The 72,089-nt window shown below is 33.5% G+C and overlaps 2 protein-coding genes and 1 long non-coding RNA gene across 3 annotated transcripts; 1 reads left to right on the forward strand and 2 right to left on the reverse strand.

The window, feature by feature from the left end:
- The first annotated feature begins 22,201 nt into the window (after positions 1–22,201).
- LOC6644454 lies at positions 22,202–22,831 on the forward strand. The gene is made up of 3 exons (XM_002067173.4): positions 22,202–22,316; positions 22,377–22,603; positions 22,661–22,831. The coding sequence occupies exon 2, from the start codon at positions 22,378–22,380 to the stop codon at positions 22,534–22,536; it is 159 nt and encodes a 52-aa protein (XP_002067209.1). The 5' UTR covers positions 22,202–22,316; position 22,377; the 3' UTR covers positions 22,537–22,603; positions 22,661–22,831.
- Positions 22,832–26,752: 3,921 nt separating this feature from the next.
- LOC111518843 (antigen 5 like allergen Cul n 1) lies at positions 26,753–27,884 on the reverse strand. Its single transcript, XM_023176778.2, has 3 exons — positions 27,750–27,884; positions 27,301–27,692; positions 26,753–27,244 (listed from the first exon to the last, which is right to left on the reverse strand). Exons 1-3 carry the CDS (start codon positions 27,864–27,866, stop codon positions 26,791–26,793), a joined length of 963 nt encoding a protein of 320 aa, XP_023032546.2. The 5' UTR covers positions 27,867–27,884; the 3' UTR covers positions 26,753–26,790.
- Positions 27,885–66,166: 38,282 nt separating this feature from the next.
- Positions 66,167–66,789, reverse strand: LOC124460273. The gene is made up of 2 exons (XR_006954196.1): positions 66,310–66,789; positions 66,167–66,253 (listed from the first exon to the last, which is right to left on the reverse strand). It is a non-coding gene; the product is annotated as an uncharacterized LOC124460273 (long non-coding RNA).
- Positions 66,790–72,089: the final 5,300 nt, after the last annotated feature.

Here is a 72,089-nt window from a genome sequence, read left to right on the forward strand (position 1 = left end):
TCGATCTAACAAATTCAAATTTTTGAGATCCTTAAAACTTTTTCCTTTTCACTAATATACCCATTCTTTCAATGTCATGTAGGGTATGTAGAGAGAAAAAAAAAACGAAATGCAAAAACTTACATAGTCGTCATAGTGGGCGTGGCTAGTTGGGCTTCAATGTTTATGTCGATGTGCCGGGCATATTGATGCCAATTTAGTCAGTGAAATAAATAATATGGGACCATAAATGGAAATGGAAATGCACAATGAAGGAGGCTCTACCTACTTTCTTTCCCCCCAAAATAATTGAGTGATCATAAATATGTGAACAATACACGAGAGCAGTAAAGCCAAAGACAAAGACATAGAGGGGGAGGAAACCTTTCTGGTCATACAAAAAGATTAGCTCTTGTCTAATGGTCTCTATGTGTTGGTGGTGGTTGTGGAAGGGGAATGGAGGTAAGTATATACATAGTTTTTCGACTTTTTTCCCATAAAAATTTGTGCTGGCCTAATGCAAGATATTAATGCTTGTTATTGTTGTTGCTGTTCATGGTGTTTTTGGGCTGTTGATTTTTATGTGGGTGGTGATTTTGATTGCCTTAGCCAAAAAAGACAATGTCAACACTTGAGCTTATGAATATTTAATACACCAATACAAGACAGACAAGAAAATTTTGTTGTCGATTTTATGCCATTGCGAATTGGGGGCAAGCAATAGAGATTTAATGAAATTCAAAGTGGAAAGGGTTTAACATTTGGGTATCAATTGTGTTTACAATTTGTGTGGATTTCGGATTTCTTTTTATCCATGGTTTCAACACTTTTTTTAACAAATGTTTCGTAACTTTCAATAATTTCTATTTCAGATGTAATAGACTATAGGGTTTCAATAATAATCTAACTATATCTAAATTAACAACTTAATGTTTGAAATGTTCGTTATGAGTTCCTATACATCCTAGTCACCTTTGTACCTTTGAATACAATTTCTTTAAATTATAAACTAAAACAAATTCACATTTTAATTCAGTAGCTCAATAAAGAATAAAACATTACAATTTTTGGGATTAAAAATAATTATGCAAAAATTCTAAATTAAATTAAAAAATGAGTCATTGTCGATGTTTATTTTCCCAGGCTCAAATCAAAACACATCTAGTTAATCACTTGCAACACATTCATCGAAAGGCTTCACAACTAATTTTAAAATAAATCAATAAATTTTGTTTTTCTTTTATTCACCATTTCGTTTCTCTGGGCGGTACATTAGAAAATTGTTGTATCTGCTTAATTACCTCACACGAATAAGAATAATAAAAAAAATTCAAAGAGCCGTCTGTCAAATACCCTATATGACATTTCGCCTCTTATTTCAGTTAAAGTCAATTTTAAAACTGTTCTGTCCTCTTTTTTCAATATGTGTACCTTAAGTGCAGGGTATTGAAAATTCTTGTGGTCAAAACTGAAAACAACAACAAAACCACCAACAAAAATTACCATTTTACATTGATTTTTGCCGTCCATTTAATGCAGTTTTCTTGTTGGCCGCCTGCATTTGAATCTTGTTGTCTATGGGAGTGAGAATTCTCCGAGACTGACCAAAATAAAAAGGTAGAAAACCCAAACGAAAAGTGACATGCAAATTCAGCAGACAGTCAAAGATCTCAAGGCAATTAGTCAAATTTGTATATGGGCAAATGACCTTTTTGCTTTTTCTTCTTCTTCATTATTAAATATGCACGAGTTTATATATTTTAATTTTATTTATTTGCCTTAACCGGTTTCGGTCGACCAACACAGAAGAAGAAAGCAAAAGAACCCGAAAACCCCAAAAACTCTGAAAATAAAAAGGAATGCGACCTTTCAACAACAACTCGTGCGTGTGTATCTAAATCTTAATTGTTTGAATTGTTGCTCTTTAGCTCATTCTCTCGTCATTCCCTGCTACCCCTTCTCCCTACATTATTAGATAGAGAGTGAAGGATAACTGCTTACAAATTGTTGAACATTTTCATTCCTCAGGTGATAAAAGGCAATATGTTGCCCATCTATCAAGGGGCTAGCAGTTGTTGGTTTTTTTTTGTTTCTTCTTTTTTTTTTGTTGTGTTTGTGTGCGGTCCCAAAAAGGAAAAAACACAAAAAGAAAAACTCCTTTTTGAAGTGTTTTGTGTGGCATGAACCTGCCATAATCATATCATGCTCAGGTAGACAAAAGAATAAAACACACACATACAGAAAGACAGAGATACATTTTCAATTGGTCATGGTTAAACATTTTTATAATTTCTGTCCCAATACTCGCGTGTGGTTTTATGCATATTAAGTGAAAGAATAAAAAAAAAATAATAACCCTATAATGAAAAGTTATGTGATAATTTCTGGCTACTCATCATCAGCGGCGTCATCCCATCTTATACCCTTCGAGAGAGTATTAAAAAGTTTATCAGCTAAACAGCTGTACAGTTCTAGTGCATATTATAAAGATATTAATAATTTATAGGGTTGATTCTGTGACAATATGTGATCACAAAAAGAACTTCTAGAGAGCATCAGTCAAACTATTACTAAACTTATATTCAACGGCCATAATAGGTGAAAAATATGCAATTTTCGACTATATCTTGGCTATTCTTCGACAAGGTTTTTCAATTATTTGTATACTTTTGAAAACCCAGAGTATACAACTATCGGCTTAATGGTAATTTGTTGAAGGTGTAAGCACACCTTTCTTTTTCTTCTCAAATATTTACCTTATACGGATAATTATTACAATGAGTTTGTGGGAATTTATGGAAATTTTTATTGCTTTTTTATTTTATTACTTTATTTAAAAGGAAAACCCCTATTTTGTTGCGGCTTAAAAATAAAAAATGATTTTTTATTATACTAATTCAATCAAGACATTGACGAAGGGACAACAGTTTTGTTAACAAAGTTGGAAGAGTTTTTAAAATATCAGAGCTTGAGATGCTGAAATTTTAAATTAAATTAAAAGGAAACCAAATTTTATATGCCAAAAGATTATAAAATTGGTGTTTCTAGATCTGATATGTACATTTACCATTACTTAGTAAGGATTTTTAGCTAAAAGTAGTTTTGAGTACCAAGTCAGATACTGAGTTTATGAGTTTTCTTATTTCATCAATACAATTTGTGAGCCAAAAAAAACAAACTAAAATGAAATCTACAAATTTACCGCACAATTAAATAAATAAATTAAAGTCAACTTAAAGTTTGCAATTTTCAAATAAAAAGAAGCTTATACACTTTTATAAATATTTTTGTAACGAAAGGATTAATCATTTATGAATAAAGACAAGTTAGTTTTGAGAATTGAATTGAGGTTGTACTTTGAGAGGGCTTTGTATGGGAACACTAGAAAGTTAGATGAATGTATTTAAATCAATATTTGAAAAATTTAGTGTTATAATAAATCCAATCAAAGAGTCTGAAAACTGAAATGAATTCAAGTGCGTTTAAGTCGAACTTACTAACTGACTCTTGGTCAATGTTTGCCTAATTCGAATACATAGTAAACAAAATAAAGTGAATAAAAGATATCTACTTATAAATAAGTATAAAACAATATACATTGAATGAACCTTTTGAAACCTTAAATCTTTTGTGAAAATCATAATATTTATTTGTAGTTGGATATACATATAATTGGCATTGCATAGTTAAGCAATAATCTATGGTATATTTAAAATAATCTTGGTAATGTCTTTAATTGTAAGTTAAATCTATTAAAATATTTTCTTCGCAATTGTTATGCTTCTTCTCCTCCTACGACTAAAATTATATAATCAAGTTGGTCAGCCAACCGAACTGTTTCAACTGATATGTACTGAATGTATAAAAAGCACAAATTGCCCACATATGACCCCATTCATAACAATTTTTATCCCGGCCATATACAACATGCATGTACATATATACAAATGTATATATTCAGCATATATGCCAAATGTTAATGGCAAAAACATCCCCCTGTCGATGTATTGACTAGGGGGCATCAACTTTTAAATGCAATTGCCACACATTTGTAAACTGACTGGTCTGTTTGAAATTGCAGCACTTGCTCTCTCGCTGTTCTTGATGATTGTTCTTGTTGCATTTGTAGCTCTATATCCTGACCATATGAACAATTATGTGTTTGCATTGCCGAGCCGAGCAGAGCATCAGGACCAAGACCGTATCATCAGCATCAACAGCCGTCGCTCGTTTCGTTCATTCGTTCATTTGGGCAAAAGTGCATTCGATCGAAAACTTTTCATTATGTTTTCGGTGTGGCGGGAGTGTGTCGGGTATAGGAATCCAACACAGGGGAGGCTATCTACGCTTCAGTTCATTTATTTGCAAAATGTGCCGTTGCATATGTATATGTACATGTGTGTATGTGTGTGTACTCTTTTTGTGTATGTGTAATTCAGTCAACTATTTAGCACTTGTACAGTGAGCGAAATGGCCTACGCACAGAGCCATGAAATTGAAATGCAATAGCCGAAGAGAGAACATGCTAAAAACAAAAAAGGAAAAAGAAACTGAAATAAAATCCCAAAAGAAAATATATCTATAGCGTTAACGAAGAGTCGATACTCTGCAAATGATTATGTCGATCAGTTAATATTTAACTTTAGTTTAAAGTTTAAGGCAGTAATGGATCTAGCTTGGTTTTTTTTAAAGGTAAAGTGGATACTTGGATATCGAAATTGGATCAGTTTCAGATCACAGAAACAATTACGAAAACCCCTGAATAAAATGTATTTGACATCCATTGAAATAGGTAAAGATTCTGATCGATCTAAAAGGATACATCAAGTCAGGATAGAGTATTCCCCATGCAAAAGCAACTTTACACCATTTATTGTAGTCTGCTATTAGGCGCGTCAATTGTAAGCCGCTTAAAAAACGATTTTTTCACCATTCAGCTTCGGTGTCTGTCAGAACGTTTTTTTTTTGGACAAAAAAGCAGACAACCAAATTTAAATGATAAGTATTATAATTATTTAAGCGTGTCGAGCCTCCATTATTGAAGGCATATGCAACGTTTTTAGTTTAAAATCAACTCGTAGTCAATTTTCATTACGATTAAGTTATTCGTGTGTATGCGTGTGTGTGGGTGTTTGAACATATATGAGTGGTAACAATGACGGTTTAATTATGACCAGAAATTCGCAGGTTTTAATTGCCCCATAAAGTGGGCTGACAATATGCTTTCTACTTTTTCCTTTTAAACTACTTTATATGTATAATTTGCATTATTATTATTTTTTTTTATTGCTCCAATTGAATTTTGGTAAGCGTTTTTGGCCTTCACAATTATTGCCGTACTTGGGCCCGAGGCAACATCGATGTGATTTGAATGTGTGCGTGATTTTGATTGTGAAATATCGTGGGAATTATAAATATTGGTTCCAGCATAACGTTAACGAATGGGTTGTTTTGCAGATAACTGCATTGAAGTGATGAGCAATTTATGTAGTATTAAATAATGAAAATCAAAAATATTATAATTAAATTGTTTTAATGTTTTGTTGTTAGTGCATATTTGACAAATAAAAACCTAATATCGTAAATGGAAATCACAAAGAAAAGAGAAGCTTCTCTTCTCAAGACTGGTATCATATTATTTATTTAAAGTAATGGCTGAAAAAGTAAGCCGGAAAAGAAGACATTAAAATATTAAACGCAATTGAGAAATGCAAAACGAATGATTTAAATAAAAGAGTAATTGGAATAGGAATTGAGCCACTTAAATAAATTTAGAGAAATAAAAAGATTTAATCACTTAACTTTAACATAAAAATTTGTTTCTGTGAAAATTAAAAATGTTAAAGGTAAGAAATTTATACTAACTTTATTTTACTTAGAAGATATTAGATCTTAGATATTTTATACCTTTGCAGTCAAGGCATAAAATAATTTTAGCTCAGAAAGAAAAGTTTAGCAACAGTATTACGAATCAATATAATACATTTTCTTTAAAACTTTGTTTCCTATGATTAGAAAACTGTATCATCTCTTGAAGCGCATTTTTACCCAGCATAATTATGCTGAGGTAAATAATTATTTACCATACATATTTATGCGCAGATAAAGAACACTTCACTTCGGAATGCTCTACTAAACTAATGACATGTGGAGGTTTGGCAAAATGTCTTGTTTCAGTAGTTTATTTTTTTATCATATTTACCTGAATTTTTAAAAGAAAGTTAATTTCAACTACCTTATAAATATTATACAACAATATGTTCAATCTTGAAATCAGGAGTAATGATTCTACACACTTTTTCATACAATTATAAAGGGTACTTCTGCATAAAAAAGAAGACCCCAAAACATTCAAGCTCAATTTGAAAGAAAATACTCAGCAAGAAATAAAAAGATGCTAAATACAAGTAAAGATGAATAAATTAATTAAGACTGAGTTAAAAAATTTGATGGAAAAAACCGAAGTTTATGTAATAATACTACTTTAATTTAATTACTGCTACTTTAAAATCAAGTTTTGTCTTTTTTTTATTCCCAACTAAATGGTGACCTGTTCTGTTCTCATTCTTCTTAACAGTATTTCCTAAAGTACCATAAATATTTTCCCAGCTGCAACTGTGAAATTGAAAGTGGTATTGTGGTATTAAGAATTTCCAAAACCAAAACATTCATAATACATTAAAATATTCACAAATCGCTCACAATCTTCAAAAAAATTGTTCAATCTTATGTATATTTGGGGCGAGTTGGTGTTAATAGGCTTAAACCTGAGCCGAATGAATGCCAAAAATCTGTAAAGATATTGATTTTAATATGATCAGAAAAGAAAGCGCGTTGACAAAATGTATTTCCTCCGATAAAGAAAAAAAAAAGCTGGACCCCCAACAAAGATAAAATCATAAGCGCATTAAAAGCGACTCAAAAAAATTTATTAGTCAAACACTTTTCGTTGTTAGCAACAAAGAAACGGGGAAATCTGTGTTGAGATTTTCCGATGTAAACGCTCAAATCAAAATGTTGCTGGCAACATTAAGGGGAAAACCCTTGGCTGGTTTCCATTTGTCTGCAACATTTAGGGGAACATTTTCCACCACACAATGCAAACATGTTTGAGTGGGAATTCAATCAAACTTGTTATTAATATCCCCAGGTTGCAGCCACATTCTAAACAGAATCGTGTGGCAAGTTGGCTTTCGTAGTGGGTTCCAATTGGACCGAACCAGAAACATCGTTTCCAATTGGATAGAATAGTCGTCTTATTCATGGCCTGGCGCTCACTTCAAACGTCAGAGTCTATTTCAAAAATTGTTCTCTATTTTCTTTGAATTTTTGGTTTTTTAGGAAAATTGAATCATTCGAATGGAAAGACAGATAGACAGGTTAAGAGGGGGAGGAGGAGTAGATGAAGATGACTTTCGACCTGACTTTTCTGACTGACTGATGACGCGTCAAAAAAGGCGCAAAAATAAAAAAGAATTTTGATGTTAATTAGCCGCATTTGTTTGTTCTTCTCCCGCTTTCTTTAATTAGTTATTCATATTGTATTTTTACTCAGGCAAAGCAACAAATTTTTTGTTGTTTTATTCCTTATTTTTTTGTTGTTGTATTCTATCTCGAATTCCCAACTAAATGCTGACCTGTTCTGTTCCTTCTTAGCAGTATTTCTTATGCCACGTTTGGGTTTGGTCTTCGCCATGGTTTTGGCCTTCATTGTTCAGAATTATCATTTTGCGACCCACGTTCTTCTTTTGGCTCCTCCTTACCCACTCTCAGTCTGCATTCCCATCTTGTCGTGGCGCCATTTATTTGGCGGCGCTGCTCAAGTCAAGTCAAGAGAAGCAGAAATAAAAAATAAAAAAAAAATTGGGTTATGCTTCGTTCGGGAAAAGTGAAATTAGCATAAAGTTTTTTCTTACTTTTTGTTTTTGCTCAGTATTTTTCCTTTTTTTCTTTTCTCTGCTTTTGGGTTAACTTCTTGCAACATCGTTTGCTGTCTTTTTGCATTTTGTTTGTAATTTTTTGTTTTTTCTTGTTTTGGGGGTATCTTATTGTTTTTGTTATTGCTGCTCATACTTTGTGCCCAGGACTTGAGCCTGGGCAATCAACTTTATGGTACAAAACTGTTTAAGACATTAGTCTTTTTTAATTTTTTGATGCCACATTGTCTAATTTCGTATTTCACTTGTGTAGAAGATGATGATGAAAATTGGGGAGCAAATTTATGCATGTTGCTGATGGATGAAAGGACCGAGTTGAGGAAGGTCAGGGTGAAAGTGTGAAAATTCTAGTGAAATGGGTTGCTAATTATTCTTGTTGTTCGTTTTTTTTTTTTTTTGCAAAGTTAATCATATTACTGTTGCATGTAATTGAAACAAGTGTTATGTGTTTAAGTTGTAACTTACCTACGATAAAACATAAATAAAGGCTTTGCATCGTTTAGGAGTTAAAGGAAAATTTTAAAGAAAATGAAAAAGGTTATAAATATTTTCTTCAGTTGTCTTCAATTTTAAATCAAAAATAGCAGCTTTTTAAAGAGGAGTAATAAGATAAAGAAAAACGGTTTCTCAGACTTAGACTTATGGATTGGCCTATATTTACCCAAATCGGCTTTAGCGAAGTTCGTATAGCCTATTTTTCAAGAGATCGAAGATTTTTGGCCAATTGTGTTGGACATTTAATCAATTCCGACTTTTAGTTAAACCAAAGTTGAAATATATTTCAGACGCTATAAATACATTTTAGCATTTACATTTTATTTATGATAGTTATTTACAGCTTTGAAATGGAAAGATGGGACTATTCCTTTAGAAATGAAAAAAATGTATAAACAAATTTGAACAAAATTAATTATATAAATAATTAAAGATTATACATAAATGATTCTGTGGCATACAAAATGCTTTAAAAATGTTTTTCAGATTTTTTGATCTTCTGAACAATGATGTAGAAAATGTTAGAAGGTTCGATGGAGTAGATTTAAGTCGAAATGGGATCTATTTTAAATATTTTTAAGCTAAAATATGAAGCTTGATGACAAGTTACGGGACTATTCTTGATTGCCATGTTAGAGAGGAACCTAACATAAGAAGGAAGATTTTTTTCATGCATTTACTTACTCATTCCCTTCTTAAGTATGCCTTTTAAACATCTTTACTTTCCTAGAATACCTTCATTATGATGCAAAATAAGACCTTTCTTAATTTTTCCATTGACATTCTTAAAAATTTGATCAAATAAATATTAAAGTGTTGCTGATGGTTGATTAAAAAAAAAATTACTCAATAAAAATGCTTAAAATTGACGTAAAGCAAATAAAAAACTAGCTACCTAAAAAAAATAATTAATCAATAAAAAATCGTGATTTCGAGATGATTGTAAATAAAACTGTCTTCTAAAATGATATCAGAAATATAAAAACCAATTTATATTAATTGTTGAAAAAACATGTTGATCACATTAATAAAAAATGAGACTGAGAGATATTAAAATAATTATGATCATGAAAATATTGATATTGATTTATAAAGGTAAATATGCTTATTTATAACCTGAGCCACTTAATTAGTTCAATTTGAATACAGAACGTGTTTGCACGATAGATATTAATATTATTAATGCTAATTAACTTTAATTTATTTAGTAATTATAATTCAATTTTTGTCTTAATGCAATGCAAAAAAGCGTTGTGCACTATCAGGGCAGACAAAAGAGTCAACAACGAGTAACATATTTTATAGAGTTTGGCATGTAAAATGAAAATTCAATGGGAATTGTTAATGGCACACACACACACACACGGATGAACAGACACGGATACACACACAAGATGAAAATTATTGCATGTAATTTATTAAAATCATGTATGGTACAATTTGTTTCATGAAGCATGTAAAATGGATTTAACGCTCAATCCCAATGATAAGGCCTGACCAGAGACTGAAAGATACAGATACAGGCACACACACTCACTGGATTGAGTGAATATGGACAAGGATCGACTTTAACATTGACTACAGCAAGTGAGGCAGACAGATAGATTGAAAGAGAGAGAGAGAGAGAGAGAGAGAGAGAGAGAAAGAGAAAGGACACATATGTACAACTATGTGGCAGCATATTGAGAGACTAATTAAATGTGCCAACTGTAGCAAGGAGCAAGAATAAAGGAAGGACTTGTAGCAACAAACAAGATACAAACACGCAAACAACTGTGGCAACAAGCTGAAAGTTGAAAAGGAAATTGAAATAAACATGACTGGCATTATTTTCAATACTTATATATGCGTCGCAATACTCTCAAATATCAATAGGGTATATAATTATGTATGTATATGGCTAATTGATCTTATTTGCAACAGTTTTGTGCATTTCACTCACGTTGCATTTCAATTAATGTCATCAGGAATCTATCAATTTTTAATTGAACATAAACACACACACAACAACAAAACAACAAACAAAACCAACACAATTTCAATGTAATGTCCAAATGGTTAAATTATTAATTTATAGAATATCTTCACTTTACTTTTTTTTTGTTGGCCCTATTCTTCCCACAATTTCATTCCCTCAAGTGGTAAGTTTTGAACTCTTGGTCAACTTTTTTGACTTCCACTTGAAGTTGTCGTCGTCGTCGTCGTCGTCGCTGTTGTTGGCTGTCCAGAGCCAATTGCCAAGTTAAATTCTAAACAAATTTAATTGAAAAACTTTTTTGTCGCTCTACTAGTGTATTCCACAGATGCCAATGGTCAGATTTCAGCCATCCTCTTTGAAGGGAGAGAATAGGGAGAGGGAGTTGGCCCACTAAGGGATACAAGTGCATATGCAATTGTTGCCAAGTTCCACTTGCAGTTGCAGTTGCAGTTAAAGTTAAAGTTGAAGTTTCCCCCTCATTTTTAATTTTCCCTTCTTTTCTTTGGTTTGGTTTTTTTTTTTTTGCATCTTCTTTTTGGGATTGTTTGTGCGCGATTCACTTGAGGCCCCGTTTAGCATTTAGTTTTGGTTTCCTCTGTTGGGTTTGCAAGGCAAAAATTTGTATTATATATTTGTTGTTGCATTTTCTTATTTAATTATTTGCTCGAGTCGGCAAAAAGTTTTTCTGTTGTTAGAGTCTGAAATTGAAATTATAACTTTTAGCTACTTTTCATTTTGGGTCCTTAGATGGGTCTGTTTGGTTTAGAGGGGAAAAGTGAGGTAGAGAATGTTTGATATTAATTGATCTTGAAATTACATATACCAAATGAAATGTTTTAATATGTTTTTTAATTTAACTTCTTTTAAATAACTTTACATATACAATTATTTTTTCTCTAATCTTTATGAATTGAATGTAAATCTTAATAATCTTCCTAAACTTAGAATTATAGGAATAACGAAATAGGCTGAGTTGTTCGAACTGATATTTTGCATGATTTATAAAAATTATTATAAATTTTGAATGCCCCAATTCTAAAATATTTTGATGTTTAATATATGTATTCCAACATCTATAATTATTGAAAGTTACAGCTTTTCGAAGAAGATTTTTCCAAATGAAACAGGTTCTTAAGAGCCATCAAAATGCCACCAGAGTGCTTTTTCAATAACCCTTCTCCTTCCATACTGATAAAGCGGCGCCTGATTCAACTTCGATGATCGCTCAACTCACTCATTATAAGGCACTAAATAAGAATGCTTAATTACATAACAAGTTCGGGGCAAGTTGTCGTCGACACCAAAATGCATATAAAATTTGTCTTGCCGCCACCTTTTCCGTAGTTTTCTTCTCTTTTTATTGAGCACTTAAAATCTAGGAAGTGTGAGAGTCTGGTGGCGGACTAAAGTGTTTTGTCGGTCACTCATCGCATGCTGAGGTTGTTGTTGTTGTTGTTGTGGTTACTGTTGTTGTTGTTGTTGTTGGCCATCCGTCTGGGTCATTTGGCTTGTACTACTCAAAGAGCCATAAAAAACGCAAAGCGGCTGCTGTCATTTTTTTCTTTCTTTCCTTTTTTTCACTCTTCTTCTACTTTGTTTTTCCACACGCGTCACGCGATTTTCATTCGCGTGTCTTTTGCACATTTCAGACACGTCATGGAATGCTTCCCGTTTTTTCTGAATTCCCGCTTACTGCCTGTTTGTTCTGGCATCCAATTACCAAGAAGAAGTTTCACTTTCACTTCTTTTTGTCGCCCAGTTTCGCGGTTGTGTCTGTGTATTTGTAAGAGTGTGTGTGTGCCGGGTGAGTGGGGCAATTAGGCAACAAATCCGATTGAGGTTTAACAATAGACCGTAAGCTAACATACCAAAGTTTTATGCACTCATGACATTATGTACATACTTACTTGGACAATCAAAATTACAAACAGAAGAATAGAACTCTTATTTAACGCTTGGCCAGGTAATAAAAATTTAACAATGAAATGGATGTTTTTTTTTTATATATGTATATGAAAGTATATATTTTGTTGCGAACATCAAATTATAAGGACTATTTTAATGTTTAGATGACATTTTCTGCATTTGTTTATATTTGAAAAGAGAAAAAATGTTAGTATTTATTCAGGATAAAGCTTTTTCGTATTTATCTTCAACCTGACATTCCCCAAAGTCTTTAACGAAATAGAGAAATAACTTATAAGGTGAAAGTCTCAACAATGCTAGTATAATTTGGACTAAGGAGCACAGATTTTATTTACCAAGTTGTTTATTATAATGCAAATTATGCTATTAACTTTTAATCGATTGTTTAAATAAATTGGATTGCGGGATTGGTTAAATGCGGTAATGTGTTATAAAATTTTATTTTTGATATTTTTATGTATATGTAACAACAGATTTTAAATAAAGAATTTAAACTAATCATTGCTATTATTGTTTTTTAATTATACCCTTGCAGAGGGTAAATTGGTCAGATGTTTGCAACGCACAGAAGGAGACGTTTCCGACCCCATAAAATATATATATTCTTGATCAGAACGAGAAGCTGAGTTGATATAGCCATGTCCGTCTGTCCGTCTGTCCGTCCGTCTGTGCGAATGCGTTTTACTCAGCCGTCTTAAGAGCTATCGGGTTGAAAATTTTTTTTTCGGGGTTTTTTATTACCCGGGAAAAATAAAGTATGAAAACCATCAGGATCGGACCACTATATCATATAGATCACGAAGAACTAGAAGAAACATTTTCATAAAAATCGGAGTATGCTATGAAATTTACATATGTGATTGTAAAATAATTGTAAAATAGAGAGTAAAATTGTTTTGTTTGTATATTGATGAATTGAGTTGCAGAAAACAAATTTTGAACATGTAAAATTATTATTACCAAGGACTGCAAGGGTATATAAACTTCGGCATAGCCGATGTTAGCTTCTTTGATATTAGTATTTATTTTTTTTGTTTGAAAAGATCGCAAAATACACATTGAACTCTAAGTTCTTTTGTTTACTCTCACATTGCTGCACACAGTCACACATTAAATTCTGCTTTGAACATAAATATACATATATATTTATGCAAAATGATTTTAATCAAAGTATTATGGTATTAAAAAATCAGAACAGCAAAGTTATTTTAATTTGAATTTTTATGTTTTGTGAGGCGACATATTAATCTATGGAGAAAATCATCAAAGTTTACCTTTTTTTTTTATCTATCGAATTATTAATGGAGCTGAACTGATTTTATGAACTTTTAAATATTAACACATATAATCTGAGTATAAAAAAGTTCGCCCACTAAAAGCTAAAATCCCGGCTTTAAAACAATTTTCATAAACAAAAAGCTGCAACATAAAGAGAACGAAAAACGAAAACACGAAACCATAAAACAAAATGTTCATACAAACACAGAAAACAGAAAAAAGCAAAACAAAATATTCACGCCACTTTGATAAACATTTTCGGGCAATAAATAGTTGCCTTTTACAACTTTATTATGGACCACACAAAACAGAAAGTCAAAGCACTGGCTTCATTCTCTCTCTCTCTCTCTTCACCCGTTGCCCACCAAAAAATAAAAATCAGGCACCGCGGCGTATGCGCAATATTCAACTTTTATTACTTTACTTTGGTTATTTGTATACCCTGTAAAAAAAGAAGTGGATCCAAAAGGGTTAATTGAACATGTCAATCTTAAAATTCAAATTAAGATTACAAAAAGTTAAAGGTTTTCAATCAGAAGCATCAAATTTGAATCAAACTGTTTGTATTGACGTAGCCCTCTATAACATCTAAAAGAACTTCGATGTATTCAGTAAACTCAAAATGAAAACATCTGCCCCTAATATATTACAAGGTATCTTTGAGTCGGCTTAAGAACCGACTCGTAATATTTATGTGGAATTCTCTTCTGGTACTTTCACTGGAATTATTTTCTACCTTTAGAAATGATTTGTATATATAAATATATACATACATATATACATTAATATCTGTCGCAACAAACTTTATTGTTATAGCGTTCGCTTTCGCCCTCTATTTTGTTTCCTTCGTTTCTCTATTACCTGTATTATCATTCGTAATTCGTATTATGGTAACGGTTTGCCCCAATTAAAATGGGGCAATTAAAAATTTTGCAGTCACGTGTTCATAATGTCGCGACTGGGACACACCTGACCTGACAATTTAGAGCCAACTTTGTCGTTCTTTTTGACTGTTCAAGTCTAATTGCTTTAGTCTCCATTGGTCTAGGCAAAACGAAATGTCTTTTATTTAATGTTTCGTTTGGTCTGTCTCTTATTTGCCTTGTTATTCTTGTTCGATAGTTCTTAGCATTTATTTTGCTGACCTGCATTCACAATTGAAATTGTTGTCTCTATTCAGTTATTAAATTGGTTCTGACTTAAATGTTGTCATGGCTAGTCATTAAATAGTCAATTGTGGGAGTGTTCGTGCTTGTAAAGAATGTAGTCGGAAACTATGAGAAGCAATAAAAGAAAATATTTAGAGTTGTACTGAGATACTTTAAATTTATTATGTTCGCTTCATAATTTTAAGTGGTGCCTAGCAAAACCAACAAAGCGAATTAATTTGAAACTATATTCAAGTTGCATTATTTTGTCTTTTTGTCATTAGAAGTTCAAGACCACTGAAAATGAATTGAATTCGCAAAGCGAAACCGATGACAAAGATAACTATTCTATAACAATGCTTTTACATCTTAAAAAGCTAATAAAACTTGTTAAATTATGATTGAGTGGGCTTAGATGCTCAAGCTAGACAGTTGTAAATTATTTAAGAAATTAATTGAACTCCCAATTTTAAGGCTCAGAGGGTGACACAATTTTAAATGATTTATTCAAGTCTAATTAGCTATCTCAAGATGACATTTTGTTGGATTTGTGGTTATAACGCGATACCTTGGCAAAAATACACTTCGCACTTACTATGTGAAAAAAAATTCGACTCATGTTGAGATCGATGTTTTCATATTATATCACCAAAAACTGCTTTCGTTTCTTTGGTGCCATCGTTAACACATTTAAGCTGACCAATATCAAGATGAAAAGGTTGTAATTTTCATTTGCGAAATCAATTATAATTGATGGTTACCACCATTGACCTGAAGCTTGCGTCCAAAAGATTTAAGCCAGCTTTTTACATATATATGTATACGTATCAGTCGATTATAATCGATAATTTCCTATATTCCCTTTAAGAAAATTTCACTTATTTGAGATTGAGGGCCCTGTGACATTACTGTAATCAATATATTATATATTTCCATCTAAAAACTACTGGAAAGTCCTATTCACTATTGTTCTAAGAATCCACTATTATTTGTATGTCGGGACGGCAAGATTTTCGCTTGTTTCACTCATGTTTTTTTAATTTATAATATTCACTTTAGACTTTTTAGTTTCACTTGTACTATTTGCTGTGTGGCTAGTTCCCGGGGAGCTTGTTGACTAAGCTCTCTAGCCCGAAGCCCCCCTTTATATAGGACCTGACCTGAAGACAGCTCTCAACATTAGTTGCTAAGGTTGCTTAGATGCTCAACCAGGGCTACAACTGACACACCTGTGAATTTATTGGAACTAACTAGTAGGCTTTGACTTATTAGTCACTTCGACATGTATATTTTTTTATTGGACATCGGCTTTTTCTCCTAAATTTCCTTCAAAGAGCCATATCACTTGAGAAACTAAATTCGAATAATGTGGTTAAAATTTAATATCCTCTACCATGAAATTCTTAAACAAAGTGGCTTTTAGCTAGTTTTTTTCAATTTATTCTCTTTAATGCAATGTAAACAGTTTTCGCAAATCCTTTTTTTTGTTTTTGTTCCATTTTCTGCTTGTGCTAGTTTGACTTTGTCTCATCTGCCCTTTTGCTGTTTGCTTCACACCTACTTCAGGCATTAATTGCACCACATACACACAAATGTGCTCAATGCATGAGTCAGGCACAAGGACATCCAACAAAATGAAGTGCTTGAAACGACGATGGGAATGGAGACTCTAAGAGACGATGCCTGGGCATGGATGACAAACAGAACTTGTCTTAGAGGTGCTTGAAAAGAATTCCGATACATGAGAAGACGAAAGTCAAAATTGCAAAAACAACACAAAAAAAAAAAAAAATGAACAAAAACTGCAAGAAAAAAGAAAAAACAAGTATATACGTACAAGAAAACTTGTTGTAAATAGCAAACGAATGGTAGTGAAATGCGGCAAAGGAGGTAAAGAGACGTTGGAGGCGTGCCGGAGCACAGCTGCAGTTTACAGTGTTGCGTATACACAAAAGTAAAAGTAGTTTTCAAGTGTTGCACACTTCCTTACAATGCGACAAAGTGTAAAAAGGACAGCAACAACAACAACAACAACAACAACAACATCAGCAGCAGCAACAGCAAAAATTCTGCTGCCAGAAAACAAAAAGTTGCAAGTCGGAGACAAAGTGGGGCACAGACTCAATAAAAAAAACGAAATGGCGCCACCAACGAGAGGCAGGCATATATAGATAAATTGTCAGACAGTGGGGAGACGCAAAGGGGAGACCAATGTATATTTCTCTTTCTATCTTTTCGGAAACTGATGCCTCTCATATATAGGTAGAGTAGGTATAGGATATGCATTTATACCTACTTATATATTTATGTGTGTGTTTGCATGCACATTCTACTTTTATACGACAATGTCTGTGTGAGTATGTGTGCGTGTGTATATATGTATACACATCAGAGCATATATATTCACATACAGTCGGAAGAAATTCAAGTCACAAGTGGAAATTAAAATAAAGCAATGAAAAAATGCCAAGTTTTTGCAACATAACTACAAATCTTTTCACAAAATTACAGTGTACATCAAATGCAAAGAATTTTGTCCAATATATGGGAACAAAGAAAGCTCTGTTTATTGATTTAATTTAAATCAAAATTCATTGTAAATGTTAATATTTATAACATAGTATAAAATCGAATTGACAAAGATGTTGGCCATCAAGAAAATCTGTTACTTATATAAATTATTGCTTGAAGAAATTTGTATAATCCTAAATGTCTTTCCATTTTTAAATAAATAAATAATTACACTATTTACTGCATACTTTAGGGGTCATGGTCTCAATACCCGCAATCTGTTTAAGGATATATGCATATTTTTGAGGTATATTAATAAAACAATTTTAATAAATTCTAGAAATGGTTTCAAATTCCTTTAAAGCCGAAGGATTTTGGGTTTAATTTTTGTTTGCTTTGTTAAAGCGTTTACTCATCGGGAGTTCTCACTGTAATATCATATATGTATGGATTTTAGTTAAGGACATAACTTGGTCGTCAACATCTTGCATTGCAATGCTGTGTTCCATGCAAGGTTGCTTCGTTGGCAGCCGCAGCAGCAACAACAGCATCAGCCACTTGCAGCCGACAAATGTCATGCTTACACACATACCAGAACACACTCACACATACGCATACCAAAACACACACACACTCTCATACGAATACGCATACACACACATATGTAGTCAGAACTAGCAGCTCTTGCAACTTGATCCCTGAATTTTTATATAAATCTTTCAATGGTTTGCTGCATAGTGCAAGCTTGAAATCGTAAATATATATCTACTATATGTATATAGTATATCTATGACACACACTCACACAATGAAAGCAGCTTTTGTCTCTTTCCATAAAAGGCAGCTGGGACAACTTAAGGGCATTTTATAGTTGAATAGCTGTCGATTCATCTCCATTTCCATATCGCAGAGATCTCAACTTTCTTCTTCTCTGATTCTCTTATATAAAATGAGTGTATGTGTATATTTTGTCTGTTGATTGAAAAAAAGAAATATTAAGAAGTTGAAGCTCAGTGCTAAGCTCTAGCAATTGAAGGAGACAACAGCAAAAAATTTAAACTTTCTTTTCTTTGCATTCATATTAACCTTTAAGTTGCTTACCAATTTCAAGCAACTGCAATCCTTTGACTTTTATGGTACACATAGATTGTCATCTAATTAAAGGACCACGACCATATGGAGTACAACACCAAAGAAAAAAAAAATAACGCAAAAAGAACTTAACAAAAATTGGCACCGCAACGATGTCTGCATTGCAACGGCTTCGTTTTGGTCCTGTTCCCTTTTTGGACTGGGCCCTGCTTCCTGCTCTGCTCTGGTCTGGTTTTACTCTGTTATGCTTACCAATTTTTAATTAAATTGCTTTCACCAGGACTTGCAAAATTTTTGTGCACACCGTGGACTTTGTGGTAAATTTACTATGTAATTTCCGTACAGCAGAGGCGTTCATTCTGCCCCGTGTCCCATAGCACAAACAGACTTGAATTTTAATGGAAGATGCAGCCAAATAGTGTGCGAGTTTGTATATATGTGTGTGTGTGTTACCATTAAGTCATAACTCAAGAAGCAAAGAGAGAGAGAGAGAGAGAGAAGCGCCTGCAGGTATGCAATGTTACTTTTTGACCGTCTTAAAAAATAATAAACCAACGACAAAAAATATATATATTAAATCGAAGGAAAATGCTTTCAACAAGTTACAAATTTTATGGTTACGTGCTGGGTTTTCTATTCTGTTTTTCATTTTTTTTTTGGTCCTCCTCGAGCAAAAGTCCAGCCCACATTGTTATGTTTGTCGCGTAGATCTGATCAATGACCTACGTGCTTTTGCTTCAACTTTTCCCCACCTCATCCTCTTCCGTCCCATATGATGTGGGTTTTTTTTTTGCTTTCTGTTTGGTTGGTAGTTATTGAGTTCTTCTTTTTCAATGCACCCAGCGGAAATTGTGGCAAATTGATTGAACTAAATGGCAAATATCAGGCACCAAATTGCCTGTGACAATGGAGAATGTGAAAATGGAAACTGAGCTAGAGTATTGGGAAGGAGGAAATGAAGTAGGGGGGGCTTGTTATGGCTTGTTGTACTGTCTGTCTGGTCGACTCTCTCACGGTGTCTTACCATATGTTTGTATGTATGTATGTCTGTTATGCTAACAAGTGTAACTCATACACTTGGAGCTAGACATGTTTTATATGTCAGTCTCAAGTGCCGCAGCCCAGACGAGGACAACGATGACGAAAAACTCAAGAGTTGCCACCTTTTGTCAGCTAAAACCCAACTAAATCTAACTATATATACAAATATATATACGTATAATTCCCTCAAGTTCAAAAGGCTTAAAATTTAAACCATATTTAAACGCCTTTTTGCCATCTGCCTTTGACATTTATTGCTCTTGCCATTTCCATTTGAAAGAGTTCAAGTGAAAAAAATAAAAAAGAAGGCGTAAATATTGTGAAAAAAATAAAGAGAAAGCTAGTCAAAAGGGAAAAAGTGCAAGAACGAAGATTGATTTGACTTGTGTTTGGGACTTTTGTCCACTTTGAATATGCAGTTTTTTTTTCTCCAAGCTTATTCCAAACAATTTCTTGTCCTCTTTCCTTCAGTTTTGCTGAAGCAATTAATCAATGTACTTACTTTTCGTTTTCTGAGAGGTAGATTGATTAATCATTGATTTTAGTGCCAAATGCAATTAGTGGTTAATAAATTAGTTGAGCAAAAAGCGTTTTTATTTCCACTTGCTAAGTAGTATGGTAATTGAAAATGGAATTCATGGAATTTTTTAATAGACGAAGATGGAATGCCCTTAAGGGTAATGGGCTTAGGAAATTCCTATGACTTGCAAAAAAAATGTATAGAAAAGAAAATAATTGCAGGGCAGAAAAGGTAATTAAATTCACAGTCAAGTTTTTTTTTATTGTTAAATGGCTTAAGTTCGCTTTAGTTATTAATCTGATTACTAAATATTATAATGTTTAAGTTAGTTAAGGCGGTAGTATTGGATTTGTGGCGACGTTAGTGTGATTTAGTATTAATTATCTTTTCACCTTTTTAATAATATATGTTTATTCATCATAAATTAAGTCTATGCAGAAATTAAGATTTAATTTATGAAATAAAAAATCTGTTTGAAGATAAACAGTTTCGCTGGACCATCCTCATTCTAAGCATTAAATTAAATAAGTTAATAACTTTGTATTTAACTTATTGAGATATCATTAAAGACTATGAATCTAATGGAATAATTAATTTTGAAAAAGTAAGTATATAACTCTTTCAAAAATTTCCACTGCACATCTCAATCAATTAGCCAAATTGTTGACCCAAATCAACTTCATCAATTTAACATCTCATTCAATAATAATTTCAAATACCATCTTGAGGGTCAGAGTGTAAGACCCAGCAAGAGTTTGACTTGAAGTTAAGCAATAATTCAGTTGATTTGCTTTTCCTGGTCAGTTGATTGTGACTTTCTCTTGTATTCACCTCTTTGTCACTTCTTCCTCACCCTCAGCCCACTTCACATCCTTCTTTCTCTCTCTCTCTCTCTATTTCAGTCTCTCTTTCTTTCGTTTTCTCTTTGGTTGTCAAGTGTTGGCTTTCTGTTTCTTGTACAATTTTCGGCTTTCCTTTTGCGCCTGCTGCCTTTCAAGTGGATTTATTGTTTCGAGTGGCAAATACAAATATCCCCTCTATAGGTGGCACCCCCTACCCGACCGAATCCAAATCCAAACCAATACGACCCAACCCAACCCCCACCCGCATACCCCACATCAATTTTACCCTGACTGACTGTCAGGCACAATATTCTTCTTGTTAACAATAGTCGTCAATGTTGGCCAGGCCCAGGACCCGGCACACACTTCATCACTTCAATATTTGTTATTGTTGTTTGGTGGCCTGTTAATGTTGTGCTGACATGGCCATATGCCAAGTATGCATCGGCCAACAAAAAACAAAAAACAACAACAAAAAAACAAAAAGCACGAAACGATGAAGAAAACTCGAATTTTGCCCTATATCAAGAGCGAACAGTTTGTGGCACACCAGGAGACACAATATGTGGCAAATGCTTTTGTCTTTAAGTTGATCGGCTGCTGTTTGGTTTTTTTTTCTTCCCCTCCCTTATTCTGTTGTTTCCTCGATTTGTCTCAAGCCTTAGACCATACAATAAACTCGCATGTGACAATGTAAGAGTTCTGTTTGCGGTTTACTAAGAGATGATTGTATTGGCCTTAAAGCTTGCTCTAGATTTTTATTCATTGATGTGTTGATATAGCAGTTATCCCAAGACAAAATATGTTTGCTGTTATTCTACATTTCTGTATTAAATTTTAATCTATAATATTATTTATAATATCTTTTATACATACATTCTAAAACAATATCAATAAAATTAAATTTGTAGTTCTTTGGCCTAGTTAGTAAGAAGCCATGGATTAGCTTTAGATCGCTTATGAGTGAGTGAGAAAAAAATAAACACCTCAATATTATGTTCTGACTTATTTACTTGTTAAGTTGTTCACTAAGTGTAGTTTAGTTTTTCACTGACTTACCTCCTTTACTTTCAAAAAGTATGTATCTGCTACTTGGGGTTTTTTAATGCATGTCTTGCATAATTTAAATTTTTAAATTTCAATCATCATCCAGGTAAAGAAGCTGAGTAACAAATCGTTCTGTCTATTTCAAAATATTTTTTGAAAATTCGTTATATCTCTTTAGCCCATTTTCGTTTCCATAAGCCAAAAACAATGTCCTGTTATAATCGTATTCTTCACAAATTCAAAATGATCTAGTTTGCGTCTAATCGATTTTAGATTATTTCTTATCGATTGTCTGTAGTGTTTTTGTCATCGCTAGCACAAAAAGCACATCACTAAGCAAAAAAATAAATCTAGAAGGCCTTGACTCTAATTTCACTCCCCATTTTGTTGATGTACCTGCTCTCTCACTAGATCCAAATCAGTTTCTTCCTCAACCCCATACCTTTCGGACTGTTACGAGTAAAAAAAGTACATTTTTCGGCTAAACACTTTTACACTCCTTTTTCTTTTAAACACAAGCAAAGTAAGTGGTGATAACAAAATTCAAACAAAAAAAGTTTTATACAGTTGGTGTTATACTTAGCATGTGCAATTATCCTTGTTATCCTTCGGCTGCTCTCTATTCCTGTGGTGGCTGTGGTCCCAGCGGCTTTTATGATCCTTGCTTTGGCTCTTACAATGGACCATTCAACTCCTGGTGTGGACCAAGCGGGCCAGGATTTTGGGGCGGAAGGTATTGCTAAGAACGTTTGAATCCAGGAGAAGTGAGCGGAAACACACATTACAGACCTGTTTTACACTATCCCAACGGTAAGACTAATCCATTTGGAAAGTGTCCTTTGTGAAGTGTAACCAGTAATATTTCAGATTCCCCCAACAAGAAACCCCGAATACCTACACTAACTTACACTATATGGTTGATTATCTCGAATAGTTTTAGGAAATTCACATTGCATCTGCCCTCGTAACAGTCGAAGAAAGGTTGGGCAACAATACATAAATCGGCTAATGAATAAATAATTTTTTTGGTGTTCCTAATTGGTGTAACTGTTTTTCAATTGCTTGTGGGCTGAAGCTAAATGAGCGATGGGAAATGTCATATTTTTTCCTACAGAACTTGTGACACTCAACGTCAATTTGACATGTGATGGAAAATTAAGTAATTTTCAATGAAATTAGAAGATGACTTTAATTCGAAAGCATTGCAAGTTTCTTTTAACTTCATTTGAAGTTAAATTTGATCCGGACGACTGGTTAAAACTAAGCTACTTTCTTATGCAATGACCTCCAACATTTTTGTGCAATGGCACAAAAAAGTCAACCAAATAGCCGCAGAATATAAATATTTAAGCTAAGAGAAGCAAACAAGAAAAAATGGGAGGGAATAATCCATTTCTTTCCCCTTTGAAAATCCAATTCATAGTTGAATGCTTGCCAACTGAAATTAAGCATCTTAAAAATTTCATAATTTGTCTTGTCATTAAGTTTGGGTTGAAGGAAAAACTCGCATTACAGTCTCTCTTGCCTGTTCTCTCTTTCAGTATCATTTGCTTTTTCTGAGGTTTTTTTCTTTGGTAGTTGTTGTAGGTCTGCAGCCTAAACTGCAATGCAGCTGAAGAAAACCATTTGTGTCACTCGTAAATTTTCATGGCGGCAACGAGCCGCCATCGTATCTTTAGTATATTTTTTCTTTTTCGCTTCTCTTCTACATTTTGATATGTTGCCAAGTGGCAGTCATTGGCTTTTCAGTTTGGTTTTCGAATTTTCGAATGTGGCTCAACAATTTTGTGCAATTTACTACCATGAAGGAGGATGGAGGAGAGAATTTGAAAACAGAAATGCAGCAGAATTTATGCATGTCTCCGATTTGGGATTTCTCTGGCGCCACCGCTAACGCAATTTTATTGTGACAATTCATAATAAAGAAAATATTTATTCTTTTCCTTTAAACCAATTAACTGTTGAGTTGACTGAAGACGAGAAACATTCTCTATTGATTGACCTCATAAAACAAAAGGGAATGAAAACTAAAAAGAAGCTACTAAAATTATGGTAAGAAATTCCGAGAGCCAACCAAGCATTGTGTTGATTTATGCGGCTCCCTACACTCATAATTTAGTAGCCAAGGCCACGAGCACTTTTCATCATGATTTTAAATGCGCTGATGAACTGAGAGGCAAAATGTTCGGACTGCCTTTTAAATTATGCAAGTTAATTTGCAGCTGCCTGAAAATGATGACAAGAAATTCCGTACACACACACACACACACTGTGAACTATAAAGACTGTGATAGAAGCGAAGCAGTAGGAGGTTGGGGGTCAGGACTTACGACTAGGACTTAGGTCCTGCCAGAGCCAGCAAGAGTTATTTCCCACAGACCGGAAGTGAAGTCGACATAAATTGCGGTTAGAACTAGCTGCCTGTATCCTATGGTCCTCCACCCACTTTGCCATCATCGGATCAGCTTATGTAGCTTCCATATAGCCTTACGATAGCTCAACATTGCGTTTTATTTAACATAGTTAGACTTTTTGGCGGATTGGGAGCGTCAACAGAGATGTTGAGGGTGTGGCATAGTTTTTGAAATTTTGTAGACAACTTGAAAGGTTTTTGCGATTGCAATTTAACTGCATTAATAAATAAATATATTTAATTTTTGCTCTAGTGGATACTCAATGTTGATTTAGTTAGCTATTTATTTATTTATAAGACACACTGGGGGAAAGTTGCGATAATTGAGTTATGCCATTAGTCCATTTTTGGAATGCAATTGGAATTTAATGCGAATTGATTTTCACAAAAAAACATTGTTTTATTTATATATTTTCATTTCTATATATAAATATTTTGTTTTGTATTTTGCGATTTGTGTAATTTGACAACAAAAACAAATACATTTTTCTAACCCTCATCCTTTAATTAAAAGTATTTTTCAATTAAGGTGTTAATAACTTCTCAAAAATTTAAGTGATTTTTTAAAATTTACTGCAATTTGTTGGAAAACATAACTGAAAAATAAGAAGAAATTTTCTTAACTATTCCAAAGCACCTTTTATATAACACTTAAAATTAAACTCACAACATCTCACAGATTTGAAAATCTTTTAAAATATACAAATAGAAAATATGGCAAAAAATTGTCAGAAAATTGACAGACATATCGATTCGAAAAGTTAAGAATATTTGAGAATGAATAATCTTTAAAAATTATTCCTATTTCGTTTCGATAATCCTTCACTCTCTTTCCCTTTTACTATGCCTTTGTAAACTCTGAACAAAGGAGTATGAAGTACAGTACAAAAAATGCTATGAAACACTTTAATGTTTCCTAATTCATTTCCTCTCGTTCCATTTCGTTTTTTTTGTTACATCAATTTCCGAATCATAGCGTTCTCAAAAAAGTTTTCACTTCTTTGGTTTTTTTTTTTGAAACATTGGATGTTCTCTCAGTTTACATAGTCGGATAAGATGATACATCGTATTGTCTACCCAACCAAATAACAATGATTGTTCCTTAGAAAAGAGCTAAGCACTTAAAAAAACATTTTATAACATGATTACCTTTTAAAAGAATGTAGAAATTTTCTAAACATTTCTTAGGTAAAATGTTACATACTTCTATCGTAACCTTATTTAATTTGAAAAATTATTTTGAGTAAATGTAGAATTGTATATAACTGATCTATAAACTTTTATGTATAAGTGTCTTTTAGACTAAAGCATAAACTTTTTCTTCTCACTGTTGTGGCAGCTGCTTCAACGGATGTATTAGCATTTCCCATTAGCAATAAAATATGTTTAGTAAGCCTTGTGGGTAAAACAAGGGCTAGTAAAAATAAACTAATGCTCAAGGCGATCAAAAAGGACCAAGGAGGACAAGTCGAAATTTCAATTTATGGTTAAACTAGAAGATGTTGATGCATAAGACTTTTAGCTTTTTGTTCACCTGATGTTAAATAGATTTTCTATTATATTTGCTATATGATCGAAAGAGTTGAAAACAAAAAACTAACAAGGTCTTTTATTCTTCTCTCATCTATTGCACCATACATATGTACGTACATATGTGTTTGTAGATATTCTTAGATACAACAAGAGGCAAACTTGTTATTATGTTTCTTTTGTTATTTGTTGTCTGTGGTCGTTTTCATTTCATTTACAGTAACAATTCAGAGATAAAGATATGGAGAGAAGCTTGTCGAGGAGATGGCAGGTTGAGGTATAAAGAAAGGTGGCCTGCATGTGAGCGTTTTACTGCTTGATTTCCCCAGATGCCAGGTGGCGGTTGAGAGGAAAAATAGAAATAACCCACATGTGCCCGTATATTTTCATATTTTTGTGCCTGGCAAAATTTCTCTGCTCTTCTCTACCAGAATGAACACCAAAGCAGCCTCCCATTTCACCTCCGTGACAAGTGTGACTGTGTGGAGCTAGAGTTTTAGTCGGTTTCGGTTCTGTTCATAAAATGTGCCTACCTGTGCATCCTGTTTTGGATGGTTCTTGGGCTTATTTGTGGTTAACCAGATAAAAGTAGGCACCACTTGATTCTGTTCTTGATGCACATTTTTCTTTCATTTGTTTGATGTTAACTTTTCTTTTTCCCTTTTAGTTGCCTTGGTTTCATAAAATTACTTAAATTTTGTGTCAAATATTGTTTGTATGGAAAAGTCAAATATGTTTTGTGTTATGCTTTGTTATTGGTTTTTAATTATTTTTTAGTTACTTTTGTATTTCCTTTTGGATTACTTTGTGTATTTGCAGAATTACTGAAATATTCAATAGTTTTACGTTTCTTTTCAAGATTATTCTAGCTAAATTTTTTCAACTTTTCATGTGAAATCGTAACATAATATCAGCAAACTACACTCGAAAAATTGTCTAAGAGATTCATCTCAAAGTAAGAGCAATTTTAGTTTGTCCAGTTTGTTTTAGTTTTATCTTAAAAACTAAAACCAAAATTAAAGCAAGACTTTTCTTTAATAACTATGTTCTTAGATCATTTGTATAATGTAAGGTTTTTGAAATTTTTTCCTAGTTCTGTTACATTTTCGCTGAAAGGAGGTTCGGTTTGTTCTTCAGATGAAAAATGTGGCGCCCATATGGGCTTTTCAGTATCATCGGGATCCTCATCATTGTGTGCAGCATGTTCTTGTGAACTTGGTGGCTCAATTGGTTTTTGAATTGGATCCCTATCACTGCATTTTTTCATAATCTCCCTATTTGAACATAAATATGGATATTCCGGACTCATGCCTGTGCGACAATTTTGCCCGGAAGTCTTTTGAGCAATTTCATAAACAGGATTATGCATTGAGCACATTGAAATTCCACAACTATAGACACATCTAAATAATAAATAAACTAAATTTGGTATTATATAACGTATTGCGGCACATCCAATGCGATCAGCACGATCCCTTACTGCTTGCAGGAAATATGAAGTATTTTTACTAGATGAAAATTATGCATAGTATTATTTGTTTTTATTGTAAGTTATTTTACTCACTCGGAAAAATTTGGTTCAATTAGGTCTTCAGCCGATGTTAAATCTGAATGAGCTAACCAAAAAGTAATATGATCCTCTATTATATCAAAAGTAGGTGTCACACAGAAATACATTTTGATTGCTTCATTTTGTCCTGTTGATGGATAATTAATTGTTGAGGCACATTTCAGAGATTCAAATTGACACTGACGCACAGCCACTTCGGCCACATTGGCCAAATCTGTATCCCATTGTAGCAAGGACATGCGTGCAGCCTTGGGCATTTTACCTACTTTGCCCAATGCAACCAAATTGCGAAAAAAATTATGAAGATGAAGGATCTTATTAATATATTCCTTTGACATGGTCACTAGTCGAGTAGCTTTCGGTGGGCACGTGTCATAGTTGTATTTCTATAAAGAATAATATTGAATTTATTAAAATTATATTTTTAATAAGGTTTTACTTACCCCATTATCCTTACAAAGCAAATGTTCTTCACCGTCTTCACATAGATCTGGATGACAAAATTTAGAACTCTTAGAACAGTCAGCAAGTAGCAAAAAAATCAATAATATTGGAATCATCGTTAACTAATAAATGACCCGTACTTAAACTAACTGAACCATTTATATTAAAAGCTTTCTTTTGAATAGAAGAATAGAATTGCAATTTCATGCTAATAATTTAAAATTATTTACCAATAACGTAAGATTCACACTATAGAACACAACAATCATTTTTTTATGGGTTGAAAATGACCTTTTTTCAGCATTGAATAAATAAGTCGACAAAATTATAGGTTCATCTTTCTTAGTCTTAATAAATTAATGATAAATTTATGTTTTTAACAACTTAAGCATTTAAATACAAGCTTATGAGTCTTTCGGGTAAAACTAAACTATAGTTTAAAACGATTAGTAAATATCGAACTTAAGTAAAGAAAATGTTCAATCATTGGATACAAACAGAGTATGTACCTATAAATTTGTATTTTTTATTTTTTTTTGTTAAGCTCTAAATGATTTTTAAAGAAAAATATAGTATAAATTTAAAGCAAACTAAATATGCTGTATACAAAGCTATAGAAAAGTTTGCTTCAAATTTATACGTTACTTTTATACCCTTGCAGAGGGTATTATAAAATTGCTCAGATGTTTGTAACGCACAGAAGGAGACGTTTCCGACCCCATAAAGTATATATATATATATATTCTTGATCAGCATGAGAAGCTGAGTCGATATAGCCATGTCCGTCTGTCCGTCTGTCCGTCAGCCGTCTTAAGAGCTATCGGGCTGAAATTTTTTTTCGGGGTTTTTTATTACCCGGGAATAAAAAAAAAAGTATGAAATTCATAAGGATCGGACCACTATATCATATAGCTCTAGAAGAACTAGAAGAAACATTTTCATAAAAATCGGAGTATGCTATGAAATTTACACATGTATGTGATAATATTGGATATAAAACCCCAGATCCCAAAATTTGAATGTGATCGGATAAATATAACACACACAGACGCAACGCTACATGAACTGTATGTGTATGCGTGCGTTGCTTTGCTTTGGGAATAAGGGAAGAAGAAGAACAAATTGTAAAATAGAGAGTAAAATTGTTTTGTTTGTATATTGATGAATTGAGTTGCAGAAAACAAATTTTGAACATGAAAAATTATTATTACCAAGGACTGCAAGGGTATATAAACTTCGGCATTGCTTCGGTTAGCTTCTTTGATATTTTCTATACAAATTATTTATGTTTATAGTTATAGTAAGTAATTTTAGTATGAAATTAAAAGAAATTTTTTAAGTGTAATACACAATTTACTTTGGTAGGTTTCCAAATAAACCAAAATTTAAATATTTCTATACCATTTCCAAACACTATTCAATGCTCAAAACTTTCAAACTAAATATCTGCTAAAAATCAGAATTTCTCACATTTTTTGCATCGTTCAATTCTTTTCTATATTTTTTTTTTTTTTGTTTTTAGCGCGTTTTCGGTTTGTTAGCTTTCAAAGTCAATTAGTGTAATTAATTTGACTTCTCACTACCATCACATATGCATACATACTCGCACACACACATGTATGTATATGTAGCTATGTAGAGTTTCTTTTTTGCCCTTATTCTCTTTCTCATTCCCACACTGGCCATTTATCAACAAATGAAAAATGAAAAAAATGAATGCCACGTGTGTGCACACCAGGCCAAAAGGCAATCCTTTATATTCTCTTCGTTTTTTTTTTCTTTCCTACCTTTTTTTCGCATGTGTGACAAACTTGAAAATTTCACAAAAATGCTCTGTGATTGCAGTCTGTGATTTTAATCAACGAATTTCGTTTTTATACCCTCTACGCATAGAGTCAAAGGATATATCAAAGACATGAAAAGAAGAATGCATTTATGGTCACAGGACAGTGGGACATAATCGCATGCTCTTTAATAGTCGACAATGTGGCCAAATAAAGCGCTGACGTGAAGCTAACTTAACTTTATTAAGAAATAAAAGGAAGAAGGCGTTTGTTCTTTTTATTGCAAGTCTTATTCCTTAATTATGCAACCACAATTATGCACATGCCTCTTAATTACATCTATATTATTAGTAAAAGGAGTCTATTTCAATGCTAATGCGGCTTGATCTTGCTGGATCAAAAAGAAATTTTCTCTATTTAAATAAAGAAAAATCATCTGGAAAAAATCTCCAACGTAAAACTTTCAAAAGGATATATGGGAAGTTTAGTACACTTCGAAGGCTTCATACCTGTCCACGTAGAACTTTTCAGAATGAATAGATTGATTCGGGAAAAAATTTAGAGTTTTGATATGTATTTCATGCAGGGTATTCCCAAGTCATCATGCTCAATGGCAATTTGATAAATTTAAAGTTACTTACTTAAAGTCTCGATAGCACTCAACTACTCAATAACTAAGTGGATTAGCCTTTTAGTTGAGTGAATGTGGAGGAAACGAAAGAACAACACACCGCAGGCGGTAAATAAGCCAAAAAATATATATACGAGTGAGAGAAAGTGGATGGAAAAGACTTTTTCTCTGTGTTTCTCTGTCTGCCTCTCGCTTCTCTGGTTAATGGTAGTCAAAGTGAAATCTCGCTGCGGGGAGGAGATCCACAGTGGGTGTAAGCCACGTTAAGCGGCAAATGTGTCGCGGCTAATGTGTGTTTTATTGGATTTATTGTTTCACGCCAACTTAGCCAAAGAATTTAACAGAGAGGCAGGCAAAGTTAAAAAGCCTGACACTCTACACTCTCGACAATTGAGTTTCATTGCGAAGCAGAAAAACTTCTAGACAAGAGTTTTTAATTTCCTCATTAAGAGATGTACAGACAAAATGACACAGACGACAAGGCGACACATCGACAGACAAACAGTCGGCAAAGATAGACAGACAATCATCAAGTGCCTCAGTCTGTGGTTAAATTGCTTCCTCTGTGGCATTTGCTTTTTGTATTGTTTGCCCAACGATTTGCTTTATAAATTATGCAAATTTTATCAACTCAATGTGAATTGGCGTAAAGATTTAAAAGGTGGCTTCAAATCCAACGAGGATGAGGGAGTACGCTGGATGGTGCTTTAATTGCAAGTTGAACAACTTCAAGAGGAAAGTTGAAAATGTTTTATATATTGACAATTGATTTTCTTTCTCTCTCTTAGTTTCCGATGAGTAAGTCTTGTTTAGAGTAATTAAGGAACTTGCAAATGTAAACTAAAGTGAATGAAATGAGGAAAAGCTTTGTTGACGTTCTAAAATTTAGAATTTAGTTGACTTAATCTGCAATGAATTGGGACTGGTGATTTAATAATTTCTTAATTTTAATCATGTCTTTAAGCAATAAGTTAGTTAACAACTACCGATGCTATTAAGATAGCATATTTTGAGAATTTCGATAATATATTGAGACTTCTTTTGTATTAAGCCCTTGCCCAAATAATATAAATAAAATTGGTTAATTAAGTGCAGTTTAATATTAATTTTTATAGTTTTTTATATTTGTTTCGAAATGGTTTTGTAATTTTTGTAGTTATTTCTAAAAGTATAATATACTTCAATTTAAGTACAGATTTGTAATTTAAACTCTTTAATTTCTTAGTTTGAAAATATTTATAATAAATTGACATTGATTATTTAAATATTGATATTAATTTTAAATAAAGTCGTTTTTACAATATGCTTTTTGACTATTTGCTAAACCCAAATTCGCTTTCACGAAATAAAACAAAATATTTACTTTCAACTATCAGTTATAATGCAAACAGATGCATAGAAATTCAGAGGGGTGTGTGAGTGAGAGAGAGAGAGAGAGAGCGAGAGGAAAATGCCAAGAGAAGGAAAAAGCAACAGAGTTTTCGCTACCAATTAGTGGCCGAAAAATTCATGGCTGATGTGTCGGAATATATATTCCCATATTAATTACAAACAGCAAACGCCAATTTACAAAAAAAAGAGAAAAAAAACTTCATGGGCTATGGGGAAATCAGAAAGGAAAATTGTCACTGAAAATAAGAGTATGCAATTTCAAGATATTACTTATAAATGTATGTGTGTCTGTATAAAAGTAGAGGGAAAGGAAATGAAGTAAGTTTTCATGTATCATAATTAATGTTAATTCCATGATTGAATCGGCAGTGGGCAGTTGCTTTCAATGGACTTTTGGGGCTCACTTCCTTTTACTCCGTTTTACTGAAGATAATTTACCTGTCTGACATGCACACGGCAGAAGTTATATTCACTTGACTGACCAATAAATATAATGACTTCCATATTGATGAAAATCGATTTAAGACCACATTTGGCTTTAATTTTTGTCATATAATTTTTGACTTTGACTATAGTTTTCACTATTTATGCCATTAAAATAAACGAAAACTTAAATTTAATTTTGTGGTCTTGTCGGGGTCAATTATAATTATCAATAAAATGTTTAATTTGTAATTAATTGGCCAACAGCCAAACATGTACAATTTTATATGTGCTAATTTAGACTTTATGTGGAAGTTTGAACATAGCTGCAAAACTTGATATTGCTTTTAGTTGGACATGTATTATTTATTTGAAAATTTTGCTTTTGTCACATCACCCTTGGTTAATTTGTTAAGTCCCCCAAATTGACCAAGTCTTCCATCATTGTGTCAGGGCGTATAAAATTAATCTCAATGCAGGGAGGCGGAAATAAATGAATTCCAGAGACGTGGGTTCAACTAACCAAGCAAACGGAAACCAAAAAAGAAAAAGTCAAGACTGAAGCTGTCAGGTAATTGATAATTTTTTTCTCTCATTAACATATCCATCCTGGCTATGTATATCTAGCTTAAAATAAACATGCCGGAAGTTAAATTTGGCACCCCATAAGATACTCTGACAACGAAGATTGTTTGACTTTGCAAAGTCTTGTTTAAGATTTTTTTAAATAAATTTTGAGCCTATCCTTAAACGATTTATTTTAAGTTACATTTTAGCTATGGGATATAAAAGTTAATTAACTATACGTAAGTAAAAAACCTATTATCAATGTTAACTTTTAGGTAAAAATCTAGTTTACTGCTCTTTTTTAAACATAGTTCCTAATCATCGAAATGTGCAGCTCATATGTTTCTTACTTTTTGTAAGAGTATAAAATATTCTTTTTGAAGTAAATTGCTTATTTCACGCCTAAAAGCAGGCAAAGCATATTAATTTCACAGTCAAAACACGTACAAAGCTATACAAAAGAGTGGGTGTAAGTCAAACGAACAGCATAATCGACTGTTTCCTTAAGGTTACTGCTCCTTCCCCAACATCTCTATGACTAAGATAAACAATCCAAATATAGTCTAGTATAAAAAGATATGTCTACATAGGCAAGTAAACAAAAAGAGAGAAGAGAGAGAGAGAGAGAGATAGGGAAAAAAAACGGAGAAGTAAACTCATGTACATCATTATGCAAGAACAAAGAACTTGAAACTAAATTGCACTTTAAGGAGGCCATTAAACGTGTGGCATATTGGGCAGAGGTAGACTCTCTCGTTCTGCACTATGTGCTAATTACTTATTTATATCGCTCAAAATCCACATACAGAGAACTCTGGCAACATAGCATACTTTGCGGCACGCCAGCGGCCAAATGTTGAAGAGAGGAAGGTTCAAGCCTGCAACTTGCCGGTCGTTGGCTGCTCTTTCATCCATACATACATACTTACTTTCTTACATATATGCTCATATGCACATACATACATATATATTAAAGAAACGAAATATATATATCCATGTAGTTGTTGCTGCTGCTGCTGCATCTTTACCTGACAGCCATCAATCTGAGTGAAATACTTCCTACAGCAAATATCTACCTCAATGGCCAAACTCAATCAGTTCCCAATTGACCATGTAATGCGACTCTTTATATTATTTTTCCGTATATCTTTTTTCTCACCCATTTCTCTTTTCTCCTTTTCATTTCTTGTGTTTTTGTTAGTTCTCTTGGTTTACTTCAAGGTTGAAGTTTTGCGGTAGTTACGTGAGCGTTTTACCTGAACGAAAATTGGAGAGAAAAAAAAACACAAGAAGAGTTGTAGAAATCTAAGAAGTTTGAAAAAAAGATATGCTTAAACGTTCGAGATAAGTGCAGAGAATATTCCTCTTACGGCATTACGCGAGTAACTTGATTTAAATTCAGGGTTTGAAGTTTATTTTTAAACCTTTATTAAGGTGCAAGTTCAACTTAAAATTTTACTTTCGTGTATACCCAAAATGGAAAAATCATGATTTTCTTAACTAAATTGAATGAACAAATTATTAGAATAGGTTTAATTGTGAGTTAGAAATATTATACATACATTACTATATTATTCAGTTATAAATAATATTTTCCAGTTGCTATTGATCCATAAAAATTATAAATAACTAAACGTACGACTTAGGTTCATACATTTCTTGTCAGTGAAATTAAAGCTTTTCCGAATTAATTCTCGACAATTCAGTTTATACCACTAAGAGCATACTAAAAAGTTGGTTAGCCACAAAAGGCATTACAGAACAAACTTAACTATATAAGCCAAGATTTTGTTTTGGCTTTCCCCCCCAAACTTACTCAAATTGTGTATACCCCCCGTCCTACTCCTTAACTTTCGCCACTCAACGAAAATTTCCCACTAAAGGTGTGAAAATTCGTGTCAGATATATTCATGTGAATAATATACATACATACAGAATTTTATATATATATATATATATATATATATATATTTGCTTATATGCATACAATTTGTACAATTGTGCTTGTATTTTTATATGTATGTATGTATATGTATGAGTGAGCATTGTGTATTTCTGGCTGGCATATGAGCCGCCGCAGGCAAGTTTTATTATTATTTGAATACCCTTACCTAAGGTCTTGTTTAATTTCACAGGTATCTTGGTATCAAAATAGACAATGATCTTAATCGTAGGAGACTTATAAATGTGTTTTGCTATACTTAATTATTTTCTTAGCATTAGACATTTTAATTTAATGAGCATTAGGTTTTAAATTTCGTTGTCAATTTCTTAAAATGTTTCACATTTCACAAAATTCATGGAATGTTACATGAATAACGTTATATTTTTGTTTTTCGCTAAACTGAAATTGAACAAATATATCTAATAACATAAAAAAACTTAGAACATTGCAGAGATGACATTTGAACTTAAACTTGGAGGTAAAGGTCACTTTGAAGGGTATACAAATTAAGGTGTGACTAAAGTGAACTACCGGAATCGGTTTATTTTTTGTATTTATTTTGGTTTTTCAGTAAAAGGGTCAACGTCGGTTGAACAGGAAATTTTCATAATTTTCCCAAATGCAACTGACAGGCGGCAGTGAAGATGGTGTATTTACTTCACCACTAGCTTTCTCACTCTTTCACTCTCTATCTCTCTGTCTCTCTCTTTGTTTTTCTTTCTTATTTTCAATCTGTCTGTGTATTTCTTCTAGCACTCCCTTACCACAGAAAATGTTTAAATTTAATCTGCACCTGAAGTAAGTTAATCTACTTTAAGGATTGTCAATCTCAATGTTCCGGCCTACGCCATGTGCCATCGTACAATCAAGTTTAATGAGTCGCCAATTTAAAATTCTTGATGGTTTGTCATAAATCTCATAAATCAAAGGATCTTATAAGCTCATTCCATTTCACAGCACAAAGCATCTCGGTACCACCCATGGATATATTGATTGCTTTCCTGAGAAGGAAGTCGATTCGTTTGAAGATTTACAAATAATTTTTTGAATACAAGTCAAAGTCAATTTTATTGATTTTTAGAAATTTAATGCAAAAATCTATTTTTGGGGAATATTTCAGAAACTGATATCTCAAAAGGGAAGCACACATAATTGACAACTTATAAATGTTCTGTTGCATAAATGACTCTATCGCGTCGGTATTGTTGCGGTTTTTGTGCCGAATTGTATGGAAATGTTATGGCCACTGTCATTAACTGCAGCACCAGGATTCACACATATCCCAAACCGGCCTGCAATTCGCTCCGCACCCGCATGAATACCTTTCATGGGACGAACACAGGCCAAACGGTCTGTGAAAACTGTCACAAAATCATGTTACTGATTTTTGTCCGATTGGAGGACATTCATTCATTATTTCCGCAACGATACGCGCCATGTGGCCCCTCTGTGGTGGTGTTTTATGGTGCCGTGAGCCCGTATCGTATTCGTGGTGGTGGATAGCCTACGGAGAGTGAGGCGGCAAAATAACATGAAACAAACAATTTTTGGTTTTTAAATTTTGCAAAGTGTAAAACTTTACCCAATGGAACTGCACTCGACATTTGACTTTCCAAATGGCAGCGGTGACGCGCGCAGCAACAACAGAACGGCAGCAGCAGCAGCCTGAAAACTTGGTAGGTACATACCTAGACCCACCATTTCCGCCCACTTTTCCTCCGAGTTTCCCTCGGTTTCAGTTTGAAATTTGCCACATTGACACAATGAGGCCAACAGGAGTAGATGAAAAAGAAAGAAAGAGCCTAGCCGATACAAAGAGTGAAGAGAGAAAGAGACTAAGCAGAAAAATGCATTGAAGTTGGCAGCACTTTTTTAACAATTGAATTTTTAATAGTAGTAAAAAGAGCAATGTACCTCTAAACCCAATTCCCCCATCATTCATTTCATAAAACCCTCCCCCAAACCCCTTTGGACATATATTGATTGCATTTTTACCTCTCTTAGCTCTCAGATTTTCCTGTTGTGATTTTTGATACTCTGAACTTTGGCAAGGACGAAGCGTTGTCTTTCTATATAATATGCAAATAATTTTGGTATGCAAACAATTTTGCATTTTTTTCGTTTGTTGTTTTGTTTTTATTTTCTTTCAAATAACAAATAAATTCTATTTTGATATATGTATCAACTATGATATATAAATGTGTGTGTATCGTGCATTAGGATTCAATATACATATACGAATGTATGCATGTGGAGATGTAATCCATTGTTTGCTTCTGGTCAACATTTTTTGGCATGTGTCAGAATTTACGTTACGTATGTATTATATTTTCATATAAACAAATAAAAGAGAATTCGTTTATTAAGTTCTTAGTGTCGAAGATAAAGTTCAAAATCTGGGAATTTGTGTTAAGTAATAGATTTAAATGCAGTTATAAAGGCATTAAAAATTACAACAATTATATTGGCATGAGCTTATATTAAAATCTAAAATTATTAGACCTTTATGTTTAAAATAAATTAGAATTTCACTTTGTTTTGTAATGCGTTTTAATCTCAAGTAGGGATATTTTAACAATGTCACTGTGAAGTTTGCTTATCTTAGTTAATTGAACTTAAATGAAATTTTGCGATAAAACATAGTTTTTTATTCATGTTTATATTAAAGCAATTGATAAAAACAGTAAACAAATACGTTAAATGGAATTAGGAAGACTTATTAAAAACATTTTGAAGGCCAAGACTTTTATATTAGTTAATGACATTTTTTTACAAATTGCGTTAAAGAAAAAAATATATTTGGCGAGTTTTTTGATTTTTATTGAATCTTTGATATTGCTAGTTCAAAAAAAAAAAATCTCTGCCAATATCTTTCGGACTCTTGAGTTTGTTATTTTAAAAATAAAAAAAAAACATGAAAAAAATTAGAGAATGCATTTTAAAATCTTTGAAGTTTTATATTGTTTTTTTTTTTGCATTTACTTTAAGCAAACAAAAAATTCGTAATTTATCAAGTAACATTTTGTTTAAAGCACATTTATTCAAGTATTTAAAAATTTTTCAGTATTGATCTCTCCCATTTTTTAGGCATTTACTCTCAACTCAATAGTTATTTAACTAGTTACTGATTTAAAGTTTGTAAATTTTCAAATTTCTTTAAATTATTTGGAATTTAAATTTGTAAATTTTAAGTATCCTTTAAATTATTTCGACTTTGCATACATACATGTATGTACATATGTATATATGCTTTCATGTTGTTTGTAAACATAAATCAATTCACAATGCAAATTTACAAGTAAGCGCCTTTTTTGTGTTGTTTTTTGTTGTTCAGTATCGAATCATCAAATCTGCTCTGCACTTTGTTAAATTCCCCTTGATACCGGGAACAACAACAACAGCAAGTGAACATAACAGGGACACCAAAAAGCATGATGGTGAATACACAAAAAAATGGGCTTGGAATACAACACCTTGATTTGGGCTCCGGTACGTCCTTACTTTTTGCACTATAGCGCCGACATAACTTAATGACGTCGTTTTATGTTTCACTTTGGCGGCGAAAGCAATAAATTCACTTTTGGTCTTGGTCTTGGTTACGGTTCTTACAGTGCAATGCCGCCTGTTGTGCAACGGAACTCCATGGTTTCTATACCTTGTATTCTCTATAGGAAAAAGTATATTATAGTCATGCAAAGCAGACTCTTAATCAACCTAAACCTACATAAATATCCTTGATATAGATAATGAAGTAAAAAAATCAAAAATTAGGTAAGAATTTGTTTCTTTGTTCGTCAGTAAATTGAACGAAAAATAACTGATTTGAGATTATTTTATACATGCAATAATAATGGACGAGTTTACAAAACAATAATTTTTATATGATTGATTGAGTTTAAAGTCTGCATTCAATTCTGCAATACTGCAGGGTATGACTTATTCGAAACGATAAATTTTTAATTTCACAGAATTTTTTTCTTTTGTGTTTCTTGTGCGCGTCCGCAGCCAGTAGAAATCCAAGCAATGCAGTGCAGTTGATGTCTGCTGTGAAAGTGAAATTCCTGGGGCTCAGTAATACACAGACACACAGACACACACACACATACAGAGGGAGAATGACGTCGCGCAAATATTTCACATGACAAGCAAAGGTGATAAGGGATATGGGGTTAGACAGGCCCTTTGATGATAAAGGGGATCACAGAGGAAAAGGGACACCACAGAGTCTTGTCGTGCATTTGATTTGCACGGAAGTCATTTGAATTATGTTGTCATTTTAGTGTGCAAGACATTTGGTCTTTGAAATAGTAGATGGACTAATTCAAGTTTAAAGACTTAAACAAATTTTTTTGCAATCATCATTAATTAGAGACAAAAAACTACCCGAGGAGGCTCCGATGCTCAGTCTTAAAAGCCGCGTCGATTTGCCCATGTTCATGCCTGTCCGTCTGTGCGAATTAACATTACGGTACCAATTCAAGAGCTAATGATATGAAAATCGTTTAACATACCTGTTTATCACAATAGTAACAGATGTTCATTTTTCACCCTCTCATTATCATCATCATTTTAAAAACAATTTTTGGGAGGTAAACCCTTTATGTATGTAGAAATTGATTCGCAAAAAAAGACCATGAAATAAATCTGTCATCAAAACGATTGGTCAATAAATGGGCTTTTGGTATTTATAATATAATATTTTGATATCGTACAATACACAAATAAATAAACCAATCGATTGTCCAAAATATTTCAGAGGCTTCGCGGATTACTCTCGATTATTGGGACTTCTTTTACTATTTCGTTTTTTTTTTCATATATGTATATTGTGGCTCTCCATTATTTAAGATCTCGATAATAAAAACAATAGAACAACTTTTTACGTTTTGAAATTTTTACCGCTTGCAGTTATGTCATTGAAATTTTTATGACCTAAAAGTTTTTCCACTTTATACAAGAATAAAGTAAATTTGTACGTACGTATATTGTGGGTATTTTTGTTGTTGTTGTTGCTCAATAATAGAGAATTTTTATTCCATTTTATTTTTTTTTATTTTGTTTTGTTATTGTTTGGTGAATAAGGCAATATAAATGGCATTTCATTCCAAATCATTTTCTTTCAATTTAAATTCAATTTGAACTCATAAGGCGTAAGGTGGATGTATTCTTTGTTTGGATAAACTTAAATTTACTTATCAAGACCAGAAGACGAAGAACTATGCATGCGGGGCCGAAAGATCTGGACCAATCACTAAATTATCACAAACAAGCAGCACGAATGAACAAAGGGGCAAAAGGCTGTGCTCTAACTAACTCTGGTCAAGTGATTAACGTGGTCAATAAACAGAGTTCAGCATCGGCATGAGAATCGGACTTGACGCCCTTTTGCTGGCCAGCAGACACGCACAGGCACACACAGATAGACAGATAGATAGATATTTGTATGTGTCTGTATATGTACATAGTTAATCGTTCTAGCCTAACCTACCACGACGACATCCGTTCGACACTCTATTTTGACCCGGTTTAATTTATGCGGGTAACATAGCAGAAGTGGTTGCCACTACCCGAAACGGTCGGAGCAGTGTGAGTGGCTTAGTGCCAGAGACTGCAACTCGATAATACATAATACCAAAGGCGATTACACTAATGGTGATTGGCTTTATGCTCAGCAGCGTAAATGGAGGAGAAGTAGGAGTAGGAACCTACTTAACGGTGGCAACTTTTGCCTAACTGTTGATCAGCCGAAGTTTGTCACAAATCTTTCTTGTTGTTTTCGGGGTTTTTTTTTCTTTTTTTTATTTTCGTCTTTTTTTCGGTGTCTAAACTACTTACAAAGTCGTGACAAAGTCATTGACTGTATGGCATTTGCATAGAAATGCAATTTTCGGCCAACTCACAAGCTAAGCAAACCGAAGACGTCGCCAAAGTTTTTTTTCCCCCCTCCCCACAACGTTCTTAGCCACTTCTTTCTTGCTCTTTCTCTATCTCGGTGGGCCCTTCATCTTACTGCACATAATTTTCGGCTTAGAAAGTTATAGTAGTAGGGAACGCAAAAGCGTAAATTGCCCTAGACCAAGTCCGGAGGAAATCGATTTTTGGCCACAAGAAAAAAATTCTTCGCGAACAGCTCTCAGCCATTTAACAGTTTATCCCCGTAGCAAATGTTATCTGGTTAAATGGGAATTGCGAATCGCCAAGGCTAATATTGACAACTTGTTTAATCATAAATTCCATAACCCTAAAGCTTACTACACAATTTTGGTGCCAGGACAGAAACCAAGGACAAGAATATTTGGAGAAAGTATTTTCTTTCCAAAGAAATGAAACTTTGCACATATTGAAGGCGCTATAGAGAGTTTCTTTTGCAATATTTATGGTAAATTGAGGCATTGTCCAAGATTTGTTTATTCAAGATTTAGGCAGAAACTCATAAAAAGCCTAAAGCCAAATCAATTAAATGATCAGTGCTTAAGTACTCAATTATAACTAAATAATGAAACAAAATATTGTGCTATATATATATATATCAAAAATTCCAAACAAATTTCGAAAGCCCAAAGGCAGCGTGCAAAAATTGAATTCCCCCGTCCATCTCTGTCGAAACGAATTGCAAATTGCTTTTATCATACCAATCAAACAAATAGGCAAACAAATCTGCAAACTAAATAAATTTCACTTCGCATGGTGTTTCATTTTATATTTGTGTGCTGTTTTGTTCCACTCCACTTCTGGAAATAGCCAGAAATGTCTAAAGGCAATAGAGAAAACACAACTTTGAATCCTACCAAAACACAAAAAAAGGATCCAAAAACAAAACTATAAGAAACAGTTGGCTCTATCTTGTTTTTTTTTGTAGAAGTTTGTATACTCTCAAACCAACTTGAAAGGTCCTAGTTCTCCAAGGCTTTAGAACTAAAACTTGTTTTTGAAAGTTATTTTTGTAGTTTAAGCTTAAATTAAGTAAAACATGAAAAAACTATGGAAATCGATATCGATCTATCTACACCTGAATTCTTATAAAAAATTTAAATATAATTTTGAACTGGAGAAAAATATTTGTCAGTCCAATCCAAAACATTTAAGCTGAGAAAGCTTTGCAAACTTCTAACCATAGTCAATATAGCCCTTTTTGGTCAAGTATATAAACAGTGAAAACCAAATTTCAAGCCTTAAACTAGAAAATTTCTGTTGACTTTTGGCAAACAAGACAAAGAAAATTTCACATCAAAAGGCTTGAGGCCGTGAAGGAGTGGGTGTTGTTTCCTTTTTTTTCTGTTTTTTTTTTTTTTGGGTCAATCAACGCAGCCAACTGAAACTTTTTCAATTAGATTTATGTTTCATATAAATAAAGCTTTTATAAATGGAGCGGACAGCTCAAATATTGTAAAATCAAGTGAAGTAAAATTCAATTTCAACTTCATTACCGCAAATGTTCAAAACTGTAGCGAGTTGTGCCAGCTACTTGCATTTAAATCGACAAATGTCATTCAATCTATGAGTGTGCATGTGTGTGTGTGTGTGTGTGTGTGTGTGTGTGTGTCAATGTATGTGTAAAGGATATATTGACTGAAGAAACTTTCCATCTATACGTATGCTTCTGTATGTATATATCTATACTGGTGAGTTGCGGAGCAACATCATTAAAATGCAAAACACAAATTGCATCCATGACAGTGAAATTGCCAAAGCAAATACAACAACTTTGCAAAATTTGTTTGGAGGTAGACAGCGAAGTGAGACAGTGTATGGGAAATGGAGTGGGAAAGAGTGCCACAAAAAGAGAGTTGACATAATCCAGCCGATATGGTTGTTTAGATAACATATCATGCAAGAATTGCTTTAAAGCAAAGAAAGAAATAAAACCATTTCTGGTTTGTTAGACAGAGATTGCTGCAGCGAAAAACTAAGTAAAACTCTCCTTATGCACTTGAAAAATTTTAATTATATTTTGAATATCTTAGGCAGAGGTAGGGAATGTTTTTTTATGTTTTGACACTCAGCTTGTGATATCATTAAAGCTAAATATAACAAAAACCTTTACCTACACGTATGAAATATTCAAATTATATAAAAAGTATAAAGGGTTCCATATAAATTCACATAGGTAATAAATATAACCAAACCAAATTTCAAAAATTTTTCCTATAGAATATAATATCTAGGGCTTCAAAAACATCTAAATCAACAATGATTGGTAGTTACATACTTAATACGGGTTTTGTTATCGGATTCAAATGATGTTTTTTTTTTATTCATGAATTTTATTCAAAATTGGATAATATGATTTGAAGACGATGATATATTACATTAAACATTTATATAACTGGATATACAGTAGAAATTACACCGATTAAACTATTTAGGGACTTTTTCTATATCTTGGATTTACAAAGACTTCGAATTTCCTTTGAAAATAGTCCTATTAGATCCCTTTAAGACTTTTTCGCACGTATCCTTGATCGTACCAGTTGCAATCATATTTGGACATTTCTTTGCTGTCGTTCCATTAGACTTGGATGGCATCAAATTGTACCTGGAAGATTGCAGTTTTTCACATGTTTCAACTAAGCAAATTTCAATGACAGTTAACGTCCTTCTTTTTTTTCCTATGCTTTTGATGCCCTCTGAGTGACACTGACACTGAAGTTAGTTGAACTGCGAACTGTCTGTCATGTTCAGAGCCAAAACACACACATATACACACGAAAATACCCACACAGACTTGGGGAAAAAAGTGAGAAAAAGCAGAGACAGACAGCGACAAGGTATGTGGGAATTTCTCTGGCACTCGCCACATCGCTTTCCTCTTCTCAGTCGTGTTCAATTAAGTGAAGTGCAGTGGGGATAAATTTGTAAAAATTTAAAAAAAGCAAATCTTTAAGAACGTGCAGCAATTGTTGGGTAAAAATTAGACACGAATCCTCAGAGCAATTTGTTATGTCCCCAAAGTCCTGCCTTACAAAACGACCTGCTTTGTTTTCGTCAACATGTGAGCAAATATTTCAACATGGCTCGACTCGCGAGTAGCGGGAGTGTGGAATGGATGAGGGGAGGGTGGGTTAGGGAGTTTATGGCTAATTGTTGCCTAGCCCGCGGCCTTTTACTGTTTTTTTTTTGTGGTCGCTTGTATGCACCTTTCGCATATATTCGTATTCCTATTCCCCCATTTGCCAAGCTGCCAGTTCAACTGTCAACGACGGCTAAGTTTTTTTTTTCAGTTTGTGTTTTTTTTTTTTTTTGTTTTCGCCCAAGTAAATTGCTTGCTGTATATTTTTTTTTTGTTATTTTTTGTTTTTTAATTGCCAGGATTTTCGCCTTCTGCATTTTGCATGAAGTTAACTGGCAGTTGCAGTCGCCAGTTCTGGCATTAGTTTTGGCTCTTTAGCATTTGAATGCGCATGAAATGTTTTCTCGACTTGTTGGCAAGTTTGTAGAATGCCTCCAAACCACTTTACTCTCAACCACCAACCTTACTCTTCCTTTCTTCGCCCACACTTCCTTCACTCTCTTTTTCTTTTGTTGTATGTATGTATGTATATAATCGAGTTCTAATTACTTAAGCCAAGCTGTATGCTTAACTATGCAGCATAATGGCCGCAACGTGGCGGCCAATGTAACTGCAATTATTGAGACCCAAGACAAAAGCAACTAATAGAAAGGAGTAAATGTAATTTTGATGTCCTTTTGGTAACAAGGTAACAATTTAAGTTACAAGTTTTTGAGGTAATCTTTAAAGTAATTTTTGTATACTTAAAGGATTTACTCATAACTTAACATATTGAGTAAGAAGACTTTGTTTTCTTTTAAATTCTAAATATAATCTTAAATATTTTTCTTAATTTTTTTGATAGCTTCGACAGAAAATGCAGTATAGTGTAAATAGGTCTTAGTAGTTGGGCTACTTATTTGAACTAGTGAAAACGAGAATTTTTAAAAATTAAGTGTTAAATTTCAATAACAAGATGGCTCACTTAGCGTATATTATGTTATACCCACATCAACTGTATATCAAATGTAGGCCTAAATCAGTTACATACATACATTAAAAGAACTTAGAGGAAATTACAATTAAACCCTACAATCAGTCGTATTACATTTTTAAATGTATTCTACATTTAAAGAAATATATCTTTTTTTAATTTTTCCATAAAAAAAGCCCATAAGCATTCCACTTAATTGCAACTTACCCCATCCTCCAATTTCTTGCCACAAAAGCAAATAAGGGAAAACGCTCAAGGTCATTGGCCGCCACTTGACTTCCTTCAATTGCCTTTCAATCATCATAAAGCCTAAGATGAAAGTCTTCCTTTTTGACGCCCTCCTTGACGTTGTGTTTCCTGATATATCCCCATTTAGTATTCAACCTCATCATTATGCTGTTTATCTGATGGTTGCTCTCCCCCCGTCGATTCCAACCAACCGCCCAGTATTATTAAACCGAAATGTATGCATTATGTTTTTGTATGTATTTTCATTACCACCACGCGTGCAATTATTAATATTTTATGCACTCTCTTCTCCACTCTCCTCTTTACTCCTTAATGCCCCACCCCGCAGGGAATAAACACAATGGCGCAGACAGGAAGTAAACGACAGACAAGTGGAGACCAGAGTTGGGGGTGTAGGTCGTACAAAAGCGTTCAGGTAAGGTAAAAGCAAACACACCTTAAATACAGAGAATAAAACAAAGCCAATGAGAAAGAGGCGAAAAAGGAGGAGAAAAGGAACGGAACGGAAAGGAATGGCGAGGAAATTGCGAGAGACGTGCAAGAAATTATTACAAGTAACATTTATTTTTATTAAAGCCAGGACATGGCAGGAGCAGCATTGGCAGTGTCCTGCCTTGCCAGCAGCAGCATCACGTCACATACAAAGTGATCTCATAATCATCCGCTGTGTGTTTTGCTTGGCAGCGATGCCAAAATGCCAAACAAGGCGCATAATTTTTACAAAAGGAAAATAACATACAAAAACAACAACAACATCAGAATAAGAAGATTTCTTCGTCCTTTATGTTGTTTTTTTTTTCGTTTGCTCCAACTTTGAGACGTGAAAAAGTTTAAGCGCGTGTCTGTGTGCAGATTAAATGTTTGTCGTATGCTTTTTAAGGTAAACCTAAGAGAAACCCCCAAACAAAAGAGAAATAGAAAGAGAATGAGAACGAACGAACGAGAAGGACATCAGTTTATTACGGTTTATTAGCAAGAAGAGCTTTGGCCTTGCCTTGCCTTGCCTATGTTGGTTTGTGTTACCAGTTTCAGGCCTGTCAGGTGAATGGCAATATCATTGCCCATGTGCTTGGCTCTCAGCCAAATAGACTCAAAAGATTTGCGAGTAGTAAACATCATTACATAAGGTAAACTAACTTCAAGTGGAGCGGCAAAAAAAAAAAATGAACACAGATGAAGATATTAAAGGGTCTGACTATTGCTAGAGAAAATCTTATGATTTAGATTTCAAAAAATGTATCATACTTTCTATATCAAATTGAATGCAGTATTTCATAAGTAATCAATGTTGTTTTGAACATGTTCGATTTAAATCATATCCTACGCTGGCAAAATGAGGGAAACTTGCTCCCAGAAGTATGCAATAAGGCGACCAAGAACTCGATTTTTAATACATATAAAAAAGTTTTCGAAAATTCTGCGGATGAAAAAAATTCTAAAATCAAGCATTGCTTGCGCACAATTTTTAAGTTACAAGACATACGAAAAGTTATCAACTTTTTGCAAATGTTGAACTCTTTCAGCATATTGCATACTTAAAGGAGCTAAATATATATCCGCTAAAGTTTAGCCTGTTGTATACTAAAATTTAGAAAATTTTTAACCAACAATAAGTAGGAACAATACATATTTGAAAAGCAAAGCTAGTACTAAAATATTAGCGTATGTTTTGTTTTTAAAATGATTCAATTGTTGACAAAAGCATTTATTTAGTTAAAGAGTGTTAATTAAATGAAAACTATAACGAAAATTTAGCGATGTTATCAGATTATATGACTTGGTTACAACTTTTAACAGTATTTTTAATACAAGACAATAAAATATTTAACATACTTTATACCAAAATTCATTTAACACATAATTAATAAAGATTATTCTTGCCTCTGTTTATTAGCTCAATTTATGCACCTTTTACCAAGGCCAAAAATACCAAAGTGGAAATCGTTTTTATTGAAAATGTCGTTCTATTACAATTTCTATAGACAATTTTGGACTCCTCAAATTTCAGATTCAGGCATAAATTGCAAAAGCAATTACACAATGGCATTTGAAAGGTGTGCACTGTTGCTACATAGGACCCCAGCTCGTTTTCAAGAATAGCAATGCCAATAAGACTCATGTAGAATACACCACCCACATTCATACATACATACAAACACAAACAAACTCACACACTGACACACTCAAACACATATCCGTACGCAGAGATAGAAAAAGGCTAAAGAACCAAAATGACAAGCATTGTGAAAAGTCTCGAATACGTCATTGCCTGCTTTGATGAAAACTCAACAACAAAAATCCGACGAAAAAAAAATTGTGAGAACTCTACTCATCCAGGCGCCTTAGTCCGTAGCCTTAACGTTTATTTTTAAAGTCCTGTAACTAGAACCTGTCAGCATTCATTAGTAGCAAATTACAGCAAAAACAACATCAAGATAATTGAAGACGACTCGGGTAAAGGGACATGACATTGATTGCTAACTGAACCGCAAAGTTGTTTAAAATCTTTTTATTTATACCCTTACAAAAGAAAATTTATCCTACTTTAAAGTCAAGTTTGCATGGCTTTGAAGTAAGTTTAAAAAAATTTACTATTCGTGCAGATTGAGTTATAAAAAGTATACAAATGGGTGTGAAGTGTTCCTTGATATGTGGGATTGAGAAGTTGGAGAACTTTGGAAAACAAAGGAAAACTCTGAGGAATTTACAAAAATTTGTATTCGAAATTATAGATCTTAGCTAGAGGTGGCAAAGACGTATTCCAAAAAGGAAAAATAAAATATAATTACATATATTTGTTTACTACTATATTGACTTTTAATTTTCAGCAAATGAAAGTAGATTAATGAATTAGATGAATTAATAGATATTATTACCTACATCTATTACCAAATTCCTGAGCCTGATTGATAACCACATTAACAAGGGTATAGAAACTTTGATAGAACCCACAGACTTTCAGTTTCTATTGACACTTATTGGACGAAGTTGAGTAAATATAAGTATATATAGGGGCCGCCGACTAGGTGCCATTGCCGCCCTAATTAAAATCAAAAAATTGGCCAACAATATTAATTTGAGGGTCAGTGACTTGGGACTCGCTAATGATGGTGACCCAAACAGCGAGACATGCCCTAACCACAAAAAACCTAACCCTTAACCCTTTGCTCTTCTGACCTGACCTTGAACTTTGTGTCGCCATGGCGTCGCACATAAACGTCAACAACTTTCAGTACACAGCACACAGAAAAAGAAAAAAATTAAATAAGGAGCGAAACAACAACAACAACAACACCAATACCCAACATCAACAACATGGTGCAACTTTTCCGCTACTCTTGTCAGTTTCACTTTTCGTGTGTTAAGAAGAGCGTTGTTTTTTTTTTTATCCCCCTCCGTTTCGTGTTACTTTTATTTTTGCTCAATTCAAATTAAAGTGCAGGAGCCGCTGCTGCTGCTGGTGGAAAAACTGTTACAATTGCAGTGTGAACTTTTCCATTCGTGTTTTCGTTAGGGTGTTATTCTACACCCACCTTCCAGAAAGAAGGACGAGGAGCAAAGTGAAAGTTGTTTGCTGTCTGAGTTTTAGAATTTTCTGTTTTCTTTGGCCAAAATTTAAATTTAACTTTTAGTCACTTTAGAAACTTTAAAGCATTTGCTAAAGAATTTATACAAATTGTTAAAATTTGTCATGAAAAATTCTATTTCCTTTAATTTCAAATGGGAGGTAGGACCTCATAGATCACATGTACATATATAATTTCTTTATGTGCTGATAGGCCCAATTCGTAGGGACAATATGCTTTAGTTTTGTTTGGCAAGCTTTCAAGTTGTTGTATTGGCAAAAAGGATAATTTTCCAAGTTTTCCACCACAAAGAAAGTTTCTGAAAGCTGATTTCGTATATCTTTTTAGAACACGTGAGCTTTGTAAAAGTTCTAATGACTTTTAGAGCGGAAAAGGTTCAAAAATACACTAAGCTTATCCTTTTGTTTTTACATATGTATGTAGATAAATTCTTTTTTTGTTTCTAAACTGTTGCTTTTATTAGTTTTTAAATGTATATAAAATTTTAGAATATAAATTGACAAGTATTTTGTTTGCTAGTAGGCTAAATATGTGTGTATATCGGACAGTATAGAAAATATATCTGTTTTATTGGGAATTCTGCTCCCCTCTCCGAATTTAAGCCTAACAAGTTACTAATTTTGTTCATTGTTTGCTCCACTTGTTGCCCCATTTTTATTTAACTTCTTGCTTCTACCAATTTATTTTTATATATACCGCCTGTGGTATGTTCTGTTTGACCTTTTGTTGGTGCTTTGTTGTCATCTTTCCTTAAGCAATTTTAATTTAATGTAATTTTTCTGTTTTGCCTATAGGAGTTAATCTAATATATGATTTAGATGTTCTTTTCAGATGTGTATCTTCGGCGGAAATGAACCCCATGATCGCTCATCACCGTTCACTTCGCACTTAAACTTTACGATTGGTTTGGAAATAAATATCAACCTCTGAGATAGATTATGGATTCTTGATTTTCAACATTATATGTAAATTTTAATCCATGTTTAAGCATCGTGTTCATTTCATTAATTTAGATAAAATGAGTCAGGACGAAAAATGTCAATTTTGCTTAAAACCAAAACAAAACGAGTCCACACGCTTTGATAAACATTTAAGAATATAGCAACAGCATGATATTAAGTAGTTTGTATTTTGAGTTCACCTAATGAAGATTAGGTTATTTTCCTTCTCCCTAGAATCCCTATTTATAAAGTTTAAAACGTATAAGATACAATTACATTTATATCTTGATTTAAAATATACAAAATGTTTTCTTAATTTACGCACCATTTGCGAATTACCATAATTTTCCACTAACCCCCGTTTGCAATTGGCATTAACATTTAACAAAAGTGTATGCTCCTATTGTTGGCTAAAGCCCTTTAAGCATTTTCACAAGAGCGACCTAGTAGTTTTATACCTCTCGCATACCATCAATTAATCCTTCAAGTGTGCATGCACTGCCTGAGTGTGTGAGTGTGTACACAAGTCCACTTATACACATACATATATAAATCTATATATATGTATATACATATATTTAAGCATTTTAAGGCACGATTTGTGCATTGCAGCAAAAGTATTAAATTAATACATGTGCCTAGAAAACTAAACTTATCTAAGATGTTCTGACTTACAGAATAACCAAATTAAAAAATAAGTTATTTCATCTGGCAGGTCATAGAAAAATTATACAAAAAAAGTTTAATTTTTTTAATAGACTAACAAGTTTATTAAACATTTTCTTATTAGAGTTTCTCCTCTAAGTTTTCATGGGTTTTTTTTTTTTTTTTGCAATTGCCAAATAGTTTTATGATTATTATTCATTCTTATTATTTTTCCCTAACTTAAGCAAATTTTTGGAACTGTCAAGTTTTTGGTTTAAGCCTTAAAAGACTTTTAAACCATAAAGAAGATGAAACGATTTTTGGAATATGTTAACCCCAGACCTATGTACATATGTACGTTATTCAAGAACATACTGTATACATGCATGTAGTTTGTGTGTGTTTTCTTGCGTGCAGTTGCAATTGGAGCTGGTTAGGTGCAACAACTTCAACAGCAAAACAACATCGCAGCACATTAACTCACGACAAGTTAAGGAAAATTAAAAAAATTCAGAAAAGACTCGGTAGACATAAGAAGAGAAAATGAAGAAAGTTAACTAGGGGTAACAAAAACACGCACACCATTTGAATCCATATTTTACCCTCATCCCCACTTTCTTCCTCTCTCTCTCTCTCTATGCTTCTCATTAAGTTGGTTAAAAAATAATTCATTAAATAACTTCAAACTATGAAATAACGGCAAAAACTACTCCCAGTTACTATTTTTTTCACAAACAAACAGCACTTGACAGTCAAATAACGACGGATATGGCAACGGAAGTGAAAGCAGGGCAAATGTCGCCGGGACGACAAGGACATTGAGTGCATGTACCATAAAAACACACTTGCATGCACACTTAGGGTATATATACACACACACACACACACAAATACTCTCAGATAGAGTAAACACCCCCAACCAGAAGTACGAACTGTTCGCTTCCTGAGCAAGTGCATCGGCCCAGCCAGTGCTTGCCAACGTCTGCTCTGGGTTAATCTGCTTCAATTAAGTTCATTTATTTGAATTTAATTGCTTTCCGTGCTCCCTGGTCCCAGTCCCTACGCCTCGAGCTTACAGCTGTGTTGCCCGTTGCCTTTTAGCCAGTTTGTCACTGTGATTGCATATGAGCGTTATGGCAAAGGGCCCACAGCCTAAGCTATATTGTATATGTATGGGTGTGTGTGTGTGTGTATGTGTGTGTTGGTGGAGAAAACATCACTGTTGATGTGATGCTACTGTGTCTGAGTGTGTTCATATAGTGGAAAGTCTAACGTACTCTGTGTTTTGGCCAATGGATTTTCTAAAGGGCGGTGCCTTTAGAGTGGTCCAAAACAGAAACAGCCAGAAGCAATTTGAGCTTGACATTCTTAAAGCAAAATGTTTAAACATTTACATTTAGAGCTTACAAAATTAACGAACATGACTCTAGGGAGAAACAAACTCAACATAAGTCCACTTTATGATGCGAAAATTATTGAATATAATTATATTTGAAATAAAAAGACATATAATTTGATTGGAACAATAAGTTTTACACTTACAGGTTATTTAAAAAAAAAATCAGTTTTCTGTTTTTTCTATTTAACTCTTTGTAATCCTTTTCTACTTCTCAGCTTAAAAGTATAAATTGTCAAATTTAATTAATAATTGATCATGAAATCATAAAGCTCTGATACAGTTGAATGCCAATCAGAATGTTTATTCTAATCTCCCAAAAGAAGTTATTTTAAATATAATACAGAAAACATTCCTTAATAATGTAAAAAACAGCTTAAGTGAAGGCGAAGAGTTAGCTACCAGTTTAGCCATATAGCAGGATTAGTAATTGCTACGGGTCCTTCGTTATTGTGGGTCCCGCTATATCAGAGCTCTATAAAAAAATGTTTGATCACTCAAAGGATAATTTGTTGTATAAATATTTATTGCGAATCTGTGATTTTGCAGAATTTCAACTGATTTTCAAAAATAACATATCATTAAAAAAAAATTAATCACATTGCTACCTAATAAATAAATAATACGAAAATTTGAAATGGTAAATGATCATCGGCATGGCTAAACTTTACCTGGGCCTCTGATTATGGTGTACAAATCAAAATTTGTGAAGAATATGGCCGAAAATTCTGTTGAAATATTTTAAAATATTTTTTAAGTCATTTTCGAACTCGTATTTTACTTATTTTCTAAAGTGTTAAAAGATAAACACGACTTACTGCACTTTATTAAAGACTCAGTGCTAATTTATTATCTTGGACCACTCTATCCAAGCCAGAAGAGACCGCACCCTCACTATCAACCCAAAATCCCAGCCCATTTTCTTTCCCATCCTCGTGAGTTCACCCCCTAAGCCCAGACCATTTTTTCCGCTATGTGTCATTTTCCGAGCGCTTAAATCTCTGCGTTTGTCTGTGCACGAGCACGTGTATTTGTATGTGTGTGTGTGTAATTTTGTGCTGGTATTAGCTGTAACTGTAATACCATGTAAGTGTGTGTGTGTGTGCATCTTTCACCCCCTGCTTTTGCTTCTTCATATTCATTCGTTCGTTCATTTGTTTGGTTGGACTCTTTTGCCCATTCTTGTCTTCATCTCTCGTTCCATTCGAGTCCATTCTACATAATTATATGGACGTGAGAACTGGTTGAAAAACAACAAAAATACCAAGCGAAAAAACTAGCTAGCTAACATTTTTACTATCACTTTCATTCCTGGCATAAAGACAATGAAAGAGAACCAGCAACAGGAAAAAAAGGAGGAGAGAAAAATGGTGTTTATAGCGGTGCTTGTTCATTAGGATCTACCTAAACTCCAGCCCCCCAAACTTTCTGGTCATGCTTTTTCCCACATGCGTTTTATGCAAATGTATCCTGGCCGTACATTAGCATGGCCAGACAGAACACTAGTCAGCTGGCTACGCTTTGTAAACTTTTGTTTTTCCTGTTTTCGGTTTCATTGTTACACATGGAACATGTAGAGGATTACACATGGCGTATACGTTATATGGCTTAGTCAGTGCATTGAGGTCAGTACCTAAAATTCCATGCCGCCCCCTACCCTCAGCATGTGTACACATATATAGAAATTGTTTCCATTGAATTACAAAACTTTCATTAACTAAACTTAAGCTGTTTTGCGGTTGTTTCATTTCCCCATACGCACTCCATATCTACTCTCCTCCTCTCCTCCCCTCGTATGGCTGGCAGCCATGGAAACTATTACACATAATTAGGTTGACTTTAGTAAGTGGTTGCTTGTTTGTGGGTGGAAAGACGGGGATTTATTTTGTTTTGTAGTGTCAATTGAATTAGCACAAATTAATTGGCACAGACAACTTGCATCCCTCTACTCTACTTTCTGTGCGTATGTGTGTGGGCCGCAGGCATGTTGAAAACCTTTTATTAGGGGAATTTACCTTTTTGATTACAACGCTAATAAATTAAAGCTCTTAGGCGGCTTTGGCCAATTAGATAATTGAATATTTCAAAGTTTGTATTATTTTCTAATTTGATGATTAAAATTTCGCAAGGATAAAAATAAAAGAAACATATATATATTTACTTACAGTAACTATCAAGCGAATAGTAAAGTGAAATGAATTAGTTAATCTGCAAGGCATCTTTGGAAACTTATTAAACGGAATTTAAATTAAAAAGGTTTCTAAACAAAGACTATTTTAAAAATTTCTCCTTTGACTTTGAGCTTATGAATTATTCACAGTGATAACTGACCCATTAACGAAGCAGGGATTGCTTTCAGCTCTTCCTCACCACAAATCTCTGTGTAATTATGGTCCAACTCGATGCTAACTTGTTACACGGTTGCACTTTTCGAATTTCAAACTGAAATGTAATTATATACAGCAATCCTTTTGGCAGCAAATCCTTACTAGCACATTTGCCCAAAGGTGGAAAACTAAACACATTTATAATCTCATAGAGATAGCGAGAGGAAGCAAGAGACTTGCAAAAAGCATTTTAAGTTTGGATTTATACAAAATGCATGACGACATCTACGCATATGCAGATGCTGAAGTTGGTAATGAAGATAGTTGGTTAGTTGGTTTTGATGCAGCAACAAAAGAGTCCGAGCGGAAAACGGAATTCATTTTTGGCATTTCAACATAGGCGTATGTGATGGCGCTTTATGGTCATAGGCATGGCATACTTTGTAGTTTTCTATCTGAAAGTGAACATTACACGCAAGTCAAATAAAATTTCTACACTGCATACACACACACACACACACACACACACATTCATACGTGAGAGCTAGCGTTCACTCTCACAAAATGGCGAGCATAAAAGGAGTCTTTAAAATGTGCACGGAAATTGTTGCATGTGACATTTTATGTATGTGATTTTTGCAACGGGTATAACAATTTTCTTTTTGACTTTGATCTGAGAAATCTTTTTAGTTTATCAAAGAGATAACAACTCATTCTTTGGTATACATTAATATAAAACTAAAATTTTGCTAGTTGCTTTTCATACAACAAAAATTTATGCCATTTTGATTAAAACTTTTTTAAATTTTATCACAAAAAGATAACCTTTTTTTTATATGAATGATGATTTCTAAGTTTGAAAAACGAGATGATGCAAATGTTTTTTAAATTATGTGATTGATTAGTCACTACTTTGATTTGGTTTATCTAGAAAATTTAATAAAATTTTTCAATGTTTTTGATTTAGAAAAGATGAAATAAATGAAATATATATTTTATCAGCTATGTCTTCTAACATTATATATTATTGTGACCCCATTTCCTAGTTTAGCAGAGTATTTGCAACTTTCCTTTATGAGCTATATTTCTGATTTTCTTGTTATATGCTATACGGGCTTTTGGTTTGAGCCTTTGTGTATATGTGTGTGTGTGTGTGCTCACGTGTGGTTTTTGCAGTTGACACACTAACATACACCTCACTCGCACTAGCACTCGCTCTTGGTCTTGGTCTTGCCCTCGCTCTCTTTGCTCTCTCTCTTTTTCTTTCCACTTCCACGTCGTCTATATGGCACGCAAACACATTTCATTTACGTTGAATTTTGTGGAGATTTGCTTGGCCCCGGTACTTTACGCCGCACCGAAACAGTTTTCACATTTCCTTCTAAACTGTTGCGGCTTTTCAAATACTTGCCTTCACACATACATACATAGTTTCTCTCAATGCTGTTTTTTTTTTTCTTCATTCACCGCCTTCTGTTTGTTTAAGCGTAAAATTTCGCTTAGGTTTTTAACTAGCCAAGATTGCACATAAAAAACTGAAAAAAACGAGAACAGTAAACGAAGGCAGAGAAAACCAAAATGTGACACATAAAATGGGACAAAACAAAAAAATGCAGGTAAACGAAACATAAATAAAACTTTACCAAAATATTGACAGAATTCGTTTAAAGTTTCTATATGTAGGGCACATACTTGGCTTGCTAGGCAGAATTTAATAAAATCGGATACAAAATATTAAATTTGATCATTGTTCCCCCATGTGAATTCTATTTATGTATGCATTTCATTTTCACTAAAACGTATAACTATCACATGTCACTATCATTTTTATCTCGACATTTCCCTAACCGAAAGTCATCCATCGCTCTAACAACCATTTTTCTATTTCGTTTCTTTGTTTATTTTTTGGGCCGTCACATTTTTTTGGAAATTCATTTTTTTTTCTGTATATGCTGTTGTTTTATGTAGCCTACTTTTAAGAGCGTGCAGCTTCTGCAGTTCGTTTGACTATTCATCTATCCATTTTTCGCGTGTGTTAGTAAGAGGGGAAGATAAGGGGGGTTTTCCTTTTTTTGTTTTTTGTTAGCCATATTTTTTCTATGCTTTGTTGCGCCTATTTTGAAACCAATTTTTTTGTTTATACATCCTTGGTGAATGCTTGCTTTTTGTTGGCATTTTTATAGCCGCAGTTTTCAGTTTATATGGATTTGGTTTCCTATTTTTTTACCCTTCACTTAAAAAAAAACTGAGTGGGCATATTTGTGCAGATGACAAGACTCAAAAAAAAAGAAATTAAAGACTCAACATAAACTTGGTTTTTGATATGTTTAAACTGTGAGTAAAATCTCACCACCTCAGGAAATGCTTAACAATGTGGGAGGATAATACCTTCTATATATGGAAAAAACTACAGATTACATTCAAGAAATATCTCTGTAAAACGTAAAAGGTATTACAAAGTCGGCTGACCAACTGCAAATACAAACATTGAGTTTTATTTTTTTGTTAGAATTTTATACTGTCAATTGTTGTTTTGTTGTTGCTTGCATCGGAGGCTTATTTGTCTGTGCTCAATTGATTGAGCTTTATTTGTTTTGGGTGTATGTGTGTCTGTGTTTGTGTGAATGCAGCTTGTTGGGGCCAAGTTTTTTTAATTAAATTTGAGCGGATTTTAAAAGTCAGCCATAGCATTTTGCTTTTTTTTATCCATATATTTTTTGTTTGTTTGTTAAAGAGTCGTTTTTTATGGCCATTTATAAAGGTTTGATTTAATTAAATTATGCGCAACAAAACCAGGTCGCTGGCACATTTTGATAGCATTCATTTCACTCTGCACACATATAAATATTTATTTATATATACCTATAGCCCAAGGGCTTGTTTACCCTTTTTTCTCTGCTATTGTTTCGCTTTTGTTGTATCAATAATTTAATTATCTTACATTGATTCCTGTAATCGACTTGCCATCCATATTCAACACAAGTGCAATTGTATGAATTTAATGGCTTTGTAATTAGAATCATTTGAAATTCATTTTTCATTTTTGCCTGCCTAGTCTGTTGTTTGGTTGGTTGGTTGGCTGCTTTGGGTTGTTAATGTTGCAATAAAATGAAATTTTCTTTCAATTAATATGCAATTAGCAAGCAGTTTTGTCGGTTAAAAGTTTGATTACATTTTCTGTTGCAATATCGCAACATTTATGAATATTTGATAAGACCCAAAGGTTTAGATGGGGCTGAAAATTAAAATTTAATTTCATATTTTCTATTGGGCAATGGAATGGCTATGAGAATGCAAAACAATTTGGCAGTTATTATGCATTCAAGAGGAAAATCCAATTGGCAGGCATCAAGTCGGCAACTTTTTATCACCATTTATTAGTATTTTTTTGTTATCTTTTTATTATTATTATTATTAATAAAGTGTAGGATATAGTTATAAACTATCAACCTAACTATATTTTACAAGCACTGGCAACTAAGGCCTTCGGCTTAGACGAAAACTACATCCATACACTAGCCTGGGATTCGAAGCCGGATCCTCGTTGTTCAGTTAACTAAATGACTGGGCCACTTAGTTTTTTGTTATATATTTTAATCTTTTATATTATTTGTCTGTTTTTATATATATTTTTGCATTAAAATATTTTTGTCATTTTTAGTTAACATAAAACATAGAATTATAACAAATCAATATTTTATGGTTAATAAAAATTTATTGCAAAAATTGTGTAGACTTTAGATAGCCGCTTTTGACGTTAAAAGTTTTGGAAAGAAGCTTTTTGGAATACATACATATACCAGAGACAGGACTTTTGTTATACTTACTCAACTTTTAAATTCGCCGCGTTATATAAAATTGTATCCTGTTATACAGATATGCCTTTGTTATAAATGGTATACAAAAACTGATATACTGCTTACTGAGATATGCCTGTTATATTATTACACGCCAAGAACCAACAATAACTGTTATATAACTTAACGAAGGTAGTTACAACCTATTGAATGTTATATACTGTAATGTTATACTGAAATGTGCTATATGATTTAACTAATGTTATACAAACAATTTTCCTACTATTATATTTTTATACTTTTACTGTATGATAGCTAGTAGGAAACACAACCCAAAATAAATCTGTCTCTGATATACTTTTGTGAAACGAAACGCATATATGTATATAAACAACCCCTTGCAAAAATTTCCCTTGTTTAGTTCCACAAAGTGTAGACTTTTAAAAACGCATTCTACATCCCCTTATTTCCCATTACCCCATTCCTATAAAGTTCATCCGTTGCTGTTACAAAACTACCCCAATCAAACATACATTGTAAAAGTGACTCATTTATTTTCGTTTATTCGCTTGAGTTGATTTATCCACATAGACGCAATTCTATTTCTTCACCCATTCACCCCTTAGTGAGTGAGTTATCCCGTTTTAATCCTGGAGTGGTTTGTGAGTTGCTTATATGAAGTATGAGCCTTTTTTGGAATTTAATTTAGTTGACTTTCATTCTAAAAGCAGAGGCAAAAATGCAACCCCCAGCAAAAAGAATGGTTGATAATAAATAGTTTGATTTGAATTGCAGCAGCTCAGTTTCAAGCCGTTTGCTATTACAATGCTCTGTAAATAATGACTATGGCGAAATAAAATTCCCGTTGTTCAGAGAAGCACACATGGGCAAAACAAATGCAAATCATTAATTAAGATACTGCAAAGATTTTCGCAGATCATTCCAGTAGAAAATCGTGACAAATGATTGTGTAAATTCACTTTTCTGCACTTCTTATAGTACATTGAAAGAATAATTAGAAAAATTTAACTAAAATTACACCAAATATGTAAATTAATATTTGAAAATGAATCTTTTTGCTTCCGATAATCTGCTTGAACTTTTGTTTTAATTTTTTTAAGGTTTTTATTTTGTATACAACAATTTGAAGGTTTTTTTTTTATATAAAAACATAACAAATACTTTTCATACACTTGTGCAATATATACTATATATTAGGCATTAATGTATTTAAATCTTCGGTTACTCTTAATATTTAATACTGAGCGCTCATATTAGTCTTTTGTAAGTACTTATTTTCATCAATTTTAAAAAAGTAATTATACATCACCAATAATAAAGTAATGAAAGCACTTGTATTTATATAATTATTTATCATCCTATTTCATTTGATTCATTAAGAGACTGAAAGTGACGAATGCCGATTTGAATACGCTTTAGTTAATGGAGTTCTCTACTAGATAAACGTTTTCATACTTAGTACGATTTAGTTGAGTCCACCAATTTAATTAATGGTTATCATTTGATTTAAATAAAGCTTTCAATATACTAACAAAAAAATCTAAAAAAAAGACGTTGTAGAAATTGTTTAATTGTTCAATTGCCAAAAATATTTATGGTACGTCGGTCAGTTGATCAACCTTAAAGGATCTCTCAAACTGAATATTTACTACTAATAATAAATATAATGTTACATTTTTTAAAGTTTTATTTGTGTATAAAATTGATGTAAATCACTTTTTTGGACTAGATTCATCGAGTTTCCATTTATAAACCTATCCATTTTTTGATTAATATTGCATTTTAAATGATGCTTATAAATTTTCTTTATAAAATAGCACGAAACTTGTAAAAACTAAAGTTTATCTATAATCTATAAACAATAATTGGCCTTACTGTTAATTGGAAAAACCTAATAGGCACATCAACGCAAATTGGAAAAGTTAAAAATTAAAAAAAATATTATAATGTTGATGCCTATCAGTGAAGCGTCAAATTAATCAAATAAAATTTACCCCAATTGTTGCTAGTTCAGTTGACTTCTTTAATGATTCGCTATTACAAAACTTTGCTATAAAACTTGGCCCGTATTTCCACGTAGATGGGTAGCAAGTTTATTAAAAATCACTTAAAAATAACCAAAATAGCTGGCAAACTACCAGGCAACACCACAATGATGACAATGATGATGGGCAATTGGGGCAATGGCAATGATGATCATCCAGATGATGATGATGATGATGCGGATGCTGATGGTGATGATGTTTGCTTGGTTCCCTTTTTTTTGTTCTTTTTTTTTGTTGGTTGGTTGGTTGGCTCTGTGGCGTAAATTTAGCATAATTCAGGCAACAGCTGTTGCCACAAACGATAAAGGCCATGAATGGGAATACAGCAACAAGAATGACGATGATGATGACGACGACGACGACGACAGCAATAAGAGGGAGAGAACGAAGGAGAACAATGATGGCTAACTCTCGGCCCCAAAACACCCCTGCCAAAAAAAAAAAGAGAAAAGGAAAAAGTATATGGCAAATAAAGCTATTGGAATGTTTATAAACACACAAAAATTTTTAGCACGACTTCATTTTTCAAATTCCAAAGACCGCCCACTCCAACGCCTTCGTATTGAAGAGGAAAAACCCTTGCCAGCAAAATGTTTTTCCAACCAACCAAAAAGTCGAAAACGCAGAGAAGCAGGATGTGGAAGCAAAGTGAACGAAAATTCGTAGAAAAGTCAGAGCCAAAAGCCAAGTCGTCGCTGGCAGGTGTTGCATTGAATTAATGGTGCAAATGGCATTTCTATTGCCTGCGAAATTGACTTGCAATAAATATTTATGCAGTAAAGTGAAAAATTGGCACAGTAAAAAGACAGCAAAGACTAGAAAGATTCTTCACACCCTTTGCCTAACCTCTTCTCCCTTCTTTAAGTGCGTGTGTGTGTGTATGTGTGTGTGTGTGTGTGTCTGTGAATGTGTGAAATCAAAGTTTGCTTGGGCAAAATGGAAAATAAATATTGCCATTATTTTGCTTCAGTTTTCTCACAGTACAAAAGGCAAAGAAGTGTCCGAGTAGACCTGATAAACCAAATTGGCTAAGGCATTTTACCTCAATTTTTCTCTCTTTCTCTTACTCATTCTCGATTAATATTCATATATCGAAGTCGGCAGTCTATAGTCGACTTGTGGAACGACAAATCAAATGCAGCAGGCGCCAAACACAAACAAAGAAAACAAATTGGCTAGTAACGCTATAAGGGGTGCCCGGCATCATGGCCTAAGGATTCCCAGGAGAAGAAAACAATTGAGCCAAGTGGCGTTGCCTTTGTAGAATTATTGATCATGATGGCTCTTGAGAAAGAATGCTTCCCTTAAATGGTCTTTAAGGCTATTGGCAAATGCCAGTTGTAATAAATACTAAATGGTAAATACAACAGAGCCATTGGTTTATTATTTTATATTGTGTAGCTTTAAAAGGAAAAACCTTAAAATATTGAAAAACTTTATACTCAATAATGGAGAAAATTGGTAAGTGCAGTTTTGTAAACTGAAATATACTTTTCGATAGTAATAAACTTATTTAATAGAACTAGTTTCCAACAATAGGAAGCTATAATAATGATTTTAAAGCTCATACTTCTTTCATCAAAAGAAATGTGAAATTTGTCTAGATGAGAGTCGACTCTAGTGGCAAATCTGTTGCTTTTGCCTGGACTTGAAATATGATCAACTCAAGCTTAAATCGTTTATACCAACTTCATTGTCATTCTATTCGTTCTTATGACCATTTTGTCTGGGAAAAAACCTGTCAATTACAAGAAAGGAAAGCGCAAAATCATGTCCTAGTCATGCAGCGCTGTCGAGCAGACAAACAAGCCAACAAAGTGAATCAGGAAAATAGAAGGAAGTGACAGTTGAAAAAGGGAAGGCGAAGAAGTTACCAAATGAAAGAAATTGACCGCGACAGGTTGCATATCTAATGCAGCCAGCTCTAAGGGTAGACGTTTTGCATTCGAAAATCATATGAGATCAACAATTACGTAGAGATGAGTAATGGGAAATCAATTCAATGAAAGTGTCTCAAACGTTTTGATGAAAGTAGTTAGATAATGGCATGAAAGTCGTTCAGGGAAAAGCATTTTTGTCTCAGTATAATACAACACTTGTAGTAACTAACATCCGACCCCAGTAACAAGTAAGTCCGAACAAATCCTTAGCTTATACCACAAGTTCAACCCAGCCAATTTGAATCAGACTGAACCCTAAAAAGGGAACAGGAATATTTTAACCCCAACTGCCATGCCCCCAAACACTATTCAATATATACATACATACATATACATATATAGTACATTCTTGTACGTCTACACAAACAGAGAACTGTCCAACATCTCTTTGGTAACAGCGGGTAGAAATAGCTGCGAAAAGACAATGAAAGCAAAATACAGAAAAGGGAGGAAATGAAAAATCATAGGAAAAAGATGCCAGAGTAAGGGAAAAGCAGCAGGATAGAATTTTGCACTAGTTTTTGCTTTTGTTTTTTTTTTTTTTTCATTTTATTTTTACATTGAGTACTTGGCAGGCTCGGTTTGTTTTTCAGAAAAGCCTGACAAACCTGTCACGTGATTGCTCAACTGAAGCTTTACCCAGGATAGAGCCTAAAGAGATAGAGTGATAGAAAGAGAGAGGACCATAAAGGATACAGACGGAGACAGCGGTAGTGGGAGACACTAGAGTAGAGTTGGCCTAGCTGTTAGGCCGGCGTTAGCTAGCAATAATGACACGGACTTCTACCTATTTCTCCCAGCTTGTCCTTTTCCACTGCTAGTCACTTGTGCCTGGCTCTGTCATCGCCGTGGTAAGAGAGAGCTAAATCCTTCCTTCCTTCCTTACTTGCATCTCCTGTTCCTGCCTATGTCATAGTCATAGCCATGGCGACGATATTTTTCTAGTGGCTGAAGCTTTTTAATTGAATTTTCCGCTATTTACGAGCAGAGGGACACCAAGAGAGTGAGACTAGAGTAGTGCAGTGAAGTAAAGCGAGGTGCGGAAGCGGATGGGAAAATCTGACAGTCCGCTCGACTCGAAAATATGGCACTGAAGAGTTTTGAAGGAAAGCAAGACAAAAAAAAAAAAAAAAATACAAAAAAAAAATTGAAAAAGAAAGGAAGAGTTTGTTGGTCCATGGACCGCATAAAAGGGAAATTGTGTAAAATTATTCATCATACATAAGCGTTTTCTTCTTGTTCTCATTCCCTTGTGTTCTATTATAACCGCAGGCGGCTTGTCCGCAATGAAAATGAGAATGAAAATGGTGTGAAAAACATTTTTCTTTTGAGTAATTAGAACGGCAATGTTCACAAAAAACTTTTTTCTCTTTTGTTCTTTTTTTCTATTTTCATATTTTTGGTTTTAACAGGTAAATTCCTAGCTAGCCAGTTAGACAATCTTTCGTTTAATTTTGGTTGCCCACAACAATTGTGTGATAATCATTTAGGAGGCGAAAAAATATAAAACAAAGAAACAATATAATCTTAAGGAATTTTATATATACTCATGCACTGATTAGCTTTAAATTTGGGATATATGTATATGCGAAAAATAGTTCACTTTGCTTATGAAATTGACAAGAAATTAGTTTTAGCTACGTTTTCGAACATGCTTTATTTTAATGAATGTAATTTAAGAAGTTATATCGCCTGTAGATACTATATAAACTTTCTTTAGGCTGTAAGCAAGGAAAACATTCCTTTTATGCTCAATTCTGGCTCATTAGATTCCTTTCTAGTTTTTTTTTTCCACATCTATGTATTCCCTGCTTTGTATGATATTTCAAAAAGAACAGCTTCCATTTACATTTAATTATCGTATCATAAAATTGAAAACAGTTTCGTTTTTGATTTTTCGACCCTACATTTAGCTGAATTTGTAATCTTTTGCAACAATAGTCAACTCAATGTTTTGTATTTTTGCCGCAAAACAGAGAAACTTTAGTTTTAACTGCAACTAAAACTTAAAGAAAAACAAAGGGAGCTGGGAAAGTGGGTTAGATAGATAGCTGAAGACAAAAAGTAAATTTGAGAATGGCAACTTTTCTTAGCCACAAGTCGACAACTTTGTGTCAAATTTAAAATAACAATGACCAAAGAATTTCCATGTCAATGGAAACAAAAAGGTCTTGTGAAATAAAACCATTTAAGTTAAATCGAATGAAACTGCATTTGGAACAACTTAACTAAGAATCTTTGACTCTGCTGTCACACATACTGTCTATATTTTTCAATTTTCGTAACCCAATGTTGGCTTCATTTGTGAACAAAAACATTTGCGTACACAAATAACACTTAATAATGATCAAATGCACTCGATGCACATATATTTTAATTTTGGCAATCGGCATAGGACCACAAAGCTGACAATGAGTTAGGAATTGCTATTAGACTCTTGCCATCTCTTTTACACACACACTTCCAGAACTGGACACACTTTTCCCCCTTTTGTGCAAGCAGTTTGTTTGGTTCTACAACTATTTTGGTTTATATACTGAAATAGTTATTGGGTTACTATGATTTTTCTACTCACCACAATAAATTTGTACCTAGATAAATGTATTTCCAATTCTGTTTTACTTATGCAAGAAATGCATTAACAAACAATCTATGTACTATGGGTAAATAATAATTAACGTAAATATTAACACTACATAATGTACCTAAATAATGTCTAAGCCAGTAGCGCATCCAGGTCTTCATATTGGGCCATCAAATTGGGTATTTGTGGCAGGAGATCATAAAAATTACTTCAATTTTTTTTGGCTGTAGTTTAAATGATAAAGAAAAATTACAATTTTCTTATTTGTTGCTGTCTTAAATTGGAATTTTTATTAATTTCAGAGGATTTCATTTAAAAAAGAGTATTTAAAATATTTGTTTCGGAATTTTTGTGGTGCATTTCATATTTAGTTATTATTGTTTTCCCCCAGCGGTATAGAGAATTATATTTTTGGGGCCGATTTGCCTTCCTTGTAGTCCGTTGTATTGTCGACATCTTCTTGCTCTAGGAGGATGTATCTACTGGCTGTCAGCGCGTTTTGTTTGGTTTTTGCAAGTGCTTGCACTTTGTTTATCAGTTTTCATTCTCATCGTCCTTAGGTCTCTGCCTTAGCTTGAGTTTGTAGGTACAAAAGTACACGTAATTGGGCTAATGGATATTTCGGTACTAACACAATTTTGCTAATAAAGTTCGCAAACATACACACACACATAGCCATACACAGACACTGGAAAAAGTGGGTTGTCCAGCTGGGAAAAGTGTGGCGACATAAGCAAAGCAAAAGGCAACCAGGCAAGCGAAGGAGTAAGATGAACTAAGAGATGGCGATGAAGGTAGCTGGTTGTCTGCACTTTTTGTTTAGTCTCCAGCAGCAGCAGCAGCAGCAGCAGCAACAACAACAAAATTTTGCCTATATTGGACCATAAGTGCGTCTCTATGTTTTTGTTGACAACTCCTTACTGGCTACACACAAAGATACACACACACAAACACACACAGGAATAGAAATACATATAGACGAGTATACAGATGCCTAGGCACTTTGATTTACATAGCAATGGCTGGTAGAGAATCATCGTAAATTTAGTTTATCCTGTCCACAGGCTACGATAAAAGTTTTTGGCCAACATAATAAGGCCACTTTGCTTATAAAACTCCGAAAAGTCTAAAACAATTTTAAAAACTTATATGAATTTAAGGAATATTTTTATATTTGAAGTAATGTTCTTAAGATCATAATCTATATTTACAATTTTAAAGATTGCTAACAACTAAAATTTAATCTGGTTCTAGGCATTCTAAATTTTTATATTAAAGGCCGCTCATTAGTCTTTACTTATCGATAAATAGCTCAAGAATCCAAAGATTTTGATATTTTAAATATATAGTAGTCCGTGTAGTTCATTGTCAGTCTAACATAACAGAAATCCTTTGCGAAATCTGGCTAGAAATGCTATACGTATAAATAAGAAGAATTTTTTTTTCTGGCTAAGACCTATTGAAATGTCAAATGTAAATTGCTGAGCTCGTTATGGCATCTAAGAAAAATAGATTAATTGTTTTTGCCCTATAAAGTTCAATATTACTAATAATTAACGAATTCATTAATTAATGTCAACTCTGACCTGATTATAATCTTCTAAAAACATGGAAATAAGCAAAGCCATATTTGAAATTGGTTATGGGTAAGAAGAGTAAAGATTTTAAGGTTGGTAGACAAATGATGAGACAAACTCTTAACCAATTTTCAGTTATCTAAGCAACTAGATATACATACTTCATTGATAACTTGTAGCCTACCTAACTACATGGCTTTGTGCCTGGTACTTTTTGTCATACACTGTAAACCGGAGACCGCAAAAGGAAGCGTAGCCTGCACAGCGATTGCCTTCTACCTCTTTCTCTGATATGGTTAGATGGTGCGTGAGCCAAGTTTGCTTTGCTCAGATGACTATATGTGTTTGTGTGTATATGAGAGTTTCTGGTTAAATGTGTGTGTGTGTGTGTGTGTGAAGTGGCCGGTATCGTCTATGGAAATTGCCAAAAATTGCAAAGCAGCACACCAACAACAAGGATATGTGGATAGGGATATGTCCTTCACTTTGGCTTGGCTCTTCTTCAACCACAAACAAAAACCAACCAAGCAGCTAAACTCAGTTGCCCCATTCCCCCCATTTTGCAGTAGTTAAACTCAATTATTATGCAAAGTCAACAATGTCTATTTGTGCCACCAAAAAGGTGAAGCTGAGCCAAAAAGGGGGGCACACAATGAACCAGTGGGAGACCTGTAGAGAAACAAAGGGTAACAACGGGGACAGAGGCTCCAAATGCATTTAAATACATTTTGATTTGCAGTTAAAGTGAAAACTTGAAACGTGTGCAGAAGCTAAGCTTGGGATGCTTGGGAACCAACTACGTGGTGTGGTTATCCATATTCCCATTCCTCAACCATTTCGCTTCTTTCCGGTAAATGCTTGTAGATATAGAATGTAGTTGGAGTGTTCTTTTCCCTTGCCCTTTCCTCTGCTTTCTCTTACTCTTTCACTCCCTCTCTGTCTCTCTCTCCTCCTAGATGACAAATAATTTTTGCAGTTTTATTGAAAATGTTTGACTTTAGTCGTAGTTTTGCCAGTTGCCCAACAAGTACAAAAAAAAAAGGAACCAACTTGGCGTTATTCCTTTTTGTATCCATGTATATTTTGTGAGAGAAAATTGTTGTTAGATTATGTAGTCGGTGGATAGCAAATTTTTTGGGGTATAACACACAATTTAATGTAAATAAGTAATCCATAAATAATTTACTATATGACAGAAATCAGAAAGTCAGAATAATCTACAAAATTTAACTACATAACTTTGAACCAAAATCTCTGCAAGATTTATGTATGAAATTAAACTTTTAAGTATGTATGTTCTTTTTATTAATTAAAACTCATGGCTGTTATTAATTTCAGACATAAAAAGTAAAGTACTTAAAATATTATATCGTAAACATAGCTTGATAGTTTGATAAGATATGGCTTGGAATGTAGAGATAGTCTCTTGTAGAGAAAGAGAGAGAGACTTATAAAACCAGTTGATCACACCTAGATTCTTCCTACGGTTACCAAAACCAGAAACTATAATATTCCAATTCAATTTTAACATCGTTGGCCTTATAATTGGCATCCGATTTTAAAATTTATTTTGAATACGGTTTGCGTCGCTCTTTGGGATCATTCACAAAAATTGCCTCTCATTTTTTGCAGTACCTTCTTATTAGATTGCCTATATATATTTTGCATTATAGTTGGTCATATTGACTCGTGAACTTGTCACAAATTAATGTGAGATCGAAAGACCATTTGGAATTCGATTAGAAACGAACGCGATGTTCTCTGTGGCTCTGATGCTGCCTTCTTGCACTGTTATTGTTGATGTTGCTTGGTGCACACTTTTGCTAACAATAAGTTTTTAAGTAGTTTGACATTTGAACTTGCATATACTTTTGTTTGTTGTCTTTCTGTTTTTTTTCTTTTGCTTTTTTTTGTTGTATTTGTTGTTTTTTAAGAGCAATAAAAATGCGCAGCTAGCCGGAAATAAGAGACGCAACAAAACAAATAAGCAAAAAGGCACCAAATGGCAGCTCTAGCTACATCTATGACTGCTAAAGGGGCGTAGACAGAGGGGTGGGTGTGGCAAAGGGCAAAACTTTGTCAGCGAAAAATTGCGGCGCAGTTTATTGCAAAAGTTCATTACAGTGCAAATGTTGCCAGAGACGAAAGATGGCAAGAAAGAGTGGCGAACGCCTTTAAGTCTTCTTTGTCTTTTGCAGTTTTTGCGTTTTACATTTTTGGTTTTTTCTTAAGTTTTTGCGCTCCCCTCTCAACCCCTTTCACACCACCAACCAATGGATTTTTTCATCGTTTTTTCTTGTGCTTTACGCCACTTGTTTAATTATAAAGTGCGAAAAATGTTTGCATACTTTTGGGCTGGTGACACTGATGAAAAGCAGGTGAATGCAGTTTCTTCTACCTGCTCGGGAATGAAGTTTTTTATTTACTCTACGCTAGTAATAATAAAAAAAAGAGGACGCGGACTGTGGCAAAGTTGCCAACTAATTTGCATTTTCTCATCAACGCAGCCCGCCTGCTGCATAACTAATATGAGGATGATGGGTTGAGCAGGCTGCAAGGGTCGACTTTGAGGTCTGAATGATGGCTGGGAAAAAAAAAATGTTATAAATAGTTAGGTTGCGATTTTAGCATACTAGATGGAAGATGGAAATGGTGTACTCTAGTGAAAACTTCAGGCATTAGCGCATACGTCAATCATACGACATGTGGTCCAGTTCCAAAAAATCACATTTTTTCGGGCAATTTATCATTAACGTTCGAAACGTGAGAGAGAGACCGCCTAGATTTGACCCTCTTGATAAATGAAGTTTTCACTTGGTTTTTTTTTGTTTTGCCTTTCCTATTTATATTTTGTTTTTTTTTTTTTGTTGCTGTTGGTTTTGGTTTTTGTTCTGTTTCTGTGTGGGTTTTTTGTTTTATGTTCGCTTTATGCAAATAAGTCAGTATTTTGTTGAGATTTTTGTTTTTTGTTTTTCTTTCTTGCTTTTTTTGACTAATAGAATGTCACTTGTGTGGCTTATTTTCTTCCCTTTTTTGCATTTTTTTGGCAAGGTGTTTTATAAAAAGGTGTTGATTAATGGCCAAGAGATTGCAAACAGAAAGTCAATCAGCCTGACAGGCAATATTTGATTGAAATATCTTGCAAAACAGCATTAAACAAAGTGCGAAAGCGAATTTAATTTCAAGAATGTACGATTTGTTGTGCAGCTATGCGGAAAAAATGCTTGTGGATTAATTTGAATGAAACTGAAATTAATGAGATAAGATGACTTAATACCTGAGAATAGAATCATTTAACATTTTGATAAGCACATTGAGAAGGTAAACGAAAATAATGGTAATCATGGTATCATTATTTGATGAAAGTTTAGTTTTTGAGATTAATGCGGTTCATTAGAAAACAAATTTCTTCAATTTTGTCCTAAAAATGTTAGCTTATAATATCTGACAATGCAAAATATGAGCGTTTATTGATTATATAGGGAAATCTTTCTTTAAGCTGTTTGCAAAATCAACTTCCTTAATGTATTTAATTACACATATTTGTTAGCAAAAAAAATTGGCCTTGTAAGGTTTTTCGCTGGTTTTTATTTCAATCTAATCTTTAGTTAAATTGGTTGCCTTTCAAGCAAAAAGATAACAAAACGTTTTGGTTAAGATTCTATAGTCTAAGCTTTTAATTACATTGTGGAGAAGTAAAATACCGCTATTCTCTTTACATCATAAATCTAATAATAATTTTTCAATTCAGAATCCAAAATTGCTGCTTGTACCACTCAAATTTATTGTTTTGGTTACAATATAGACAAACACAGGCTTAGAGTTAGTTGGGTATTCTTCTATGAGAGACTGAAAATTAATTATCTTCCAGCTGACTTTATTTAATATTCATTTCGAGATTCCTCTTACTTACATCAAAAGAAAAAAAAGGTCAAACTTGAATAGAAAATCAACACCTTGGCCAGGAATGTTCTCTTACCAACTCTCTCTTTACTTATTTTTCTCCCCAAATTTTTTTGTTTGTTTTGTTTTCTGTGGCTTTCGGTATGCCTTGCGGCTTAATTTTACAGATCTCTCACCAGTAGTTTTTCTCTCTTTCGCTATATATCTCTGCTTGACTGCATTCACTTGTGCAATTTTAATTAACCGCAAAATGTGCAAATATCCTGAGAGTATATATATAAAGCAAGTACCTACAAAATAAAAGTAGAAGAAATAACAATAACAGCGAGTGGGTGGGCACAAGGCGAACAACAAACATTGAAACAAAACAAAAACCAAAAAAAAAAAAACACACAAAATAATATACAAACAACGACTTGTAAAAACAAAGCTGCCTACTAATAACAACAACAACAACAGCAACACCAACAATTGCAAGAGCAACATGCATATTTCTGAGCCCAGCCGCAGGTTAAATGTATGCAAATATAAACAGCGTGTGAAAGACAAGACAAGACGTCGGTGACAGGGAAAACGGTGAGGAATTTGGTCTTTGGCGATGGGCATGAGACAAACCTCCCACTTACTTGTAACCGCCTTGAGCGGTACTTATGCCAATGTTCTTCTGCCGCTTGCTATACCTCTCTCCGTGGCATTTGTAAGGTGCAGGGTGTACTTGCCTCGAGTGGCTACACTTCATTGTTACACTTGTTGTTCCTCTCAATATGTCCACAGCATAAATAGGGTATATTAATGAAATGAATCAAAATTACTTTCCAACTTCATTTTCATTGAATCTTAGGATTGCGTCCTAAAATTGTTTTTTTCTTTAATCAATCGGGTTAAAAATGTATTCATTACCCAATAAAATGCTATACTTCAGTGCTATTTCAGATTGCGATCAAATGTGTTAAACTGTTTTCAAACATAGTCTTAAGTTTGGTAGCAGATTTCCATGTGAAGAAGTCTTATCATATTTGATAATACAAAACCCAATGTAGTTTACTTCATTTTGATAGCAGAAATCAACAGTTAAGTTTTATTTCTCAGTTTCCAATTTCATAAACACAATCAATTCTTTAAGAATTCCATTTACATTCCATACGTCCTTAAGGTATCAGCAATTCGAATGCCGTATTAATCAAGGCTTGTTAAGTAACTGGCCCGAAGCTAATTATTGTGAGCGAAGAAGATTTTTGATTGCCAGATATCTAGCACACCTGTTGTCCCAAAGACTTTCGCGATTTTTTGTTTGTATTTTTTCTATATGTTCGAAGGCCTCCAGCCAAAGGCCAATCGAGCATGTAGCGCAAAAAATTAAAGAACAACAATGCCAAAATAAAATCAAGCAAGATCCGCAAAGTAATTCATTTGGTATGCATGACTTATGACTGCCATTGCCTTTCCTCCTACTCCTCAACTCCGATGAGCCTAAGAGTTTTTGTGCGATATCGTTTGTTTTTTTTTTTTTTTTTTTGTAAATTTAATTAGCGTTAAAATACTTTGAACAAAGTTATTGGCAGTCGTTGCCAGACGCCAAAAGTCTCGTATAAATCGTAAACTTTTTAAGGGTCACATCAGGCGGGGGGAAATGGGAATGGGAGCGGAGGAAACGGAAACTGGTGACGGTCTGGATGCTGAACCATTACAAATTAGTCCATAAAAGTTATGGGTTTATAAACGTGAACTGTTAAATAAATTTCACCATATAGAAACGGCAAAAATCCTTCAACGAAAAATGGGAAATCAATTAAAAAACAACAGCAAAACAAAAAAGGCCGTCAAAGAGTTGACGAAAAATTGTTTTTCAAACTTTGTCGATTGGTTTTTTGCTCTTTGCCGTTTTTGTTTTTATCCATTCTGTTCAGTGGTTTTATGTTGACAAGTAAATGAAGTGAAATATGCATATTTAATCAAGTTTCAAATTGGCATAAAATTAAAAACGATTTTTTAATATTTAAATTTAAGAAGTATTGTGTCCATACATTGGAAGGTAATATTACAGTTAATATTTTAAATTATTTATGTTCTTTAAAAATAATTAGAATAAACATTTTTTGGAAATATTTTCGCAGTCCATTTTTAGACGAATATATTAGTTAACAAATGAATGATTAGAAGGATATTAATGTTTTGTATTGAAAATGCATCTTATTTTTTTGTTGTTGTCGATAAACCACAAATGAATTTTCTCATCATAAGAATTGATCCAAATACTTAATTTGACCAATACTTTAAAATACCTTACCAATTCCTTACTAATTAAAACCATCTTAAGCACACAACGAGGCATCAACAGAGAGAATGGAACTCACAAGAAGAGTAAAGAAAAAGCATATGTAGGTACCTAGGCTTGAAAAATAATGATGTAGAATAGTATTGAAAAGCATTGAAAAGCTAAAGGCCAATCGACTTTGCTTGAATGAATAACCTCCATAGATCAATGCATAGGCAGGGGAGAAACAATCGTTGGCAATTAGAAGTTGTTAAGATGAGCAAATAATTCTCGGCTCTGGCAAAAAAGCAAAAGCATCAGAAGGAATAGAGTTTGACTCCATATTTT

Source organism: Drosophila willistoni (assembly GCF_018902025.1).
Source record: "Drosophila willistoni isolate 14030-0811.24 chromosome 2R unlocalized genomic scaffold, UCI_dwil_1.1 Seg167, whole genome shotgun sequence".
Lineage (NCBI taxonomy): Eukaryota > Metazoa > Arthropoda > Insecta > Diptera > Drosophilidae > Drosophila > Drosophila willistoni.

Excerpts from the sequence above, each read along its gene's own strand:
- LOC6644454 (XM_002067173.4), top strand. The coding sequence starts at position 22,378 with ATGTGCAATTATCCTTGTTATCCTTCGGCTGCTCTCTATTCCTGTGGT.
- LOC111518843 (XM_023176778.2), bottom strand. The coding sequence starts at position 27,866 with ATGATTCCAATATTATTGATTTTTTTGCTACTTGCTGACTGTTCTAAG. Across the intron at positions 27,693-27,749 it reads TGCTTTGTAAGGATAATGGG|AAATACAACTATGACACGTG; the intron begins GTAAGTAAAACC and ends TATTCTTTATAG. Across the intron at positions 27,245-27,300 it reads ATTGAACCAAATTTTTCCGA|TAAAAATACTTCATATTTCC; the intron begins GTGAGTAAAATA and ends ATTTTCATCTAG.